This window comes from Ctenopharyngodon idella, chromosome 22 (assembly GCF_019924925.1).
Source record: "Ctenopharyngodon idella isolate HZGC_01 chromosome 22, HZGC01, whole genome shotgun sequence".
In the NCBI taxonomy this organism is placed as follows: domain Eukaryota; kingdom Metazoa; phylum Chordata; class Actinopteri; order Cypriniformes; family Xenocyprididae; genus Ctenopharyngodon; species Ctenopharyngodon idella.
In genome coordinates, this window is record NC_067241.1 from 6,611,733 (window position 1) to 6,682,967 (window position 71,235).

The window sequence follows — 71,235 nt, forward strand, 5'->3', positions numbered from 1 at the left end:
GCAACCAGGTGAGGAGTACAAAGACAAGTGTGTCTTGCCTACAGTCAAGCATGGTGGTGGGAGTGTCATGGTCTGGGGCTGCATGAGTGCTGCCGGCACTGGGGAGCTACAGTTCATTGAGGGAAACCATGAATGCCAACATGTACTGTGACATACTGAAGCAGAGCATGATCCCCTCCCTTCGGAGACTGGGCCGCAGGGCAGTATTCCAAACACACCTCAACCCCAAACACACCTCCAAGATGACCACTGCCTTGCTAAAGAAGCTGAGGGTACCTAAACCCTATTGAGCATCTGTGGGGCATCCTCAAACGGAAGGTGGAGGAGCGCAAGGTCTCTAACTTCCACCAGCTCTGTGATGCCGTCATGGAGGAGTGGAAGAGGACTCCAGTGGCAACCTGTGAAGCTCTGGTGAACTCCATGCCCAAGAGGGTTAAGGCAGTGCTGGAAAATAATGGTGGCCACACAAAATATTGACACTTTGGGCCCAATTTGGACATTTTCACTTAGGGGTGTACTCACTTTTGTGGCCAGCAGTTTAGACATTAATGGCTGTGTGTTGAGATATTTTGAAGGGACAGCAAATTTACACTGTTGTACAAGCTTTACACTCACTATTTTACATTGTAGCAAAGTGTCATTTCTTCAGTGTTGTCACATGAAAAGATATAATACAATATTTACAAAAATGTGAGGGGTGTACTCACTTCTGTGAGATACTGTATAATCACATTATAAAATATATTTTATTATATGTTGTGTAATCCAACGTAAAATATATTTGAGAGGGACTTTTCTATTTTGTATTATATGTGCATGCCTGAATGACATCAGGTCTGGTTAACAAGGTGAGTACAGTTTTGATCAGTTATCATATGCAAATAAAACTCTGGAGCCACTGACATAACACAATTCAGACTCAAGAGATAAACTAGAGTAAAATTCAAAATACCATCTGGCCATATTAATGATACAACAGAAACAACATGATACGTTTGCTATAGAGTTTGCCCTAAAAATGTATCATGCACATTGCTTTGTGCATAAAAATGTGATTGACAGTGTCTGTGGCATTAAGATCCAATCCAGCAAGTGAGTAAGCTGGTCTAAAAGACACATTTCTGAGATTATCCATACAGTTCATTTGAATTTAGCATTGCTCTTTGATATATATGGTGTCCAACATACCTTTTAAAGTAACATTTGTGATATTAAATTTGTGAAGGTTACTGTTGCATTGCATTGTAAACACACTTTTACGGGATGATTTAAAACGAAGTGCTTTAATAGTTTGTGAAAGACCTTACTAAATTGATTTCCAGCTTTCAGGACAAGTTCAGGCTTATTGCCACACTGATGTGATTACATCAAAACCTCAAGTGAGTTACGAGCGTTTCATTCACCTGCGCAAACCACCCTTTTGATGATCAACAACCGAAACCAAATCACTAATGAAATTCCCTGAAAATGAAACTTGACTTAATACAAATCGCTTTAAAGATAATACTAAACAGAAACCAGAAATAGGGAAATAACACAACATGACAATAATGACGACATTTTAAAAACTTTTTATTGTTGTTTGGAAAAATGAAATCATTAAAATACAGTCTATTAAAAATAAATTTAAATCAATATTAATACAAATATTAAAAAAATATATTTTTAAAATGGTTATTAAACACTTACATTCTACATATTTGTGTATTTATATATTTTTATTTTCAAAAAAATATTCTAGACATTTTTTCAAACCAAAATGACAGGTATTTTCATTCATCATTGATGATAATGTATATTTTAGTCCATTAGCAAACTTCATAATGAACATATTACAACACAATGTCATCTGAATTTATCATCATATAGTCCAAGTATAAACAGGTCACACCATGTAATGGCAATACTGAAATCTGGTCAGCTGATATTCACAATAACACTTGACTAAATAACTCCTGATCTCATGAAAAAAAAAAAAAAAAAAATCATTTGATCTAAACTATGACAATAACGTCATGGAAAAAAATGACCAAAGATACTGTAAGCATGAATCAGTCTTTCACTTGAAATGCGCTTATGAAATAAGTCGCTGTATGTGTTCAAGCGGCAGTGACAAAAACAAAAGCTCACACTCACAATTAGAAGAACGAATGGGAAGAGAAGCTTGGTAATATGTACAGACTGAGGTTCTCTTTTCTTGTCTCTCTCTCCAGGCTCTAAGTGCGGGTGGGCAGCTGAGTGCGTGAGCGGGGTCGGATAGATGGGCCTCCCAAGGTGACGAGTTTCTGCGGCAGTATACTTGCTGATTGCTTCGTTCTCACTCCACACAACAACCAGCTAAGACACTGCCAAAGAACCACTCACAGCAGCACCCTTCCATCACTCGCTCGCTCTCCTTCCATCACTTCAGCATCTCTCGCCATCATCTGTCGGTGACTGTAAAGGCTCCTCGTATATGACTCTCCCGTCTGCTGCAGGTGAGCTCTGGACACTTTAATACTCTGCTCATGGAATGTCCAGAGTTTTTGTATGACAGCCAGGGACAGAGGTAGATTTCCCCTTACCGAATAAGCCTTTGTTCTGCTTTCACTTTCCAAGAGATGACGGTAGGTGAGAGGTCGCCTGAAAACACAGAAAACATCTCATACTTCCAGTTTATTACTGCTGAATATGAAAACAGAACTGTGTGACATAACACAGGTAATGACGGCATTCAAAAAAAATTTGTTTTGTTTTCCAGTAAAAAATATTAAAAATAAACAATAAATATAGAATAATATATAAAATAAATGTATAATAAAAAAGGTAATTTTTTTTTTTTTTTTTTTACAAAAAATACAGGAAATACAGTAATATAATGAATATTACTATAAATGTATAATATAAAATGTTCATTATAATATGCTGATTTGCTGCTCAATTTCTTATTATTATCAGCTGTGATGCTTAATATTTTTTCTTTGATTTTTTTAAAATAAATTCTTATCAATTTAACGCATCCTTGCTGTATAAAACAATTTTGTTTTAAAAATTTATATTTATTTTAAAATAATATTTTTACTGGAAATATATAAATACTGGAAGACAAAAATACTGCAGTGCAACTAACAAATTAAACCAAAGTACAAAGGGACAATGACGACTGTATTACTAAGTGTAGAAAGTACCAAAAATCACAGTTCTCATGTCTGTGATGTCATTTCATCATAGCCGCGTGATTTCCAAGTTAGCATTCAATAAAAAGCTATGACAGAACACTTACCTTCAATAATCACAAGAAAGACGAAAACAAACCCTGAGGATACACTGACGTAGCACTCTTCCTACACTTTACGACAGTAACGCTAGCTTGCTAAGACTCCTTCCGATGTAAACAAGCCTGGAAAGCTTACAAGAGAAAAACTATCCTCAAAAAAAAAAAGAGTTTGAGAGACCGCCACACCTCAGGGAGGGGAGAGCACACCTTCCTTTATTACTTATATGAACTATGCTCACCCTCTACACCGCAAATAGAGCCGTGACTCACTTATTCTCAAATAAACGCTGAATCTAGGTTCAAAGGGTTCAGCCTATATTTGCCTGTAAGAAACTCTGAGAACAGATGTGTGTGAAAGAGCAAGATCGCTCGCATGAGTGTGTCATATGTTTATGAGTTAGATGACTGAAGGGGGTTGGTCTGGTCCCTGATTTGTTGTTCACCTACAGAAGCAGTGTGAAGGCCCTATCTGTTGGTATTCCCCACAGTGCAGCTATTTTGGGCAGACAGCCTCTCTCTTAAGGGCTCTGCCAGAGAAGAAGGGCCTCTGCTCACTTAGCAAGAAGGCTTAGAACAGAGTGGGAGAGAGTTAGCGTGTGCGTGGGAGAGCGGAAGAGTGAGGAAGAGAAAGTGGAGGCACAATTAAAGAGAAATAAAAAGTGAAAGAGAGAAAGAAAGTGATGAAAAAAAACGGTCGTGTGGCTGCGGGTGACAGTTAAATCAGATCAGGGTCTTGAAATGCAGTAGAAGCGCTTGTGGCAATAGATGTGCGCAACACCAGGCTTAGTCACTGTCATCAGACGCTCGAAAATCCCATACTCAAGCAATACGGGGCACTGTGACCCAGATGAGGTGGATGGGCGTCCTTTTGTACCACTCTTTATCCTGTGCTGTTTGGTGACAAGCAATAAGTCCACAGAGCTGAGTTGCCAAGCGCACGCATGCACGTTATCCCTTGAAATGAACATTTGCCTATGAAAACAGGTTGAGGTCAGGAAAGGGCTAAGTAGCGCATGTGATATTATCTTCGTTCCCTACTCTTCAGTCCGAGCAAGAGGCACCAGTAAAGCCTTTTTACAGCAACTGCTGATACAATATTCTGTTGCGTCCGCAGCGTTATCTGAGTCTGAGCAAACACACCTGTAATTATGAGACTATTTCAGTAACAGCCCTGCGCTGACTGTTACAGTACCTCACATGAATGCTGACATCACCGCAGGACGAGGGAGGGGGCAGAAACAGGGTGAGGTTTTCCTAGAAGAAACTTCAAGCAGCTTCTTTTACTTCTACAATTCACCCAAACTGTTATAAATTATGAAATGAATATATATATATATGATCATAAATCTTCATATAATTGTAATTATAATTTCTTAATATTTTATTAAACATTTTTCATTTATTTTTTAAAACAATAAAAAATTCAAGATATATATAAATATATAATTGTATGTAAATTATATTTTAATATTTTCTGTGTGTATATATCTATATCCATATATAATAAATCTTCATATAATTGTAATTATAATTTCTTAATATTTTATTAAACATTTTTCATTATTTTTAAAACAATAAAAAATTCAAGATATATATAAATATATAATTGTATGTAAAATATATTTTAATGTTTTGTGTGTATATCTATATCTATATCTATATCCATATATCATAAATCTTCATATAATTGTAACTATAATTTCTTAATTTTTTAAATTAAACTTTTTAAATTATTTTTAAAACAATAAAAAAAGTCAAGATATATATAAATATATAATTGTAAGTAAAATATAATTTTTGATTTCTGTGTGTGTATATATCATAAATCTTCAAATAATTGGAATTATAATTTCTTAATTTTTATTAAACATTTTTCATTTATATTTAAAACAATAAAAAAATCAAGTTATATATATATATATATATATATATATATATATACACATATATATATTTTTATGTAAAACATTTTAATATTTTCTGTGTGTGTATATATATAGAATAAAATATAATAAATATAAATGGACATATATAAACATGCATACATACAAGTATGTATATATATATATATATATATATGCATATGTTTTTTTTTTTTTTTTTTACAGTATATTGTTTAAGCTTTACATTTTGTTAGATTAAAACAAGAAAATTCAAGATATAACAAGCCTTTGCAAACATCTTATGCAAGTTTGCTTAAATGTTACTTTAAGGATTTTATTTAAAAATTTTTAAAGTTTAAAAAATATTTTATTTAAAGTTTTTAAATAATACACAAAGTACTGAAATACAAGACAAAAATACAGATGATACAGATAAAATTATGTAGCCCATCAGACTGTACCTCATAATTTCTGTTTTTGTCTGAATGTTGACAGCCTGTCAGTCCTGCTTGGCTGTCTTTTTAGTTACTGGATGTGTATATTGCGTCAAACGTAGGCGTTTTGTGCGATATAACATGACAGGACGCATGCTAAATGACATCCCCAGCAATGGTATGTATTATCATAATAAAGGCTTTGAATTCTATCAGCCAAAAATGTCATTAGACCACATCTGAAGGCTGCTATGAGGAAATCTGATCGGCTCTTTGGACAGACAAAGATAAACACACGCACCCATGGATGAGCACACAGCTGTCTGACGGTCTTTAGAAAAAGAGGAACGCTACATGTATGCCACCCAAACCAGCACAGATGTATAAAATCATTATATCACATGCAGCGCCTTGTAAAAGCATTCAGACCCTCACATACCCCCACACACACTCGTACACAAACACACGCCTCGTGATCTGGTTTTTGCTGCAGTTGCTAAATTGCAGTGTTGTGTCCCTGTGTCTGTCTCGTGAGGCCGACGGCTTGCTGAGGCCACATGATGGCAGGAATTCCTGGCTGCTTTGGGCCTGATGTAATCTCTAATACAGGCTTTCAGGAAGCAGGGGAAAAACATACGCGCATACACACACACACACCTGCCAGCTGGCACTGCCGTGTGCCTGTACGTCTCTGACACACTTCAGAACCAAGAAACACAGGCGCTGCATTAACTGACAGATCAAATTAATGTGTTTATGGGTTTGTCTAAACTAGTTTGACTGTTTAAGTGATCCGGGAAAATCTGAATGTCTAAAACAAATTATACATTTAGAATAAATGCAGTGAAATCAGTAGTAGAGGAGCAAACCACTATCTGTCTAATGTATATAGCATCATTTAAAGGGATAGTTCACCTAAAAATTAAAATTCTGTCATATTTGTTCCAAACCTATATGCATTTCTTTTTTCTTTTTTTTTCAAAAGAATATGTTTTGAAGAATGTTGTTTTGGTGACCAATAGCTTCCATTGTGTATACAAAATAAATAAATAAAAAATCTTCTGCTGTGTTCCACAGAAAGCCATACACTTTTGGAAAGACATCAGGGTGCATGAGTAAATTATAACAAAATTAAAATTTTCGGGTGAACTATCCTTTTAAATATGCATTTTTTTCTTTAGATTTCTAAAAAAACAAGTCTTTTCGACATTTTGGCAACATACAGTATGCCAAAAAATATGTCGAATGCAACTACAGTTAGAACTGAAAGCTAATTTAAGACAGAAAACTGTATATCGACAAGGACAGTTAAAATTTTGAATAACTAGAATCAGACACTCACCTTACTGCTGACTCCAGGTCTCTCATCGTCTCCAGGACATCTGGATACGCTTCTGTAAAAAAAAAAAGAGAAGCACTTTGTTTTTTACCACCGTCTGCACTGTTGTTTTCTCGCCCTCTTTCTCCCACGGTTGTCACTTTGTCTATAGTACAACAGTCATTTCAATTCTTTGGACTTAATCATGTTAAAGGGAAAGTACTGCTAAATGTCACTGGCAAAACTTCTCATGTTTGTTCCTTTATTCTGCTAATTAAACTAATACTGTGCCAGCAAGCTTCCCTCTGTGATTTTAGTTAAGTAGTTGGTGTGATAAAAATAGATTTTTTTTTTTTTTTTTTAACATTAAACAGGGTGAGTTAAGTCACTGGAAACCACAGAATGAGTATAGCTTACAATCAATCAATAAATACAAATAAATAAATTAATAAAGTTGCTATTAGGGTCAGAAATTAATTTTTCCCCTACAGGGCAAAACTTTAAGAGGCCATATTCTTCAAACCATATAAAATATACTCAATGTCATTATTTTATGTATAAGGGTGTATTCACACTAGGCATGTTTGTTTCAATTAAAACGAACTCTAATGTGATTGCTCTGTTAGTTCGGCCATCCGAACCCTGGTGCACACCAAACAAGCGGACCGAGACCCCTGGAAAGGTGGGTCTCGACCCGGTTCCTAACGAACTCGATTGAAATATGAACCCAACATGGACCAAAGACATCTAAACAAACCAAAAACAGGATGTGATTTCACCAAATGCGACCCTAAAAAGAACAGAATGCTGAAGCATTCCTGTTTTTTCTCTCTTCATAGGAGCTACGCTGCCCATTAGAGTTTGGTACAGGCGTCAGAAACACCATCTCCTTGCAGAAGATCTTTGTTTGTGTGCAACGGAGCTGTTTTGACTCCTTTACACATCTTATAAACTCTTCACAAGTTCTCAGCTGGTCAAAATACCATCATAAATATGCACATACAACGAGCGCATTTAAAAACAAAACACTGTTTTGGATGTTTTGGTAAGTTTTTTTTTTTTTTACGTTTTTTTTTTTTTTTTTGTATCTTTAGGTCCGGTCTTAAAAATACAAGTGTGAACGCTAAGCGAACCAGGACTAAATGTATTATTTTCTTTTTGTTTCGGACCAAAAGAACCAAGAGAACTGAACTACAATTCTGAACACCCCCTATAATACTTAAATTGAACTATATTTATTAAAATTCATTATGTGATAATGTATATAACTATATTAAGAAATATATCAGACATTTAAAAAAATAATAATAAAAAACATCAATTACATTTTCAATTTCAGGGACACTTTTTGTCACATTTAATTGCATTTTTGCCCTGAGCCCTCAAGTTTTGACCCTGGTAGCTATAGATAATATTTCAGAAGATGAATGACTAACAATAGGCAAACATTTTTAAGAACAACTGCCTTTCACTTTCCTACAGTACTGAAAATAAAAAAAAATCGTAAAATAAAAAAAGAGACAGAAAAGAGCGGGAAACCGGAAAAAGTCATAGGGGACAGTTTGTTTACCAAAAAAGCTAGAACCTCAAGTCTTTGCAAGGCTATATGGGGAGACAAAGTGCAAACATTGCATTCCTAAACAATATCAGTTTACTCAAGAGACTGTTGATCAATGCAAGCTCTATTTGTAGAGCTAGAATACATTAATAATTCACACAGCCCACCTTTCAGCCAGTAAAATACATTACTATCAGCACACTGATGCTTCTGGCAACAGCAGAGGTGCTTACGAGCTAACCACGAGTTCACGGAAGTAACCAACACTTTGGTAGCCACCGAATAAATGTACAGACTTTAGTCAGTACATAAAACAAGACTGGCAAAACATCTCACCTTTTGTCTCTGGGGTCGGTGTCATTAGAAGACAGCCGATAAGCCGTGGTGAGGTCAGGGATCTTCCAGAAAGGGATCATCCAGTGCAGAAACTGTTTAATCAAAGGCAAAAACATTCCTTTATATAGTCAGTCAAGTTCATATATGTGTTTGCTCGGATAACACAAAAGAGTCACAAAGGGATTCATTATTCTTCCATTGCTTCAGATTGATTTTCTCTATTTTTAAGGTCAGCAGTAATTGTTCACGGAGCACCAAAGGTGATGAGCGCAGAGTCATTGAACAATTTATCAATAATGTTTGTGAAAATCAGCTTACATTTAGACACAGAGGCGGAAATAATGTGACTCTTAAAGAAATGAATTAATGGCAAAGTTTACTAAGAGAGACACCAATGATTTTTATAGCCTTTACATTTCAGCTCAAACAGCAGCTCATAAATTAAAGAAAATCTATTTTGTAGCCAATTACACTGCAAAAAAGCTTAATCTTTGTGTGTGTGAACTATATTAATATATATATATATATATATATATATATATGCTTAAAACAAGATACATTTTGTTGACCACATTGGCAATTTTTTAAATCAGTTTAAGCATGAATTGTACTGCATTTTGTTAGATTTATGCTTAAAACAAGAAAGAAACTGTCTATGGCGTAAGATAAAAAAACTGAATTCAAGACATTCTCTAAAAACAAGTCTTGTTATCTTATGCAGTTTTGTTTCTTTAAGACGTTTTTAATGAACAGAAGAGATAAATTTACTGATTAAGAAAATAATTTTATGCAGTGTAATGATGTACTTCTAAGTACACTGTAATTATAAAATAGCAAAAAGGCATTTTGAATAAAAGCACTTCTATTCTTAAGCTACACCTGAGGAGTGACACACTTACCTGGGTGTTGAATGTTTGTCAGTTCAGTCTGTCCCAATATCCATACAGTCGACAGTATGCTGTTTTCGTCTTTCACTGGTCAGTTGGATGAGAAACAGTTACTGGCGCTGACCACAAGCCTCAACTCCCTCCTGACAAGCCGGTACAAGTCAAGACATGTTCTTGTTGCTCTGCACAGCGCCCTCTGCTCTACCACTTCAACTGGGAGAACTGGAGGAGGAGCAAAGACAGAAGAGAAGACTTAGCATCAGAGGTGACAGGGCAAATCAGAGATACCTTTCTCTCAGAGGTCACTGTACTCTCTTTACAGGCAGGAGCATGTTCAGACAGTCACTGTGCAATACAACAACACGCGAATAAGTGACTCAGACAGGATGTGTGAGGAAAGCTACGTACAGACACGTGCAAGAAAACACTTTTTTTTCAAATTCAGCATGACTGTTATTATTTAAAGTGTTAAAACTACTATATTTCATTCACATTTACACTTATTTGTGTGTACAGGCATCTCCAACCCATTCACTTAAGTGGGATTAAAGTAGGCCTGTAACATAAGCCTATAAAAGAATTGCCACAGTAGGATTTCCTATACTATTTTATAGGTTATTTTGTTAAATATTTCAATTGAAACCATTTTTTTTTTTTTTTGAAAGATAAAATACGATTAAGAGTGAGCATAACATAATCGTAGCACAATTAATTAATCTATTAAAACTTTCTAGGTTTTCATTTAAAACAGAATTAGAAGAGTGAGTGTCTTACAAACTCAATACAGTTAACTTTTAATCATGTGCAATAGAGCAGATCTGACACGCAGTAAGCCAGTTTGTTCCCTGAGGGAGATTTTCATGGGGCCCTGCACTGCTCCGCCTGGTGGTGAAGTCTTACTGCACCAAAGTTCAAATTGAAGGTGTACTATTCTACTTTTAGGATATAAGCTCATTTTAATTATATAAAAAATAATATGAATAAAAATTAAGTAATAAAAAATAAAATCAAAATATTTAAAAATAATATCTGTATCTAAATAATGAATTTCTTCAAGTAATAATATTTTTTCACAATGTACAAAGTAATATATGTATCTAAAAATTTGTATATAATAAAAATAACTATTAATAATGATATAATAATTAAAAATGCATTTTAAACTTTTTGAAAAAATAAAAAAAGAGCATAGCATATTGTAAATACATGGTTGATCTACTGAAAGACACAATTAAGTATTGCTTAATCAAATGATCACAGAGAATATTTACACAAATATTTACACTTACCCAAATCCTCAGTGGAATACGCATCCACACAAATGATTTCTCAGATATTAGCCAGCACTGATTTATGTAGCAATGAAACGCAAACCCTAATTAAAGTGAAGCACCAGAGCAGTAAGGCACAGACCACAGCGCTCTAGAGAAACTTCATCACCAGGCAGAGTTGCAGTGCAGCGGCAGAGCTCAACACCACAATAAATGTAACGCTGTGGCCTCTCTCTCTCTCTCTCTCTCTCTCTCTCTCTCTCTCCCTCGCTCTCTCTCTCTGCAGTCTGGTCCACTGTATGTTACAGTACTAGGACTGCACTTCACTGGATTGCAGCAGTCCAAGACTGATGACCTTACCAATAAAAAGAGCAGAGTCACAAATGCCAGCGTTTCCATTTCCATCAGCACACACCGTCCTGTAGCTCACCTTCACCCTTCTCACTTACCCCTCTTCTAATTGTTTTGCCCCAGTATGAAGTAACACATTTTGTTCTTTCAATCCTAAATGTTTGACATGTACATTTCCTATTGGTTTTATTGGTGTCAGTGAGAGCTGACTGATGGCTATTGGACACAGGTGCTGCAGTGGTGGTTAAGAGTGCGCCAAATTTCACCAAGTGCGCTCACTGGCCTACTCTCTGCTGCATTGGAGCCTTGTTCCTAGTATGGGACAATGCACCATTTGAGTCTTAAAAAAATCCCTTTACGAACATGAAGTGTTTTACAACGCCGCTTTAATTGGTCGGAAGTAGCTTTGCGGATGGCTTTAAATTTACCGCCGTTGAAATAAAGTAAATCCCTAAACATCATGTGCCAATTTGCTTGCAATACTATGAGAGGTTGGAGGGCAAGTGTGGAATCCTTACTCCAGCAAGATCAAAGCTTGCTGCATTGATTACATCATAGGAACTAGAGCACTAGTATGGGACATTGCACCACTGGGTTGGGGGGGGGGGGGGGGGGGGGGGTAGATTCGGTGGGGGGAGGTGGTGGAGTAAGAGGGCTAATCTAGCTGTTCTGTCTTCTGTCTCTCTCTTTCTTCCTGTCAGGAGGGCACATCCACAATCTGGGCTGCCAAACTCCAGACAAGAGCAATAGACTTCCGTAACATCCTTCCATTAACTTGCTTTCTCTGTTTCTCTCTCTCATCGTCCACGTGACCGCGTAGCTGCCTGTCTTTCTTGCTGCTGCCACATCTTGGCAGTACTGCAGGAACTGTGCTGCAGGACACTGCAGGGTATCCGCTCTCCCTCTCGTTCTTACTCTCAATGTGTAACTTTTCACGAGGAAACAGTAGTGAAGAAAAAGTAGCCGTTTTGGAGGGATGAACAGTAAGGTTCAACGTCATTCTGTACCTCAAAGCAGATCTCTGGAGAGAATGGGGGAGGAAGAGTAAGAGGAGATGGGAGGATGGGTGTTAAAGAACATCAGGTGAGTGCGGCAATACGCTTTTTGGCTGAGCAGCAGCAACCTCCCTCCCCCCACCCCCCTTTGGCGAGCGCCATGAGAAACTGCAGTTTCTGCTAATGATGTCAGGCAGCGGATCTGACAGTGATATATCACTCCTTGCATTCCTGCTGTATACAGATCTAATCCTGCCCTATAGCTTGCAATATACACAACCGCGGCCGTTCTTCAACGTTCAGTTGGGATGGATGGGTTATGTGTGTAACCTGAGTTGAACTCATCACCGCGGAGTTTGTGCGCTGGTAATGAGCGCTATGTTCAAATTAAAACCTACACAGTCCGCTAAAGTATCATGATATAATCCCATTACATTTCAAAGCACTACATTGAATGAACATAAACGTCACGCTCATTAACAGTATGTAGATAGTTAAATCGCAACAGTGTCATAAGATAACTCCATTAAATTTCAATACACTACACAGAATAAATGAAATATAATGCATTTCCCATGTTTAAGTGTAAGTAGTATCTATAGGTGAGTAGAAAATGAACTAAAGCAGAAAAAGACCTGCAGTGAAAGAGCTATGAGTCCCCCCACCGCTTTATTTGAGTCACTCTCTCTTGTTCTCGGATGGGACGGTTAGTAAGAGTGCGGCACCGTCCAACAGAGAGTGTGAAACACACACACACGTTAATAAACACACTTGAAACTGAGACCCTTATGCACCTGGCTAAACCGTTCTGTCAAAATCTTCTGTCCGAGTGCCCTAAGAGTCTATGGTGGTGACAGTTGCTAGCTGACACATTTGCACACTGCGCTCTGTCCTCCCTAGGCCATCCTAAAACGTTACTTCCATTTTCCCATCTGCTGCAAGTTCTTTAACTCTTTCCCTTCCTGGCATTCTGGTTGCAAGACAAACTGCAGCTTCAGTACTTCAGGCTACACAACACAACAAAGTTCAGCAATGTATGGCACCCTAAAGCAGAATATGTGTGGCCTACATCTTTTATTTATGCCTGCAGGCGTCATTTCTATACCTATATTCAAGCTCGTGTGTCTTTTCTTCCTGTGTTGGTATCCCGCATGCACCTGCGTGTGCTAAGATTAACAGTAAGACCGGCCGGCATTGGTTAGGGAGACGACTACCGAAGTATCAGCAGCCTGACTGCAGAAGATCACTCATCATGTAGGTCAATGCAAACGGGTCCTTTAAGACCTAAGAGCAGGTGAGTGATTAATTCTGCAATCAGACCGAAACATCCCACAAAGCTGAACCCCCCGTGATTGGGTGAAAAGTTCAACATGCGTCCTTTAGCCCTGTAGAGAAAGACAAACTTCCACATACTCACTCAGCCTCCGCTCCCGTCCAGGTCTTGCAGGGGTGATGCACAAGCAGCCGTGTCTTCTCCGTCGGTGGTGTAAAGTTGACTGCAGCATTGCCTGCTGAATGGAATGACATTGTTCGTTCTCTCTCCCTGCTTCATTCTCCTGCTCTCTCTCTCTCTCTTTTCTATCTCTTGCTCCCCCTCCTCCTCTCTGCGCGCTCACTGGCAGTACAAACTGCACAGCTCAGCAGTGTTCTCCCACTGCCGCAGCAGCTCCTGCATGAGCCTTGCGTATCCGAGTGTGCCGTGACTTTTAAAGGGGAACGCAACCTCCAGGGTCAGTGTGCGCCTCATCGCCACCCCCCTACACTCCCACTATGACGACCCCCCACTACCACCTTCCCCCGCAGCAGCTGGTCAAGACATTCCTTAAAAAAAGGTGGTGGTGGTGGTGGTGATTGGGGGGTGGGGGGGGGGGGATTCGAAGAAGGGGGGACATCGAAACTACCTCAATTCCTTCGGATTAAACGGGTGACCCTTTTTGAAACTAAAGTGTGCTATGCTCGTAGTGCGGACACCATCCATCTTAGCTGCTGACACTGGCCCAAATCCGCCTAATGAGGCTATGTGGCCGATTTCGTCAGGTGGATTTAAAAACGATGGATGGTGAATGAAATGAAAATGGCTGTGAGAAAATGTTTGTATCGATGGTGACGGGAAAAAAAACTGAAATACAAAACCAGGATCTTGAGAAACCAGATCTGGGGGTGTTTGAGGTGTATCGTTGCTTCCATTGCAACCAGGAGGTCAACTGTCTGGGAGTGAGAGAGATACATTACCAGTGGTGTGCAACATTATATTGGACAGACTACGAAGCGTTTTGACAATCAAGATGATTGAGGCTTCATGTTCCATTCGCCATAGGTTCTAAATCCTGACTTACACGTCGGGAGATCTGACATTACCGTAACTTCTAACAGAGGGGGTTTTGAGAGGGCTGGCCCGCTCTGTGTACAGTAAATCAATCGCAACTCTTTGCATCAGCAAAGCTGGCGCTGCAACCCTGCAGCGGATTCTTCCCCCCATATACCTGCTTGTATTCTGTAAAGCACAACGGTTTGAGTCCGAAAGCTTTTACTACAAGCACCTCAGATACTACTGCAGAAAGCTCACTGAGCTACATTTACTCCTGTTCAATGAAATACTTGAAATACACGATCGGGAGTGCACTGGTCAGGACCGAACTCACAAGACCATGACCTCTGGATAATATATAAATGGCTGCAGCATGCTGGAAGCCGGTGAGGAGGCTTTGTAGAAATGGCAGATGTCATCATAACTGTATTGATTGGTGACCTGCGAGTTTGCCCAGTGGAACAGAAAGCGATCGAGCACAAACTCTGTGCTGATCTCGCACATCTGCGTGGCTGTGAGCGCAGTTTTCAGTTTGCTCTCCAAATCGTTTAGGCCCTAAAAACTCAAAATCATACTTTTGGGGGATAGGGGTGGGGGGAAGTATTAATGAAACATCCTAAACCTTTCACATCCTCACTGAGCCATTCAAATGATTTATGGTGTTTACTTTCCTCTGTCTCATCTGTGACATCAGAGAAAGATACTCATCATGGACAGAAAATCTAGATGATTACACCTACTGATGCCATAGACAAGTGATAGACTGATATACATTTATATTTTACATTTACATTTTTTCTATTAGCAGATGCTATTATCCAAAGCAACTTACCAATAAGGAATACAACATCAGCAATTCATCTTAAGGATGCAGTAACATGAGAAGTGCTGCAATACAAAGAAGTACAGACTACAACAGAGAGTAAAGTGAAAAGTAGTCAAAGAGTATTCATTTATTTGTTTATTTATCAACTGATATTTGGCCATTTTGACATTTGTATTTTAAACATTTCTTGATAAATTCTGTGTAAAATGTTTAGATGAAAAAAAAAAAAGATTGGCATTAATAGTATTAAATTATTTTATATTTAATGTAATACTATAGCAAATATGCAAATAATTTTCTCATTTTAGTTCAATTTAATTCTTACGAGTCAATATCAGCTGATATTTGTTCATTTTAACATTTGTATTTCAAATATTTCTTGATAAATATTGTGTAAAATCAGTGTTCAAATAAATAAGGTTTTGTTATACTATTATATTATTTTATATTTAGTGTAATACCATTTGTTAATTTAAACACTTATTTTTACTACATAATTTTGCTTCGTGTCGTGCCTCCAACCCCTTCAGCCATGACTTATTCACGATACAGCACTAGCCTCGAGTACCTTATTGCTTTTATAAAACAGTTACCACACAGTACAAATATTAAAGCCACAAATATGTATCAATGCAACTTTCATGAAGTAAACTTTCACTAAAGCCTTCCTTCCGCCGGAAAAAATAATCCCTGACCGTGAACAGCAACAGAAGTTACATTATTACGCCATTAGATGGCGGCAAAGACTGTCTTTATGAGTGTGTCAGTCAGTAGCGAAGACTTTTATATTGAAAAGACTGAATTTGTGAACATGGAACAAGATGCAACTGACAAATGCTTTGACTAACGCTGTCAGTCACGGGAAAACCCCTTAACTGTTAAAAGGACAAGATAATACATCGGATATTTAAATAGATTTTTTATTATGAACATAGGACTGACCTGAAGGAAAATGCTAAATCTGAATGCAGGTAATAAACTCGCTCAATCGATCTCTTTCTCACAATACTCTTCTACATAATACAGTAAGCTTCAATGAACAATATCAATTGAGAACAAACAGTTTACAGTGCTAAGAGTGGCTGCTAAAGGTGTTGTGTAGTGATACACAACCGTTGGGTGAAGCGGTCATAGCCGTGTTTTATCGTGAATAAAACACAGCTATTGCATCAGCTAACTGATATATATATATATATATATATACATATATATATATATATAAAATTCACCAAGAAATATTTGAAATATGTGTATAATAGTAATTGTTTATTATATCCTCTAGCCCTCAGTCACCCTACTCTCTAGATATCAGCATCACCCTTTAAAAAAAACTCATATTGAGCAACCACTAGTTTGTACACATGCACCTCTCAGCATTTCAGCACTGCTGGTGTGCTGCGTCTCTCCGCTAAGCATCCTGTGCTGACTTTGACACAGATAGAAATGCCTTCACCAGCATCTCCTTCATGAGCAGTGCATTTTGGTAATGGCATCTCCATTGATAAATAAAACATGAGTGAAGGGCCCTTTTACATGGCTGATCACATTACCCCTCGCCTCACCTGACGCTCTGAGTCAGCTGTCAGAGTGTCCCCTTCCGCCTCCGCACTGCTCTGGGATTATAGCTGGCCGTGAATACCCATGGGAGCAGCTTCATCACCAACCAGCATGCGGAAACTGTTCACAGCCAGGTGTACACTAGCTGCACTGATACTTCAGAATGATTTAAACAAAGAGTGAAATAAACATATTTAAGGTATTCATTGTGTTAAAATTACAGCTGTCAAAGTATCATTTCCTTCACAATAAGTGATTTTGCCCTAATAAAGATTTTTCAAAAGTTAGTGTACTTTTCTACTGAGGAGACAACAGTGTCAGTAAGCTTATGGTGAAGATGTAAAGAAAACAATCATGTATTTCATTGTGCATCGTTTCCAATCAAGCTGTAATTTTGTCAAATAATCCAAAAAAGTATGAAAACATACATACACAAGTTTTTGCATCTACACTTTACATTTTTTAATGTTTTTTAAAGAAATCTTATGTTCACCAAGGCTGCATTTATTTGATCAAATATAAAGTAAAAACAGTAATACTGTGAAATATTATTACGATTTAAAATAACTGTTTTTTATTTTAATATTTTTTGAAATGTAATTTATTCCTGTGATGTCAAAGCTGAATTTTCAGCATCATTGCAGTCTTCAGTGTCACATGATCCTTCAGAAATCATTCCGATATTCTGATTTGCTGCTCAAGAAACATTTCTTATTATCAATGTTGAAAACAGTTACTGCTTAATATTTTTGTAGAAACCGCACTGTAAAAAATTTGTTATCGCAACATTTTTTCTTTTGTCAAATTGACAACTTCAATAATTAATGTGGTTCAGATAACATAATATTTTAAGTTTCTGTTGATTAAACCAATCGCCTTCATCGTATTAACTCAAATTTTTAATTTCAGTGAACTCAAAATTTTAAGGCAACCAGGTAACTTACTTTTATAAGTTGAACCAACAATTCTTTTTTACAGTGCGTGATACCTTTTGTTTTAGGATTTTTTAATGAACATAAAGTGAAATTGAAATCTTTTGTAACAATGTAAGTCTTTACTGTCATGTTTTATCAATTTACTGCATCCTTGCCAAATAAAAGTATTAATTTCTTTAAAAAAATCTTACTGACCCCAAACTAGCTATGAAAATGCTAGCTGTATAGCTACACAAAGGAGTCAGCCATTTTATCTCTAAATGTTTAAAATGTAATTTCCACCATCATAATTTCCATTACAGAATGCTGTTTTTAAAACACAAAACATAATCTGAGATGACAAAAGGTGTTTTCGACTTGAGCGCTGCGCAGATTGATCAGTGTATGACATAAAAGTACTACAAGAGCAATTCAAAAACATACATGGCCGTCTGATCTTTAATTGCTCTCGCGGTACTTTGATGTCACACCGATCAGTCTGCGCAGTGCCGCTTCAAGTCAAACACACCTAAAACGACACTGTGATATAAATGTTTGTGACTTTTCCAATAAATGGAAATCAAAATTTTCCTGTAATGTGTATGCACACTGTTGAGGATTGTTAGTAGACAAATTTCATAAACTAGTCAGTGTAAAAAGCATTTTTAAATTTAATTTCCTAACTGCACAGAACCAGGAGATTGCATAGTTGAAGAAACACATATATAATTTGTTTTCTTTGAGTTCTTGGCAGTCATATGTTTGTATTACTGCAATAAAGGCACATTTGGTCTGTATTACTTAAGAGACATAAGTAGACACAGCAGGTCTATCTCTAACAGATCACAGAGGTTAATCTTCAGATCTCATAAACTCAGATTGGAAGTTAACCGAAAACCCATCTGTCTACAATTGCAGCTCCCACTTTGGTCTGACAGAGCCAGCTGTCCTCCAGAAGAGTATGGCTGCAGCCCCATAAGAGCACCCCTTCACCTCTCCCTCTCTCATTCATCCCATCCCTACCTCTCACTACCAGCTGAATGGATTAACTAATTGACAGAGAGCAGGAATTCAACGAGCCTGTACCTCTCAGCTGACCTCATTTTTTGAAGCAGGCCAGATCTCTCCCTAGGCCTAGGACTGCAGCAGAACTAGCATAGGCTAACCGCTTACCTTCTTCACAGGCAAATTAGAGCTAAAGATATTGTAAATATCAAGTAAAATTGAATAATCTTATGATATTAGAATTTTTGTCGGTAACACTTTAAAAAGTTAACATTTGTTAACAATAGTCAACTACATAACTTAAAGGATTAGTTCACTTTGAAATGAAAATTAGCCCAAGCTTTACTCACCCTCAAGACATCCTAGGTGTATATGACTGTCTTCTTTCTGATGAACATAATCGCAGAAATATTAATAAATATCCTGATGCATCTGAGTTTTATAACGGCAATGATAGGGATCAATGAGTATGAGCTGAAGAAAGTGTCTCCATCCACATTAATCCATCATAAACATATTCCACATGGCTCCAGGGTGTTAATAAAGGCCTTCTGAAGCGAAGCGATGCGTTTGTGTAAAAAAAGATCCATATTTAACAAGTTATGAAGTAAAATATCTCGCTTCTGCATGAGCCGAGTGTAAAGTGTACGTGTGAAACTCTTGCAGTTCACAAAGCTTACGCTACATCTTACGCCTTCCCTATTCAACTTATGGAAAAAGTGTAACTGACGTGACGGCAGTTTACACTTTCTTCGTAACTTCAATACGGAAGGCAGTCTGACTTCATAACTTGTTTAAATATGGATATTTTTTTACACAAACACAATTGCTTCGCTTGGGAAGGCCTTTATTAACCCCCTGGAGCTGTGTGGAGCACATATTTATGATGGATGGATGTGGATGGAGACACTTTCTTCAGCTCATACTCATTGATCCCTATCACTGCCATTATAAAGCTCAGATGCATCAGGATATTTATTAATATTTCTGAATTAACATTAATTCATGCACTGTGTGAACTAACATGAATATGAACATTTTTATTAACTAACAAACATTAACAAAGGCTAATAAATGGTTTAAAAATATATTACTCATTGTTAGTTCATGTTAGTTAATGCAGTATCTAATGTTAACAAATTTTCACAGCAATGCCATAGTAAAACCATTTTGGGTTCCCCTAAAAAACTTTCAGTGAAGAGATCTTTAAAAAAAACATTTTTTCTTAATGTGAAGAACATTTTATTAATCTAAATAACCTTTTTCCACTATAAACAACCTTTGTGCAGTTTAGGTTCCATGGATGTTAAAGGATTAGTTCACTTTAAAATGAAAATTACCCCAAGCTTTACTCACCCTCAAGCCATCCTAGATGTATATGACTTTCTTCTTTCTGATGAACACAATCGGAGTTATATTAATAAATATCCTGACGCATCCAAGTTTTATAATGGCAGTGAATGGAAAACAACGAGTATGAAGCTAAAGAAAATGCATCCATCCATCATAAACGTACTCCACATGGCTCCGGGGGGTTAATAAAGGCCTTCTGAAGCGAAGCGATGCATTTGTGTAAGAAAAATATCCATATTTAACAATTTATTAAGTAAAATAACTAGCTTCCACCAAACCGCCTTCCGTATTCAACTTACGAAGAAAGTGTAAAACTCTCGCAGTTCAAAATGCTTACGCTATGTCCTACGCCTTCCCTATTCAACTTACGAAAAAACGCGTAACTGACGCGATGTCAGTTTCTGCCGCTTTCTTAAAAATAAAGTCATCTACACCTAGGATGGCTTGAGGCTGAGTAAATCTTGGGGTAATTTTCATTTTAAAGTGAACTAATCCTTCAATTTTTAAATCAAAAAGTTCATTAACTCCGTAAAGCAGTCTAAGGCCAGCCAGTGATCGCCTGAGGTTCTGCGACAAAGATGTCTGAAACACGTGCCCTATCTCAATGTCCAGAGAGACGCTGACCAAGAGAAAACATAACGGCAGCATGTTAATTTGCCGTGGTTGAGGAGGTGGACGGCTGGAGTGGATTGTTGTGGTGTCAGAGTCATGTGTGCGGTGAAGAATGGCTGCCTGCAGCCGTCGGCACATTTGATTAACGGCCTAATGACGGATCGGCCTCCCCCGCACCGGCTGAACTGAAGTATACGTCTGCTTTATGCCACAAAATTACATTTGACCCCATGAGCTGTCAAAGCTTGAGTCATTTACATCCCTGATTTGAACAAATCACAATTTTGGAATGTTCAGAGCAAATAACTTTTGAGGTGCGGGGTCAAGAGGGCTTTTAATTTTGACAGCAAAATATTCTGCATTCCACTCGTTTCTTATGTTTTTTGAGTATTAAACAGAACGAGCTCGATGAAACAAACAGTCATGGGTCATTTAAAACCTCTCATGATATCTGGCAGTACATTGATTTTTAAAGTTGATATTACATGCCCGAATTAGCCTGACACATGAGCTGTATTAAATGCAGGGAGTTAAATGAAGACAAACATATCGTTGTATTTCATGGAGTCTTGCAGAGAGTCATTAGCTAATTCAGCCACAGCAGCAGCTTTTCTCCGTTAATTGCATTTCAGCACTTTCTGTACAGTCAGTATATATACAGTATACATATATAAGGGGAGGGAGTGTAACACACGTCTACAATGCAGCTTATTGATGTATGCATTGATGCAATATATATGCATGTATGCCAGTTACTCAATGAAATGCATGAATGACTGGGATTATTAAATACTTGCTGAGCTAAGCATCACACACCATCCTGTGCAATCACTCACATGATCAGAGTCACACGACATTATCACCCCCTCTACAGGACAGAAGTGGAGTAGCAGTTCAGAGGGATTCAATAGGCCAGATTACATTCTACAACGGATCAAGACAATGAACTATAACAGTACTGACCTGCCATTAGGGATGAAATAAATGAATATATATTCTTTCTTTGTCATTGTTTGAATATAAATTTTCTGTATTTATATTAATATATGTGCCACTTAGAATACATTTGGATTCACTAATATAGGGGAACAAGTAACATTCTTTCTGTGAGAGTTAAAAAAAAAAATCATCCTGAGTGATTGGCATCATTAATCTCTGAGAGCTGCGTGAGATTGTAAGAGCATTTGAAAGGGCCCTTTCGACCTTTATTAAAGGGGCCGATGCTCCAGGGGTCTGAGCTGATGGAGCTTTGCACAGATGAACCTTGTCATAATCACATATGTAATCATAATTCCATTATAATAATGCATAATCCACATCAAAGGTGGTTATCTCATGAGTATAACATATGTTCATAAAATGAGAGATTCAAGGTCATGCAGCAAAAAAATTCTCCTTTAGAAATTCAGTTTTTCTCCAGCAAGGAAGCTCAGGACAGTTCTGCTGCTTTGCGGAACATATCAAGGGAGAACATTTTGCAGTACAATGCTTAAAGGGACAGTACGGTATTGCCCGAAATGACCTGCAGAGAATGTATTTGCATAAATGTGCCACAGTAAGTAGGCTACATTTGAATTTCTAAATTAAATATGCTAGTCGCAATCCAAGGGGCATTTGAAGTATTTCCCAAAGTATTCTAGTACTGACAGTGCTAACATTCATATAGATGTATATTTTGAAAAACACATTTTTACTTTTGATTAAGCTGATAATATTTACTAATTATATATATATTTTTATGGTTTTGATATTCACATTTCACATATTAATTCATTAGTGCTGTTCCAATTATATACATTTGAATTGGTATAAATATCAGGAATTCTATCAACAAGCTAATCTGTATGCAAGAACGGTTGTGTACACTGAATGGTCGATGGACCTGTACACACAAGGCATGTCAGTGACCTAAAGCAGCAGTTCTTTTACCAATGTTAAAATTTTAGCTTCTCTCTGTTTAAAGCTGGCTGGGAGCATAACAAAGAAGCAATTTAATATAATGATGGTAAATACTGATACAATGATTATCCTGAGAGCAATCAGGAAGTTCATTAAAAGAGTACAGGGAACTGCTAATGCCAATATGAATATGATTAATACATCATACCACTATGAACAATGATCACATTTTACTTTGGTTATTATATCTTCACATCATTTTTTCATGAAGTCTCTTGTCTGTTTGGCTTAGTGCATGAAATACTTTGATTTTTGTATACATAAATGTACTTTACTATTCAGGTTCATAGTTCATTTAACTGCGCACTTTGTGATTTGAACCATTTAAGGTAATTTTCACCAGTATTGTTATTTTAACAGTGAAGGTCACAGATACAGTATGTGTTATATAGTATATCCATTTAAAAATTGAAAACATTTTATGTTATCAGGGAAAAACAAAAATGCTTTTGAATTGCAAATACCTTATAAAGTCAATTTTCCCAACGTACACGATAAAAACGTTGCTATTTTTAGATTTAAACAGAGGAAGAAAACTGATTCATTGTTCATCGTCATACGTTGCAGAGATTTCGTTTAACAGGACTGTGTATGTACCGCACACTTGGCACCTGCTCCAGCTGCTGTGGAGAGAAAACACCAAAGCTGAGGCGATCAGCACACTTGCACCTGGGACTGTATCCACAGATCTGCTCTTAAACTAATCCTTACTGGCAGCGGCACTAAAGACACACTTAAAATCAGCCTTCTACTGCTATGAGGATGAAGAGATGAAAAGAGATACAAAATTATGCATAGGAAATAAGCAAATTTTTCAAAAATCTTCATCGTGGGAAAGAAAGAAGGAAGGAAGAAACAAAAAGAAAGACGGAAAGACCACGTGTATTAAAGAGAAGCAAATCTACAACTACACTGTAAAAAAGAATTGTTGGTGTAACTTAAAAAAGTAAGTTACCTGGTTGCCTTAATTTTGAGTTCACTGAAATTAAAAAATTTGAGTTAATGCAATGAAGGCAATTGGTTTAATCAACAGAAACTCAAAATATTATGTTATTTGAACCACATTATTTACTGAAGTTGATTTAAGAAAAAACATAATAATGAAAATAATTTTTTACTGTATGGGACAGGAATAATTGATGCAATTTAGCACTTTGTGCTACTCAGCAGTGACCTTCACACGAGTGCCACCGATTCTGTGTCCACTGCACATTTTACCAGCAAGGAGACTGCTCAAAGCATGCTGTCCGGATGGGCCTTCCTGTGCTCCTCCACCCCCAACCATGGAGAAAAGCTGATTGCCTCTCTCTCTCAGCAGCAATGCAGCATTCAAGTCCTGCAGGCAATTTGACAAATGAGCTTCGTTCTGTGCTGAGGGGGATGCCTCCACTGCAGCACACATCCCAGAGCGCACGTGCCCGTAACCAGTACCGCTATGATTTACACCCAACATACCATTAGCCCTATGCATGAACGCTCAAGCACGCACACATTCACACTCTTTCTCAGCTGCAATGCTGTACTGATGTTCTGGCTTTAGCCTAAAGCTGAGGTATATTTGCTCTGGGCGAGCACTTCCATCACCTGTAAGTACCTCCACAATGCAGCACTGAGCACCGGCTCAGAGTATTACTGAGGAGTTTTGTCCTTGCTGAACGATATACGGGACTTTTAACATATTTAAAGTGTAAAAAATGTTCTTAATCAGTATTTTGTCTCGGTTTTCCAGTTGAAAATGCATCCTTAAAACAAGATCAATTTTATTTTTATTAAGGTAAAATTGTACAAGGTGATATCTTTAATTAAACTTAATTTTAAAATTAATAAGTGAATACTATTTAGAATAAATTTTACATATTTCAAAAGTTCAGGTTCATAGCATTTAATAGTGCATTTTGTGATTTGAGGTCATGTTTTACTGGTAGTATTATTTCAACAGTGAAGGTCATAGATATGTTTTATGAATATGCAATTTAACATTTAGGAACCATTTCATGCCTTCAGGTAAAAACAAAAATGCTTTTGAATTGCAAATATACCTAATAAAGTCAATTTTCCCACGCAACACATCTTATGATAAAAACATCGCTATTTTTAGATTTAAACAGAGGAAGAAAACCTATTCATATTTTATTATCCTTGAAACACAATCAACAATTTCCTTTAATTTGGTAATTAAATTAAGCAGTTAAATTGAGCAAAATTGTACAAGGTGATATCTTCAATTAAATTAAATTTGAAATATATAAATCTAAAAAAATATAGTGAGGTTTATGCTTAAAACAAGAAAAAAGCTAAAAATGTATTATCAAGATAAATGTACTTTTATTTTAGATTAGGCAAGTTAAATTCAGCATTTAAACTGAGAAAAATTGTATAAGGTGACTGTATTCTGAGAATATATCATTAAATAAATTGAATTCAAGTTTGAGTCAAAATTATGATTCATATTGCATTTAATTGTTTGAACCTTTTAAGGACATTTTTACCATAGTATTATTTCCAACGTTTACATTAAGTTTACAATTTAATTTTACATTTATTAATTTTTTTATAAGGTTCATGCTTAAAAACAAGAAAAAAAGGGTAATTTTACTTCTTAAGTAGACTTCATTTATCTTTTTAAAATATATTTAACTAGAAAAATAATGATTTAAAAATATTTTTGCAGTTCTGATATATAAATGGATAACCCTTTACATATTTGGGTTCAATAAACAAAGCAGAATGATTTTTACAAATTTTCGACGTGTTATGTATTCAAACACTCCTAAGCGCTTCTGAAGAAAGGCATCTCTAACTGCGCAATATAAATGACAATATGGTTTTTACCATGTGCGCTCTCCTCCGGGGCTGGGGTTGATAGTTTACTGTGGGCTGTCAAACCCACTGTCAGCCACACATGCTCTTCTATAGAGGGGGAGTGATTTGCGGGTTGCCTGGTGGGACTGTGTATTGATTACCTTGAAATTACAGGTTTTAAAAGGTTGGCGAAAAAGAGAAGATGTAAGCTGCCCTCACGCAGCAGTGTCTGCATGCTCACCAGTAATCAGCATCTTCAGCATATTGTGCTAACACTGCACAGGAAAATGTGAATTTCACTGAGAGACAGCTGAGTGCTGGGTAATTTAATTCAGGACTCTCTCTCTCTCTCAGCCAGAAGTGTAAAATGAGCCGTGTAACCTTCAAAACCACACAACCTTTCATCTGATCATATGGGATGACTGACAAATAAGAGCAGTTGGCATTTAACAAAATTACATATGTCAAGTGATGAAACTGTTCCTGAAATACGCACACTACTAAAGCCTTGCAGAAATCTGATCAGCAAATGACTGCGTATAAAAACTGAGAGCAAAGATATCCCAGATTCAAATGTTTCCAAAAGTGAAAATTTAAAATCTAATTCAAACTTGGAAATGAACTGATTTCGAACAATTTAAAACAAAGAAATGTTACAACATAAAATAAAGATTGTGCTCTAGGCCACTTGTCAAATAAGCAAATTCAAAACAGATGTTCTTATTTCCATTAAAACACAAGATGCTTTTTGGATCACTCTCAAATCAGGTTTTACAAACTATACACTAAAACATTGTACATATTTCAATTCAAATGTCATTCTGATAATAATTGTGATTTATGATAATTTATGATAAATTATTCAATTTTAAAATATTTTATAAATAATTTCAAATGTTAAACTAAACCTGATCTTTATAATTAATAATTAAATAATTAAATAAAAATAAAATTATTTATTCAAATCTTTTCATGTTATATGAATTTTAGCATGGCAAATCTGTTACCTAAAAACACATTTATTCTCTGTGCTTTAGGTTTGTCCTTCATATTATTTTCTCAGGACATTTAAAAATATATTTGAACTCTTCCTGCAGTTGTGCCATACGTATCTAAACACTAGGTGGCAGAAAAGGGCTGTCTTTCGTACTACCTTAAAGTCTCCCTGTGGTGAAAATCAAGCTTTTAAAGGGTTAGTTCACCCAAAAATGGTCTAAATTCTGTCATTAATTACTCACCCTCATGACCCGTAAGACCTTCGTTCGTCTTCGGAATACAAATTAAGATATTTTTGATGAAATCCGATGGCTCAGTAAGGCCTCTATTGAGAGCAAAGCCACTGAACCTCTCAAGGTCCATAAAACATATTTAAATTAGTTCATGTGAGTTCAGTGGTTCTACCTTAAAATTATAAAGCGACGAGAATACTTTTTGTTCGCCAAAAAAAAAAAAAAAAAAATAATAATAATAATAACGACTTTTTAACAATATCTAGTGATGGCCGATTTCAAAACACTGCTTCGGAGCTTTATGAATAGGTTCAGCGGCTCGGAGCGCCAAAGTCACGTGATTTCAGCAGTTTAGCCGTTTGATAAGAGATCAGAATCACTAATTTGAAACAAAAGATTCGTAAAGCTCAGAAGCAGTGTTTTGAAATCGGCCATCACAAGATATTGTTGAAAACAATAGATATTTTTTGGCGCACAAAAAGTATTCTTGTCACTTTATAATATTAAGGTAGAACCACTGAACTCACATGAACTGTTTTAAATATGTTATGGATCTTGAGAGGTTCGGTGGCTTTGCTCTCAATGAACGAAGGTCTTATGGGTGTAGAACGACATGAGGGTGAGTAATAAATGACATTATTTTCATTTTTGGGTGAACTAACCCTTTAATGTTGTTTATATGTTTATGTGGTGTTTTTAATATGTTTTAAGAAAAAAATTCATAAGTCAACACCATCACAGAGTTTTTGCAGATTTTTTGCAGATATTCTCCTTGTAAACCAAAGACAGGTCAAATTCCAAACGGCATTTTTGCACCCTTGAAGGGCACTTCGAGAAGGGGACACCATTTGTAGGGGTGTTCCAAGCGAAAGTGAACAACTGAATTCCTTCACGAAGAGCCTTACAAGGCCGTTAGCGAGGGGAACATGCGATGATCACTTCGAGGAAGTAATTTTATTATTTATGGTCATGTGACCCAGCGAATACTCGTGATTCATTCATTTTAAAGGTAGATGGCGGGAGAGTTCAAGTTAACTTTTTTTCATGATATATTTCACACATTTTTGTCATGTTATGTTTAAATAAGTTTCATAGGTTAGTGTTGAGTAATGCAGTGTCCAAAGATGAGACGGCAAGTTTAAAGTTGAGAACAGAGAAATACACATTTAAAATATATATAAATCTATCTTTATTTTCAACAGGTATGTTAACAGCAATAATAAGAAATTTCTGTGTAAGAACAGATAATCAGCTGATGCTGCGTTGTCATGGGAACATCCCAGGTGAATATAATGAAGAAATTACATTTGCCCTGTCCCAACTGTCACCCTAAACACTTGCGGTCTTCCTATGAGTCCGCACTTTTGTGACGTAACGCCGCTTTGACTGTCGAGAAGATGTCTGCTGCGGAGCTCAGCAAAAGTGCGCATTGAGGGCGCATATCAGCCGCGAAGGGGGCGCTTGCGAGCACCCTTCTGAAGCCTAAAATTGACAAATGGCCCTACGGTCTCGTGGACTTAACGGACATGTGCACGCGGCAGCCATTGTAAGTCCACAAGACCGAAAGTGCATAGAAGTGTGCCATTTGGGACAGGGCCGTCTTTCATTGCTCCCTTCACCAAGTGCATTTCAAACGGCTACATACTGGCACGCAAGTGCACTGCTCCCTCCAAAGTCCCCTTCAAGAGCTCAGCCCTTCGAAGTGAGTAGGGCATAGGGATGCTCCCTTCTGTTTGGAACTTGCCCATAGTCTCAAAAACGTGGTTTGAAATTGCTGGTGTTTATTCTGATGTCACAAACTACCTTGTAACCAGTCATGTTTGACCGTGTGATTGTCAACTAGTGGATCTCTGAACTGGTGTGAGAGAGTGGAGGCGGGACTGATTTGCATATTCATAGAATCATGTATACTAAATAAGGCAAGGGTGTAGAGTTACATTCAAGCTATTTTAGGGCATGAAGAAATCTTTTTTCAAGAAAAAAACGTTTAAATATGTCATTTTGGTGATCAAAGGTGAGTTTTAAGGGATAAAACTATTGACTACAGGGGGACGTTAAGCCATCACAGTGCATTATTGTTCTCATTTATAATGACAACAATGATTTTGACTAATCCCAACAAAATTAAATATAACAACTTTTCTTTTTTCCACATCACCTCCAATTACCTTCCAAAGCTGCTTTCGATGGCAAAACCTCTAGTAGTAACATTAAGCAAATAATCAGCCTGGAAAAATGAGGCCTAGCCTCCACTGTAGCTTATCAGGATAAAAGGGTAACAATGAAGTCCATATATTTCACTTAAATGCAAAAAACGTGCATAAGTTGACTGCCAATTTTCAGTTTAAGCAAAGCTATCTTACATAATAACATTCTTAAAGATAATAAGTGCCAACATATGCAATAACCAGAACAAAGATTTAAAACTACTGTACAAAAGCAAATACTTTAGTCCAAACTAAGCAATCCAAGATAAACCTCTTGAGTCTGAGAATAAAATATCAGCCTCTGAAAACTTCCTATTTTACAGTATATTTCTGCTGTGCCAACAAAGAAAAATATCCGTTCACCAGTATGCCAGTCCTTCATTTCACAACATGGCCTCACTTATTGCTTCCATATGAAATAAACAGCATCTGTGCTGGAGAAAGTTTATGCAGCCTGCCGTAAGAATGACTCGTGTGCAGAGAGAGTGAATGTGTCAAGAGTGTTGTGTGATGGTGGGATTAGCTCACAGTAAATTTCCTTTTCCCTATGACACGCTACTCATGCTCACATTCCTGCAGCTCAGTTCCAGTTCCTGAAAAGAATGAGGTGCTTGTGCAGAGATGTTTGGAGCTCTGCTGAGGAAACATAGCAGGTGAGTCACTCAGAATCAAGCATTTGTTTGTTGCGTGCTAGTGGAAAAGAGAAGCAGACCACAATGATACAAATACTATACAGCTAATGTTAAAACATTAAAAATGTGCTTTTCTTGATACAAAAGAAACTGTTATGAAACGATATGGATTCAGATGTATAATCATATTAACTCTTGTTTGGCTCTTCTGAAAGCAACAATCTCAACAAACTGTATATTCCCTTCCACTAGAGTCCGGGTCTGACTATGTGAGACATTTATATAGTTTAATATGGATGGTGTGGCTTTCCGAGCGGGAGGGAAAGAGCTAAGATGAATGTGTTTTCTTTTTCTTATGTGAAAGGTAGCAGTGCTCTTAGGCTAAATAAAAACAGTCAGTGAAATTGTGCAACTTTGGTATGCTTGCCATTATTCAGCCTTATTGAAACACTCAGTTTGGCATAAAGGACTGAGGCTAATCATGTAAAAGCAAAACAACTACAACCCAGAGTTGTCCTTCAGGGGTCCCTGAAGGTACTATACGGGGTCCGTATAAAGAAGATATAAAATATAAACATATAATAAACCTAATTTTTCATACATTTCTAACTATTTAAAACCCCTGGTTTCACAGGTTAAGCCTACACTTTAAAAAATAATTGTTGGTTTAACTTAAAAAAAGTTACCTGGTTGCCTTAAATTTTTGAGTTCACTGAAATTAAAAATGTGAGTTAATACAATGAAGGCAAATGGTTTAATCAACAGAAACTCAAAATATTATGTTATCTGAACCACGTTAATTATCTAAGTTGATTTGACAAAAGAAAAAATGTTGTGATAACAAATCATAAAAATATTTTTTACAGTGTAGTCCCAGACTAAAATCCTTGCGCTGAAAGCAACTTAATATATATATATATATACACATTAAAATATGTTAGTGCCATTGTTTTGTCTCAAGACGCACATGTTTTTTTCTAAGGCACCTTTATAAAAGCTACTTAAATGTCCTAATTGAACTAAGGCCTAATCCTGGCTTAATCTAAGCCCTGTCTGTGAAACCAGGCCTATATCTATTATCTAATGTAGTAAAAGAGTGGTGCAGGGATGACGTCTTTTTGTGGGCCAAACCGGAAGTTAGCATCACCCTGATCCCTCAAAAAAAAAAAAACAATAGGATTTTTTTCTATTGGCTTTTTGATTATTGCAGAAAATAAGCTCTGTGTCTAACAAAAGTTGATGATTCTTACACGTTGTGTTCATCGTGATAATCTTCACAAATGAACACTTATGAATTTTTAAGCGTATGTACAATCGGCAGAAGTCAAAAGCTAAACTTAGGCTATAAACAAACTACACCAAAGTCGTATGACCTCAACATCACCATCACTAAGCTTCCGACAACTCTTTCAGTCTTTGTTTAGAAACATTTTCCCTGAAAGTTGGAGTTATAATAGTTTGCAAGACCGAGATTATAAACACAACGAGGCTGTGAAGGCGGACTAGTGCGTACCTGTTCGGCTGATGATGTTTAATGTCCCCGAACAACCTCTGTAATCCCATTTACCCAGCTAACAATTTTTGGTTCCCAGAATGTTCTAGGAACTTTAGTTTCTGGTTGCCAGAACGTTCTGGGAACGTTCCCAGAAACATACACTAGAGTCTTCTAGTGTAGGAAGTTTTCTTTACGTAAATAGAACGTTCCATGTTGGTTTGGAGAAAGTTCCCCTAACCTTCCCAGAACGTTCTTAGAACACTCCCGGAATGTTCCCCTAACCTTCCCAGAACATTCTCAGAATGTTGCCGTAACCTCTTTTTACTCCGATATCATTTACCCTGCTGTATGTCAGTTATCATCCAGCATCCCACATCCCATATAATATAAGCGGCATGGAAGACGGATGAATGGACGTTGATACTAGGCTACAAACCATGTCTTGCTTTAAACTATTGTTTAATAAATAGAAATAATCCGAGTAACATAGCCACTTGTTTGCAACCGCATTTTACAAGAAAAGTAAAAGCTTTAAAAAATTCACAAGAGTGTACTACTGATGTATTTTATATTGTAGAATAAAATGTGAAAGTATCTTGAGCTTGTGTGCACCACAGACCTTATTTCAAACATTTAACCAAAAACCCATTGACTTAAACAACCGGAAGTGCTAAAATGCTAACTCGTTTCCAGGTTTTGGCCTAAGTAAATCTAGCTTTTTTTTAGTGCGTCCAGACCTTGGTACTGAAAAGGTTGAAAACCTTTAATTGAACTATTGAGAAACAAAGCCAACATAAACCAGTGCCAGAAAGGCCAATGAAACTATTAGGAAACAAAAGGCTTTGTAAGATCTGGGATTTTGTCTGTAAATAATATGCCTCTCTGTTGTGAGATTGTTCTTGGCATGTCAAAGAAGCTTTGGAATTGTGAGTAACCAGAGTGAACACAAGGGGACAGTAAAAGACTTTAACATTTCATATGTCCCTTAATGGTAATATGGTTAAGGCGAGAATGTGATTCTTAGCGGGATGCTAGTTTAATATAACTTTCCGCTTGTTCTACTGCTTACCTCTTCACTGAGGTCTACATCAGAGGGAAAACATCCACTTCACCCTAAAATAGAATGGTTTGAGAGACACTAGCAAACCACAGAGATGGGCTCAGGAGGAGTGATACATTGTGTAAGGTCTATGGAGGAGTTATTACTGTGTCTCCAGACAGTTTGGGTTGCCAAGATGCCTCGTTGTCTGTTGAGTCATATAGAGAGGAGCCACATGAATCAGTGTCGTCAAGCATGGAAATGCAGTCATCACACAAAAAGGTTGCAACAACATCTAGGGTCGGAGTGGAGTCAGTCTGAAAGTGAATATGAAAGTGCAAATATTACTGAGTGAAAACAAGGCTGTAACCAAGTATTCAAGATTGGGGGACCAAATAAGAATCACAGAAAACCTATATAAATGAACCACTACTCTAAAAATTGGATGATTTTTAGAGTACCCCCCCAATGTGATGGATCCGGCCCTGAAGCGAGAGAGGCTATCACAGCAATATCAGAAATATAAACAGAAATTAACAAAATAAACTCTCAGAAAATAACTATTTATTAAAAGGCTAAAGTTATCCATGGATTTTTTTTTTTTTTTTTACCTTCATGAAGTATATTTTCTGTAACTACTGTACATAAAGCTAAAAGTTTAACATCCATTTATGTGCTATAATAATTAAATTAAATTAATTATTTTGAAAAATTGGAAAATAATTGAAAAAAAATATTTTAAAATATCTATATGTGCAAGATTTATATTACTCATATTAAATCTAAAATTTTAAAAAAAATATTAAGAAATATATCAAATTTGAGATGACAAATAAACAAAACAGAGAATATTTTCTCTTAACTATATAAACTAGTGTAGCATTCATTTGTATCAAATTATTAAACTGAATTAATTTTAAGAAATTCTCCATGTTTTATATATAAATATTGAATCAAATGGTTACCTAAAATATCTGTATTTATGCACAAGATATTAGCTAAATTAAGAAAAAAAAATATGCATAAAGCCCTTAATAAAGAATATTATGAAATATATCAAATGTGAGAAAATTAATAAACAAACAGAGGAAGTTGCTACAATGCATACAAACATTTTTTATATATGGGGCATTTTTATAACTTTTATTGGAATGTTTGGCATTTTTCCCTATAAAGAGAAAGATATGCCAATTTAATATAACCACAAAGTGACATAAATGATCAATACTGTGATCTCTTGATTCACTAGAAAACAGGATGAGTCAATGGCTCACAAATAAAAATATTTGGTTTGCTTTGCTAACTATTACGACTACAAAGTGGGTAAATTAAAAGAAAGAGAGTACTAGTGCATAAATATATATCTGGCATGCACATACAGAGTAATTATGTCATTATTATGTAGTCCACAATTAGCAGGGTTTATCAGGGGAAATGAGCTAAACAACAGCTCAGTTCAATTGGGAGGGACGTTCAGCAGCAGCTGGGAGCTATTTGACCACGTGACGGAAGAGATGTTTCTGTCGCTGTAGCAGCCATCATTTCACCCAATACAAGCCTATGCTAAAAAAGACAGAGAGGAGGTATAGTCATGGATTTGCACGGGAATACCGACTGAAAGGAACATACTCGCTCCACTCCTTCGCCTATGGTTTATTTTCCGGTGTATATCCGTTGCAGGTACGGTCTGAAATTGTTACGATTTAACACATTTGCCTGTCTTTTGTCTTTGCTGTCTGTTCACATACATGCACTCGCGTTTTTCCAAGCTTTTCGAAAGCAAACATCCAGTCGATGTTCTCATTCAACAAGCCGAAGATATATAAAACTTGAAATACGATAAACGTACTAGTTTGTGGCACCTTTCCTAATGCGTCTGTGTAAATAATAAATTAGTATGCACTAACAACAACTGCTTCCTGTGTTTGTAATGGGTCTAAAATTAATTTTTTAACGAACAAAGATGCCTCGTGGACCTACGCTTAATAGTTTCCTACCTAGGATAAGTTTGGCAACATTGAGAGATTTGTGTGTCTGATTATTTTCTTCATTGGTTACACTTAATCTCTCTCGAAAGGCCAGGTAGTCGCTTTACCAGTGACTAGTGAAGCTCACTGCAATAATTAGTTTGTATTTACATGAGAATTGTGCTTAAAGTGCAGCTGTTTATAGTTTTACTCCACGACCTTAAAGATGTTTGGCCCAGACAATGCTGGAGAGGCTTTACTTTCGGTTTAAGGTCTTAAAGACCTACAGCATTGGTCTGGAGGCATTTGTGTTAAGCTATCTGTACTTATTTACTACTAAATGAAGAATAACGTCATCGTCTATTTATAATTCTTATACTAACTATATTAACAATCAAACCCGTTTTTTTTTCTAATTATTTGTTTGGTGTTCCAAGAGTGCTAATGTTAGGTATAGTAGCATTAGGTATAGTAGACTTTTTTTTCCTGCCTGAAGGGAAAAGCGTTTTTGAAGTCTTTTTTTTTTTTTTCTTCTTCTTTTTTTGCAACATCGGTGTGTTCTTTCGTGAATACACGCGGAATCTCATGTATTTACCTGCAGCAGGGAGAGGGAGTGGACCTTTAAAAGTGAGCATTTGTTTTCACTCGCGCCAGGATCTGTTTGAGCTGGTTTCTCTCGCCAGGGAGCGGGAAACCTAAAAACCCGGAGTGGAACTGGGGTGATTTGAGAGCGCTTTGAGGGGGAAGGAAATCTCTTTCGCTCCGCTCCAGTCAAATTGTATTCCAAACCGGCCTTTGATCTGTGTTGCTTGGTGAGAGTCAAAGCTTAAATGCTTTGGCTTCTTTTATTTTCATTGGCAGAGAATTTTTTTTTTTTTTTTTGTAAATAAAGGTGACTTGACTTGTAAACTGCTACATTTAACATTGCTTTTTTAACATTTCAGAAATAAATATCACACTCATGTTGTAGCTATATTTAAAGACATCATATAGCGGAACTATAAAGGGTGCATTTACATGACAACGATGTAACTTACTAAAAATGGAAAAATTACGTTTTTCTTGTACAGACGACAACGTTGTCACTCAGATCTGCAAAAACGACTAAAAACGCTGTATTATGCATGCCAGGCCAGTAGTTGGCAATGTCGTTTTGTAAAACACTACGCACCTTGTTTTTCAACTTCGAAGTAAGGTGTTGTCTGTGAATGTGCGTGACTTCTGATTCATTAGCTGCTATAGGAAAATAATGAGAAGGATATTAAAGTGCAGTTGGCGAGGTCACTTTGTAAAGAAAAACTACATGGCTATAGACCTTATTTACCAGAGAAACAAGCGCGCCGCCATCTTTAGAATATTGTCTTTGAACTTCCGTTTTTGCGGCAGCTCTGTATATTTCTATGGCATCGCTGTCAAAGAATAATTAGCTGGTGAAGTGGATTTACCTGTTGTAGAGTTAATGAAAGTTATCATGAGCATTGTTGTTTAAAGCAGATGTCTTAACAAATGTCAGTAGACCGGGAAGATTTTAAAATGAGCAGTTCTTTCATAAATGCATAAGATCGCTGTGGGAATACAAGCCGGAAGTTAAAAGACAACGAGCACAGTGCTGAAAAGGGGCGGGGCTACATAAGGTCTATAGACTGAACATGTAACACGCATGCGCATTACGTCACCGCTTTCACAAATCCATGTTTTTGTAGTTTACATAGAGACGATAACGATATCATTTTCAAAAACCTGCACTTTAAAACCCGTTTTCAAAAGTTTGCCTTTCAGGCCTCAAAATACCATTGTCGTGTAAATGAACCGACAAAATGCATACGTTTTTAGTTGAAAACAGTGTCGTGTAAACTGCCCCTATGTCTTTTCAGCCAGTGTCTTTGTTACTTTATATTTGATATCTGTCATTACAAATATGAAGTTAACAGTTTTATTGTTGCAACTTGAACTTTAGTTTAGTAACCTATATTTTGACAAAGTGCTAACTTGTTTGAAGGGGTTTTTCATAATGAGTTCTGAGACAACCCGCAGAGACATCAGCTCAGTGTTTGATCGATGTCCTTTTTAATGTCAGATTGCTGTGTGGTTGATGTATTCAAGGCAGATTAATCTTTCCTTTGTGTTTGCAAGAACAGTAGGACTGAGTTTTCTCGTCTCAGGAGGGAGATAACTGTGTCTAAATGCTCCCGACTGAACACAGATGTTGTAGGCCTGTGTAACAGGTAACTCCTCTGGCTCTCTGCTGTAGAGGATGTCCTACTGAACTGACCTGGATAACAGCAATGTGAATTTTGTAATATTAAACTATGATTTGCTCAGGCTTACCTTCCCATTCACTAAGGGTGCTTGTCTGGTTTGGGCTAACATGGAATTTCCTAGATTTCTATTGTTAAGAGATGGTTCTTCTGTGGTTTTGTTATGGTAGCTTACAATTTAAAATAATTTATCTATTTTACATTTTTATTAAATGTAATTTATTCCTGTGATGGCACAGCTGAATTTTCAGCATCATTACTCCAGTCTTCAGTGACACATGACCCTTCAGAAATCATTCCAAACATATATCTTTACTCTTGTACCGCACTATTTTATCAATTTAAAGTAGTCTTCTAAAATATAATAGAAATATTCTATAATATTGAAGAATCACTTTAAACAAATTACAACAGTTCAGCTTGTTTGATCTACAGCTTATAGCTCAGTCATTTTGACCTGTGCTTTAATATTCAGCAAAATAGCATGTCAATCATGAAGTAACAGGACATTATCACTTTTCTTTCAGGCATCAGTAATGTTGACAATGCTGTTGGTGCAGTCATAGACACCGATGTAGGGTCTTAGACACTTTGTTTGACCTGATACCCTCAGAGGTGAATTGATTGCTGTGTCTGCTGAGATTAAAAGTCTGTATATGTCACTGCAGCTGCCCTGATCTTTGTTGCATAAACTTCACTGATTTCTGTCTCATAGCTCAGGCTCCCTATAACATACACCTCTCTGGACACTTTTCTGTGCGGTGAGGATCACCGGTTAGGTTCAACTGAATAAATTGTCTTGGGCTGCGTTTAAATCCATTTATTTACCCTTGTCCTGCAGAGTTTAGCTCCAACTTGCCTCAACACACCTGCCTGGAAGTTTCTAGTTTGCCTAATTAGACCTTGATTAGCTGGTTCAGGTGTGTTTTAATTGGGGTTGGAGCTAAACTCTGCAGGACAGTGTCCCTCCAGGACCGAGTTTGGAGACCCCTGCCCTAAGCCCTTGATCACTTGGAATCTGCAATGGTGCTGATTTATTATTTACAGGTTTTTTTCCTTATGAATTTGTTTTACGCACCATTCTATAGGACTGTATGTATGCTTGGGCTGTTGGAGAAAATATAAAAAATTACACAAACAATACAATAAAATGTAACTGTAAAAAAAACTTAAGGTAGCTACAAGTATTATGCAGTTAAATGTCAAAACTCCTATATCATACATGAGTTATGTGGATAAATTAAGCATGATCTGCTGTGACATCACAATGTATTGTGCATTGTGGTCTATAGATCTGCCTGAAATATAGTAGACACGCTCCCTCTGTCTAAATCGAGGAGTCAAGGGTCTGTCCAAATAAATTTCCCTCGCCCACTTGACGAAGTTCAAAATTGCAGTGGGGTTTCCCCCGAGGGGAAGTGCACAAGTTTATCTATAAAAGTGGAGTTAAATGCAGCCATGGTGTGAACTTGCAAGTCCTTCAGTTGGTGTTTTTTTTTATTTTTTTTATTTTTTTTTTAGTTAGCATATTTATCTGTTTAACAAGCTTCTTCTGAATGAATGTTTTGTTCAGAAAATTGTTTGTTGGCAGATTTTTCACTTCATTCAAGGGTGACCAAGGCCGTTTGAATAGCTTTTGCTATTTTGTTGTTGCAAACTAAAGCTCCCACTACTAAATGAAGATCATTTATCTGATCTGTTTTTCTATTGGCTTTGTTGCACTGAGCAATTAATTTGCTTACATAACTTTACTAATTTGGTAAAATAACTCATTAGGCTAACTATACAGCAGGTCTTGACATGCAGCCTTAGTTTACTGTAAACTAAGGAGTGCTGAGCTGTTGTAAATCTATTTTTAGTTTTGTCTAGTTGAAGTATAGTTTCATGTCTCTTCATTCAGATCGGTAAAGGTCGGTGATGAGCATGCATGGGGAAGTCATAATATTGTAAATCATGAATGATTTAAAGGTGCTCTATGTAAGTCTTTGACTTTACTAAAGCATAAAAATACCATGTTTGCCGATATTTATTAAACATGCTCAGTTCACACATTCATTTTTCTGAAAACCATTGGTACAGCCAGTTATTTTACTTTGAAATTTGCGTTCCATGTCGGAATTTCTGTTTTTGTTTTGTTCTGTGCAAGACCGCATGTTGCCAATTTACCCAAAAGTATTTCGCCACCCCGGGTTGCCAGTCGGCGGAAAACACATGCAGCGAATTCCGGCCATGGAACGCGCAAACAACTGCGAACAAACTGGGTCAGAGATCACAGATTCTACCCGACGTAAAAAGCCATCCATCTAAAAACGGTAGCATATTAAAACGCGATATCAACTCATCATAAATCAATAAATCAACTAATAATCTTACAGTGTGAAAGTCTCCTTGCCTTCCAATGTCAATTGAGCTCACTCCTGTTGCGTGTCTTCAAACTGGCAACCCGCGAGAGCGTCTAGTCTGAGGAGGATGGGGCGGGGCAAGCGATATTTTGAATTTGGACTGCAGCACCCATTTCGACCACTAGCTGTCATTCTTACGTAGAGCACCTTTAACATTTAATTTTGTGTGTGTGATGGTGCTACCACAGTAGGGATGCTTTTCTCGAAGTCATATGTGATGTCTAAGATTCTTTTTCACTTCCTGGTTCAGTTTCATATACAGTATTTCCCTGTTCTTGCATAGTCAAGTTGCGGGACAGGTTAATGTGAAGAGCACCATCTTTTACCTGTAATGCGAGTTTATCCAGTTAGATGTAAACTTTAACTTGTACCCAAACTTTGACTGACGTTCTTCTGTGGAATACAATTCTGTGGCATTAACTGGTTCAGGTGTGAACCAAAGCAACATTAGACCCTTTTTTTTTTTTTTATTGTATGGACAAATAAAATGCAAAGACGTTTTTCGAAATGTCATGTTTTGTTTGCCACAGAAGAAAGGTTTGTAATGACTAGGGGTGTAAGAAAATATCGATACACATGGATATCGCGATATTATGTTTAGCGATACAGTGTTTGAGAATCGATACAGTATCGATATTTTTATTTATTTATTTATTTATTTATTTAGATCCAAGATTCGTGGCTTTGTGTTCGGTTTAAACCAGACTGTATAAAACCCAACCGCTAGATTGCAGTGTTATCTCAGAACGTAAAGTGACGCGTAGCTGGAGAAGCGCAAGGTGCATCGCTAACGTTAGCATTAGCAAACCCAGCTCACAAGACAGTAGAATTATTCCGCTCCCGCGGCATACAGAGCTGAAGTGTGTGTGTGTGTGTGTGTGTGTGTGTGCGTGCTCATTTTGGCTTCAACTATAAAGAACCCACTAAGGAGATCGACAAGAGTCAGTTGTTTGCAAAATAGGCCATGTTAAAAACTCGGGAAACGCATTGAATCTGAGAGCTCACTTTATATCACAATATATCGTATCGTAACCCCTGTATCGTGATACGTATCGTATCGCCAGATTCTTGGCAATACACAGCCCTAGTAATGACATGAAGATAAGTAAATGACAATTTTCATTTTTGGTTGAACTTCCCCTTTAAGGTTGCTGTGTTCTTCTAAAATAAAAAAAAAAAAAAAATCTAAAAATACTGGGCCATATTTATGTAGTTGTATAATATTCAGTCTCTCAGTTAATGTTACTCATTTCCAAAATATAGACTTGTTGGTTTTTAGGTGGGGAACACATGACCATTACAAACAAGAGGCTTCCCCTATCATCATCATCATGGAAGAAACTGCACCACCCAAATTTGGTCTCCACATGGGCCTAAATGAGTGTGTGTTTCTGCAATTTAGCAACGTTCTGAAGATTCATATCAGATTGCAGCATGGTATATATTTGTGAGGGGTGTTGTCATTTTCTGTTAGAGAATGAAACGGTTCAGTACTATCATGATGGCATCTGCTGTGCCTCTGCCTAGAGCTGTTGAACTTGTCTAGTGGGTGAGCACTGGTTAAGAGTGCTCCTGTTCTCATAACTGCTGCGTAGACAGCTGTCAGCCCCACAGAGCCCTGTTCAACAATTGAACAATATGATTGCTTTAATCCAGGGCGAGTCTACATTCATGAAGGGAGTGTCAATATAAAGACACCCTGATCTCTTTCAGTACAAATCAGACCTTCATATTCTTCAAACTTATTCTCACTGTTGATCATGTTTTGTCTTGTTAGTTTATTGACATTTTGTGTCATTTAAAAAAAAAACAAAAACAAAAAAAAAGTTTTCAAAGTGTCAGCAATTCAAAAACCCCAACTGCATTTTTAGCAGTTCATCTTTTTCTTTTTTCTTTAATAACCTAACTCCATTAGCTTATATGCAATTTAGCACACAAGTTATAAAAAGGTTAATGTTTTACACTGCTGAGTTAAGGCTGCTTACCTGTTGCCTCCAAATTGTGTATAATAATGCTATAAATCCGTCTAAATAAATATAGGCCAAAATTTTTTATTTTTTTTGTAAAAACTAAATGAATATTTATTTGTTGGCTTTTTATTAAGAATGCACCGATATGAAAATTTTGGCCGATACCAATAATTCTTTATATTTGAAAGCCGATAACCGATATATTGGCCGATAAATCTAAATCCAATTTTTTTTTTTTGTTTTTTTTTTTTTTTATAGAATTTGAGAGCCTGATTACAAAAACAAAAGTCTCTCCATTAAAAGCCATGTCACAAGCACACAATTATAATGTTCTCATTATTTTATGTAGCCTATTTGACAGACCTGCGCTGCACATGTTGCACTTAACTGTATTTTCATTTTTAAAGTGGTTTCAATCATATTTCAAGCAATTCAAAACCATCATTGCAAAAGTACGCATCTGAAGTGTCTTAGCTGAAGGAAATAAGCCAAATTTTCTTATCGGGCCGATAACGATAACATTAAAAATGAACGTATCTACCGATATTGTGGCCGATATATCGTGCATCCCTACTTTTTATATTGATTTTTGTGAATATAAATTATTGCCCTTGTATGTGAGGATAACTTAAGGATGATTTCCATTTGAATGTCTTCTAGGATTTAGTTAGTCTCTCAATTGAAGTCTTCACACTTCTTTAATCAAGCAGTGTTAAAGTGCCATTTGTCTGCCATTTTTACCCCGTCTGCCCACTGTCTGAATAGAGCATCTGTGTGACATTTGGGTTGACACCATGATTTGTCGTCATCTGCTTTCTCGTTTCTGCTTTGCCCCTCACTCACAGCTGCCTGCCAGATGCCTCAGTTTCATGATTAAAACCTGTTGAAGATAATGTCCCTATTTCAGAGTAGCGTCCGTCATTGAGAAAAGAAAAATGACCCTGATGATTGTGAGCATGTTTGCTTGTCTATCAGCAAAATCTCCTCTAGTTGACATGCTCACAATGCCATCATCAGGGTCATTGAGCATTCAACTGACAGAATAATACAGTTGCTGTGCTATTAACAGTCAACTGTTTGAGTTTGTAGAGGAGGGTAGATGTATTTTACTGAAGTGTTTCAAGCGTAGGCCAAATCGAGATAATCAAGGGGGTGTTTTCTCATTAAAATTGTGCAAAATGTTCAAGATTGAACTAAAGCGGCATTTAGGGAAATTCAAGTTAGAGGTACTTATTTGCATCCAAGTACGTGCAAGGTTGGGAGGTAAAAGTATAGGAAAGCCCGGTTTTGCATAAGTATTAAATGTGGTCAAGACAAAAGCCACCACTGTTCTCCAGGCCCAACAAATCCCCCAGAACCCCATCACGCATTTCAATCAGCTCTACACAGAAGTGGTCGGCAAACCACCTGCAAAGTCCCTGCTCATAACCTCCAATAATAATAATAAAAAAAAAAATGTCAGGTTGTCACCTCCATATCACATGCCAAGCAGTCTCATTTAAAACACCATGCAAAGAGGGGAGACGATCTTGCAGGATGACATCACCTCACCCCTGTGTATCATGCAATAAAGTGATAACTCATTTAAAATGGTCACCGGGTTCTAACAGATCTGTAAAAGGCTGTTGTCTGTGTTTGTTGGTGCTTTGCCACGGAGCTTAATTGCTCCTTGCATAGAAAGTGTGCAAATTAACATGTTTCCTACTTTCTAAAGGTTGGACAGCCATTGAAGACTGTATTGTTTGGCATTCACACACTTGCCACCCACTTCTTGGTTTTCCTCAGCCTTGGGTAGGCCAGTGGCGGAGAGGCGTGACCCATTTAAAAGGTTGTTTACTTGTATCAGAGAAAGGGCTAAGATGCTCCTCAATGAACTCTTGTCTACAATTCAATTACCCTTGGGGCCCTTCAGCGGTTCATTATGAAATACTGTTTTCAATAAGCAGTTTCGCTTATTTATGCACTGTAAGAGAGAAACATACGACTTGACTTTTTTTGTGTAGTAGACTGCCCTAATTGCTCAATATCAGATTTAACAGTGATGTAATTTAGGAGGGCAGGAATTGCGTTAGAAACCAGGACATTGGGTGGGGTTTTCACACATGGCACTGGTATGTCTAGTCTCTAAGCATGTCTAATGAATATTATTATTTTTTTTTTTTTTTCTCCTACTAGCCTCTTTTACCACTGACCCTGTCTGGTGGAATATTGCTGGCCTGAATTTGCGGTTTTCACTAAAAAACATTTCGGCTCTGTATTATATATTTTTGAAGCCAGACTTTTTATTGCTCTTCCTGTTATCTTCAGACTAGACAAGCTTAAAAGAGGAAATAGTCTGTCTTTTTCCTCTCCCTTATTTCCTATTTTTAAAGGGGATTGTGTGATGCAGTCAAGAGGAGCGGGTTGGTTGTGGTAAAGCTTGAGATATATTTCTCCTCTGTGTGTCATGTGATGTAATTGGACTCCGAAAAGTGCCATGGACCAATAAACCATATTGTAACACACACAAGTGAGGCATTGAGCATGCAGCTGACAGAATGATAGTTACTGTGATATTAACAGTCCACTCTTGTCTGAGTTTGTAGAGGAGAGTAGATTTTGCTGAAGTGTCTCAAACATGGGCCTAATCAAGATAATCAAGTGGGTTTTTTTCATTAAAACCTTACCAAATATGTAAATATGTATTAGTTCAGTATTGTTTTATTACAAAAAAATTGTGTAGTAGTTTAATAAACCTAATTAATTTCACATTTGTGTAGCACTTTTACAATGCATATAGTTTCAAAGCAGCTTTAAAAGTGCATGTTTCTACATTATGACTTAGAGTAATTTGTTATCATCAGAGGTGACTGTGTCCAAGTAATGTCCATATGTCCAGAAATGTACAGTTCTAAGATAATACAAATCATGCAGGCACTGTAGCTAACATCATGTATTAATTTAGGCACAAACAATGGTCTCATTAAAGCAGTTATTACAAGTTGTGATCATAATGATTACAATATATAAAAAATTTGGCAGTTGTGTATGTTGATTCAGAGTTGGCATCATCTGAAGTCCTGGCAGGGGTTAGCATCACCTCTTTACAGGTGTTGGGTCATCTGAAATTTTCCTAAGAGGCTGGATCTGAATTAGAGCTGACGTAATCTCTAGTAGAAACAGAAAAGCAAATGGAAAATAATTGTAGCTGCTGTTTATAATGTTTCAAGCAAAAGATAATCATGTGCATTTAATCTGATATAACTAGAGTACAAGGTTATGAGAGATGTCTTTAATCTAGATTTAAACTGGGTGAGTGTGTCTGAGCGCCGAACGTTATCAGGAAGGCTATTCCAGAATTTAGGAGCCAAATGTGAAAACCCTCTCCCTCCTTTAGTGGACTTACATATCCTATGTGCTACCAAAAATCCAGAGTTTTGTGACCTTAAAGAGCATGATAGATTGTAGGGCGATAGATCAGTTAAATACACAGGAGCTAAACCATTTAGGGCCTAATAGGTCAGTAGCAATACTTTGTAATCAATACAGAACTTAATAGGTAACCAGTGTAGAAATGTTATATGATCATAGTGCAGCTGCACTAATTGTAGCTTTTTATCGTAGTTAATTGTAGTTTTTTAGGATACAGGGCAACCACCTAGTAGTGCATTACAGTAATCTAGTCTAGAGGTCATGAATGCATGAACTAGCTTTTCTGCATCACTAACATAACATGTCTCGTAGCTTAGCAATGTTTTTGTAACATATGAGTTGCTGTCTAATATAACACCCAGGTCTTTAGAGGATGAAGTAACGGTTAATCCTTCTAGATGCAAATTGTATTCTAAGAGATTCTGTGTACAGGTTTTTGGTCCAATAAGTAATACCTCAGCCTTATCCATATTTAATAAGAAAATTAATAGTCATCCAGTATTTTATAACTTTAATAAACATTGTCAATTTGGATAATTTTACTATTGCGTTATAGCAGTAATTACTGTTTATTAACTAATAATTTATTTTATAGGGCTGGGACAATAAATCGACGCATCGTGATTCGTGGATAAATTCTGAGACTTTCTGAATGCATCGCGATTCTCTCTTGAATCGTTTCTGAGCTTAGTTTTTAACAGCAGATGGCGCTCTCGGCTAGTTTTTAACTGCACACACAAATGCTCATGAAGAAGAGCGTTAAAGAGTGCTTGTGCATTTGGCTGAGTCTGAATCAGAATTGATCCAGAATCATTACTCGATTTGTGATGTAGTAGTAGTAGTAGTAGTAGTAGTAGTAGTAGTAGTAGTAGTAGTAGTAGTAGTAGTAGTGTTTTGTTGCAGTCATTTAACTTTCTTTCTTTTTTTTCCTCTCCCTTTAATCTTCCCAGGTGAGCATAACTTGCAGCTGCTTTGACCTGGTTTCCCAGCAACCATTGGCATAGAAACAGCGGCCTTGGCCTCCTTATTGGTGGAGGGGCATAGGTGAAGGAGTGGATCCTGACTGCCCTCTTTCTCTGTTATTTGCTTCGTTTTGTGACAAGAGGGGGAGTAAATTGCAGATAAGACCACCCAGAGCATGGGGCAGAAGGTTCCGGGAGGCATAAAGACTGTGGACATGCGGGACCCGGCGTTTCGGCCTCTCAAGCTAGAGCTGCAGGCCCTAGACTACACCAAGCCTTCCCGCCTGGATATGTTGTTAGACATGCCATCAGCCTCGCAGGATGTTCAAGTGCAGCACTCGTGGAACAATGATGACCGGTCGCTTAACATCTTTGTTAAAGAGGATAATAAACTCATATTTCATCGGCACCCTGTAGCGCAGAGTACAGATGCTATCCGGGGCCGAGTGGGATACACACGGGGACTGCATGTGTGGGAGATCAGCTGGGCCATGCGCCAGCGGGGCACCCATGCTGTTGTTGGTGTGGCGACGGGTGAAGCCCCGTTGCATTCTGTAGGATACACTGCACTTGTAGGAAACAATAGCGAGTCCTGGGGCTGGGACCTGGGACGTAACAAACTCTATCATGATGGCAAGAACCAGCCCAGTAGGACGTATCCAGCTTTTCTTGAGCCTGATGAGACGTTTATTGTCCCAGACTCGTTTTTGGTGGTCCTGGACATGGACGAGGGGACTTTAAGTTTTATTGTCGACGGACAATATTTAGGGGTTGCTTTCAGAGGACTCAAAGGAAGGAAGCTATACCCTGTAGTGAGTGCTGTGTGGGGACACTGTGAAATCAGAATTCGGTACATCAATGGACTTGATCGTAAGTATCACCTTTTCTGCTTGTTTGAATTTACCTGTCTGTTATCTATGTCTGTTCTTGCATGCCTCCTCCAATCGTCTCTTGAATAACAAGGTTGACTTTGTGGTTTGTTAAACATTAAAAGTGGCTGGAGCTAGTGTGTCTATGGAAGGATTTGTTTCTCATCTATTAATTATATGAAGCCAGCTCCATTTACCTGATAAAGACTGATATCATTCATTATCTCTCCGATGTCCTGAAAGCTAATCATTAAACTGGCTGCTCTGCTCTTTCCTTATTACGTGTTGAGCAGATTCCACTGCTGCCTGGGGAACATTTTAACAGACTTTCTTGGTCATATAAATATTTTTAAAAGTTATCACATCCATTTGTAGAGAATCAAAACTGAGCTTTTCCTTAATGAAAACTATTATTAGATCAGGCTGATTGAGATTGTGTGATACCTATAGGCCTACCTGGGGTGCGTTTCCCAAAGTGAACTATGGTCGCAAGTTTCATCGTTACCAATAGAGTTCAATGGGACTTACGACCATAGTTGGCTAACAATGCTTTCGGGAAACGCACCCCAGGTTGATGGTGTGAGTAAATGTGTGTAAAGTTGTTCTTTTAAATTCAGAAATTTCACATTATTAAAATGTTCATAAAGGCCAATCTGTTCTTTAGATCAGGGACTTTCAAATTGGATGCTAGGGTGCTTGTGGAAAAATTTCCACAAACTCCAATTTTCTTTATCTAATATTGATTTTAGTCAGTGTGATGGTCTATGTCATTGCGTCGCCTGTCAGTGACACTGTATCAGTGTTACCCTCGATTTCTGGGTCTACTTACTTAAAAAAACACAAACACCAAAGACACTTTAATATATTGTTTTATTAGATAGGTAAGCAACTGTTGGTTAAATTTATCGACAGAAAATCGTTGTGTAGTTCAGCATGGTTAGTCTTATTATTTGAATCTCGTTTTTTTTGATTTACTGCGAGTAACAGGTTTGTACTATGCCTCAGAGACAAAGCTATTTAGTCAAGTTGCTAACATAGCATAATCAGAAAGAGCTTTATTTGTTGTAACAGTAAAACAGCATTTTCTCCACCATGCAGTATATTTTAAAATATACTGCATGCCATTTAGCAACACAAGTCATCCAGCTTTTATTAATGATATTTTAATATCGATCTAGCTTGCTGCAGTGTGCAAGAAGTGTCTCATAACAGCCACATTATAACCACTTTCAACACGCTCAAATGTATTTTTTTTTTTTTGACCAAGTAAAACAGCGCTGTTACCCCACAATATTTAGTCAAATAAAGTGACCAGAGTAGTAATTCAGCACTTGTGGCTATTTCATTAGAATGAGATAAAATAATGTGAATTTAAGTGATCAAACTTAACTGTAACAAAGTTCAAGTTCAGGGAAGGAGGAGGAGGGAAGCGGCAAACGTTAAATGTAACTTTAATTGTAATAGACATAAACAACATAACGAAAGAAGCAGCTAGCAGCCAACTATGGCGTATAAGCATAATAAAAACAGCAATGTAAAATGTCTCTGAGTCAGCTTTAGAGAGAACATTTACACAATGTGTATTTGATGCAAATAAATAATTCACTGTGGCCTTAGTGCAATGATATCAAAGCCAATTATTTAAAGGGTACATAACACACACAGTTTCTGCCAATCTCATGTTAATCTTGATTACCTATAGAGTAGTATAGCATCCTTCATATCTCCGAACAGTCTTTATTTTTATGAGATTTATAAAAGACAGATATGCTGTACCGTGTCTTTCAGAAAACAGCCGAGCTCCTGGAGGCATGCCATGGGCGAAGCTAAAGAGTAACGAGCACGAACAGCTTTTGTGTTGTGATCGTCTGAAAGCTATCAATGGTCAGCTAAACAAATGTATTTAAACACACGCAATACACCATCGCATTATCCCTGGATAACTTTTGAATCGCTATAATATAGCATATAATGAATCTATGAATTCATTACGTTCGTGTTGTTTACATTTATATGCACTTAGGCGCCTGTTGCCAACAAAACAGACATTTGATACAGTTTTACTGTGGTTCTGACTCATGACCGGGATCATTATCGCTGTGACCCCTCCATCTTTCACTTTCAAATGATCTGTAAATCCAACGTAGAACTGGGCCTTGCTTATAAAACCATTAGCGCCGATCCTGAGGGCTCGAGCAGCCATGGAAAAACACGAGATATTCTCCATTCCAATTGATTGCAACTATCAGATACGACTTTATCCTTATTTTGATAGTTAATTTAAGGCAGTTTCTATGGTTATTTTAATATTAAAATTATATTTATATTAAAATAATTTAATATTTATTCCCTCTTCCGGGAGAAGTGTCCATACAAGGAATTCCGCCCCTTATTACGTAATACAGGGCCATACTCGGAAAAAACTCTCAGAAACGCGTAGGAAATCTGAAGGAGTATATTTGGCACAGAAATACTCCGTCATACGGCCAACTTGGTTTTTTTTTTTTTTTTTTTTTTCCTTTGGCCATGTTTAGAAGGAGAATCCAACTATTTAACAGTGAAAATAAGTCAGAATGCATGAAATAGCATGTATTTATATTTTTTGCATCAGCCATTTTTAAAAAATGTATTGCTTGACTACTGATACATGGTTTTATTTCTATTTTTCAGTTTGGTCTCTTCTGAGAGTGGAAAAGGTCAAGGTTTTTGAAAATGAGTCATTCATAGAAATGACAACTAGCTAGCATGAATTGTCTTCCCTCAAATTGTGCATTTTCAAGATTGCATTAAATTTCTGCTGTTTTTTGCATGTAGTTTCTGTGAATCTGACTCATTTCCTCAACCCAGCATGCAGTAATGAGTCAGTTTAGGAGGGCATTACAAGAATGTTATCATTCTGTGGTCATATAATGAAAGGATGCAGGTGAAGGCCAGACTTACTCATGTCTGGGCTTCTCGGGACAGCTGTAACCCACTTTACTCTCAGTGGAAACAGTCTCCGGGCCACTAATGATGGCCTTTCCAATGGCCTTTTATCACCTTGATGTTTTGCATGCCATCAGATGATGGAATCACTCTTAAATGTCTTTCCTGAGTGAGCCATGTGTAGCAACATTTAATAAAGGTCTGACTTTGGGAAGTATTGGTGCTGTGGCTTTAATGTATCAATTCAGGACACAGGTGTTCCCATTTTTGGAGAATTCTCCTCCTGTCTGTGTGTGAGAAGATTAGCCAGAGTATTACTCAGCCTCTGACTCCAAGGCTTTGGCTTCCTTTTGTATCTGTCTTGTGTCAGTGCCTTTAATGCATTCCTCGTCATGCCTGTGGTCAACTGAGGTATAATTGTACTGTTATTTATCCCTTACATCACTCTGTTTGGTTTCCCCAGTGTCTCGTTTGCAAAAGTGTGCGTTTTATGATGTAATCTCAACATCCGAGCAGGTGGTGCTGCGTGGAAACCGTTCTGAAATCTGAAGTACTTGGGGTTGTTATATGGCTGGACTAAAGGGGACCTGTGGGGAAACTTGTAATACTTTAAGCCAGGTGCACGCTGTATGAAATTATTATTATTTTTTTTTTTTTTGGCCACAATTTCTTCTCTCTGTAATTGTAAAAGTTAAAATCAAAGTCTTTATTAGCTCAGCATCAACTGATGAATTGCTTTTGTCAGTTTTGTAAGCTAAGGTTCATGCATATCCATACATGCATGATTATTTCTTCAACTTTGGGTGTATTTGACCATGTAGCAATATAAATGCCTAATGTTACTCTTTTTAGTTAATAAAAATCAACCCCTGAAACAAAGTGCCCAAGGTTGAAGAAACCCAAATATGCAACAAAAAATCTTGGCATTGTTTTCTTATATTACCATATGCTCTCTACTAAGAATAAGCAAGTTCACTCCTCATACACCCAGCCACAACAGACTCCTGGCACTGCTAACATTTGCGCAAGGTTTTGGGCTTGTGCTGTATTGTGTTATGTGTGTAAATGAGGATGTCAGAACATGAGTGATATAAAACACCCAAGTCTGACACACAACCCCATCATAGTCTTACTGGGAAGGACAGCCTACATCCAGACTTACAAGTTTACAAAGTATTTGTTAGTGATTGTTGCTAATGAATTTCTATCTCTCTCTTTCTCCCTGTAGCTGAACCTCTGCCATTAATGGACCTCTGTAGGCGCTCGGTACGGGTCGCGCTGGGGAGAGAACGACTGAGTGAAATCCATGGACTGCCCTTACCTGCCTCCCTTAAGAACTACTTGCTCTACCAATGATGATAGTAGTGCCTTTTACAATTCAAGGCATAGCATCCGCCTCGGTTTCTCTCTGGGATTAATCTTTTGTCTGGCAAGCCTGTTTCATTACATCTTTGTTTTGGTTTCGGTGCCATTCTCGGTCACTGGGTATGGTACCAACAATATTTTTTACAAATCAGACCAAGGGTGTCTCATGCTTGATGCCTTCAGGATCAAGTGTGGCATCGTCTCTTGCTTCGCTCAGACTGGAAATCCACCTGAAAGCTTTCGCTGGAATTCTGTGGCAGATATGAAAACAAGAACCCTTCTCCACTCTAATCATGGCTTAGTGAAACTTCAGCTGTTTGTCAAGGCCTTTTCCTTTTATAATTGTTTTTTACTCCATCCTTTTTTTTTTTTCTTTTTTTCTTTTTTTAAGAAAAATGAGATGTTGGCGTCTTTCTTGTATCATGTCATTAACTTGAGGGTCCATATAGTGACTCTTTGCAGGCAATGCAAAATACATTACCTTCTCAAGACCTTTAGGCTTAACAACCAGCAAATTTTTGTTGATATTGACTTTTTTATGTTTTTCAATTGTCCTTCCCCTTGCGGTCAGTATAATAAAGTAGCTGAGTCAACTTTGGATCCGTGGCCACGGTTGACGGGTCAGCAAGTTGATGACACGCTCAAGGGAAGGCGATGTCTTCCCCTGCTCACTTGCTCTTGGCAGGTTAAAAATAGCCTGGTTTTAGCTGTAAGTCTGACCGTCTGGCCTGGAAAAAGTCTTTGACGTCTGTGTCTGTGAGGGGGGAGTTGAGAGACTAGCATTCATGGAAACAACCACAGCTAGTGCATTACGCTAGCTTTTTTAATCACTCGACAAGTCCCTCACCTCTAACACTGCAATATCTGAAGTGCCTGGCTCATGATACTGGTATATTAAGAGAAAGCCATGATTTAAAGTCCTTTTTATATTAAATTAAAGATAGCATCACTGTGAAACTATGTAGCATACATTAATCAATAAGCGGTTGTATAGCTTGCTTTCTGTAATGGCCCCTAAAACCTGTGAAAACCCATCCCACAATTACTTTTTGCCTGTTTTATTCTTGAAGAGTGTTCGTTTTTAACCTGTTGATGATGATTTTGAGAAAAGCAGGGATGGAATAGTGACACTGCTGTGTGGTGCCTTGTCTGACTTAATGTTAAAAGTGGCACGCAGGCAAATTTTGATGTTTCTTTATTTTAGTCTTGATGCAGAGAAGGTAAGATTGCCAATTATTGTCATTTATTTTTCAGATTTTTTTTTTTTTTTTTCCCTCATTCTAGTCTTTTAGATGTGTAAATGTAGTTCATGTTTGGCAGTCATTTTGCTAAGCATGAGGGGGATAGTTTGGTTCCCTGTTTTTAAACCCTTTCTGCCTGCAGACCACCATTCTCTTTGTATTCAGTGATGTAGATAATATTGGTAACTATCTAATAGTTTATTATAATTGACATCTGTTTTCTTTGTGGTTTTTATGCTCTTAAACCCCATGAAATTGGTCTGTTCTTTTTTTATTTTATTTGCTTATTTAATTGCTTGCTCGTTTATTTATTCGTTTTCTTTGTTTACTTATACTTTGTAAACTTTATTTAAACAGGCAGTTTGGGTGGGACATACTGAATTTTTACAATAATTAAAGCTGCAGTCTTTTTTTTTTTTTTTTTTTTTTTTGGTTAATAATCATCCAAAATAAATTTGAGCAAGTATAACCAGCCAATGTTCAAAACTATCTTCTTACTTTAGCCCGATTGGCAACAGTAAGATTGTAATAATGTTGTCTAATAAAATTGGTACTGGTGGGTTTCCGTGGGAAATTTGAGCATGCAGCCATTCGTCTTTGCATCATTACGTCACGTCTGTTTACATAGAGGAGTCCCAGCTAGTAGGCTATATGGCATGTGAGGGGATCATTTATAGCCTTTTCTCACAGCAGCCGGAATAATTAAACTTATCATTTTGATGGCGGATTGTAATTCAGAAAGGTCCAAATGACAATCATCAGTGACAACTGGAGATTTACCCATAGTCAAAAGCAAAAGACTGGACAATGGAGTGGCTACAGAAATTGAAATCTACAGGTAACGCTAATACACACTAAATACAGTCACGCAATGCTGATGTTGTTAACATTAACAATTTGAGTGTAACAATAATTTACACGGTTTGACGTAATCTGAGCTGAGCGATTGTTAGATTTAATCACCATTGGCAGTGCGATTTATTGTAATGCTTTTTTTTTTTTTTTTTTTTTTTTTTTTTCTCTCCTCCTCAGTTGGTCAGAACAAAAGTGGCAGACATGTTACTTGTTCAGATGACATTTTCCAGTGAAAATTCTTATTTTGGTCATACTTCCAAGACGTTGAATCTGTGGTTCTGCAGTACAGTATCCACACCGATGTGGTGACTGACAGCAAACATAAGAATTCTCCGTGCTGAGGAGTTGTGCCGATGCACAACCCACGTAAAATAATTCCGCAAATAACTGCAATTGCTGGTTTCAAACAGAGATGGCGACAAAGAGGCAAAACTTATGGACTGCAGCTTTTAATTAAATTCACATTTTGATTGTACAGCCATGAATCCTAATTTGCTAGTTGTGAATGGTATTAGAGCGGGATGTTCTCATTCTAGAGAGCATTTGATTGGATGGAAATCTGTGCAGTGCAGGATGACTCTTGAATATTTTCAGAAGTGAAAGACTATATTTAAATGTTTTAAGGATATAACTTGATTTGTCTGTCTTGCTTTTAACACAGCATAAAATGTTCAAATGGCTAACATTTCACACAAAATCAGGTTTGCCTTGATTAAGTGCTCCATTTGCAAAAAATGTCCATTCAAACACCAGAGGCTAGACTGAAATTAAATTTGATGATACACCGTCACAGTACAAACAAGCTACGTCTTTTATTCCTCTGCTTGAACTCATTCTCTTCAGTAACTCATTTCGTTGATGTCTGTAAGTGTTTTATTCATTTCTCCAATATAAACACTGGAAACTTTATCAGTAGACATAACAACTCTGAAGTGAGATGAGAACAAGCAAAATCTGTTCCAAGCAAACAGCATCTCCTCTGACAGTTGTTTTAGGTTAGATATCTTCTGCTAGCGTCAAGCCCAAGGTAAATGAGTTGCTGTGTGTAATGGAGTGGATTTTCATATCAATGTTCCCACTGTCATCCTGACTTCTCGGTTGCCATGGCAATGTGTTTGCATACACAGAGCGCTGGAGCTTCAGTGTGAGGTCACTCATCTCAAGTATGCAGCTTGGCTGGAACAGTGTGCTGTTTGGGTGTCTGGAACGGCACATTCCTGCCTGTAATATTTTCAAAATGGTGAAGGCTGGGAGTTTCTGTGTATACTTTTTATGAGAGAAATGGGTTCAATTTGGCTTATAACAGTAGAAATTTGTTATTGGTGGAAGAACTGTTGCAGGTTCACAAGGTTCAAAGGACATTGCTGTGATGAATTAAAGTCATGTTTCAAGGAACTTCAAGGCAATTCTGTGTTTGTTTCTTCAGCATGTACTAGCAGAGTACATGATGCGTATTGGCTTTTTGTCTCTGTCAGCATATGACTTTTTGAACCAGTCGTTACAACCAGGCCCAGACAGAATCTGTGGGGACATTCTAAAATGCTTAACGTGAAAAACGCTTAACGTGCAGGCTTAATGTACTAAGACAGTGATTTTAACCGACCAAACTCACTAAATATCATACTAATAAAGTATACTATGTGCAAAAAATCAGATGAGCCCAGAATATGATCTTAACGCGTTTAATAACACGTTAAGCCTTTTCCTTCTATAGAAAACCGTTAAGAAAAGGCTTAACGCGTTTTTAAACGCGTTAAGTCCCAATCTGTCCCAATCTTTTTTAATATTTCCTATGCTGAATTTGGGGAGAAAATCCGTGAAATGGAATTAAAACTGGTAAAAATTTGTAAACTAATAGGCCACGTTCACACAGCAGCAGAATACGGTTGTCAGTCCTGTATTTGAGTCCTTAATGTGGTTACGTTCACACACAGTACGGTTATTTATGGGAGTGACAACCGCATTCTATAACCGAACTCACACCCGTAAATTTTCAGGAGTCACAACCCGCATTTTTTTTTTTTTTTTATTGAAACAACAGTAGGGGAATACAAAGACATTTGAATATATATATAACACAATTAAATCAAAATTCTGTATCTTATATCACAAAACAGTCACGTTTCTATTACATTAAGTATCCTTTTCAACAGCTTAGATGTCCTAACAGCTTTTCGATTGTTCTGTGTCACAACCGCATTCTCGGAATATTCGCGCTGTGTGAACGGAACGCTCTGCTAAGGTGTTTTGTGTGTGGTTTCACTTTCGGTAACTTACTGCGACAGAGATACGAGCTGTGCATCATCTTAAGATGTTAGATCCAGTCACTGTTCCCCACCGGAGCGGCTCCCTTTTGTGTTTCTTTTCCAAATACAAATGCCGTGTCATGCGCGAGACGTCGCAAAGGACTTGACACGTGTGTGCAACGGTTAAAGACTCCGGCTAGCGCTTGTTTACATGCTGCTGTTGTTTAATGTTTAAAAAGTTAAAAAGTTTTGATGGACGGATTTGCGGTTCAAATGGTATTTTGTCATGTTAAAAGTGATAATACTTTTCAGTTTTATGGACGTCGCCATCTTTAATATTACGTTGGTCACTGTCGTTATGGTTACTAGTAGGAGATACAGGCTTGACTCTCGTTGCACAGACGGTGTTCCAGGCGCTACTCTAAGTTGCTGTGTGAACGAGACATTTCAAGACTCACACCTGTAAGTAAAAGCGGTTGTCAATCCCAAAAACTGACAGTGTGAACGTGGCCATAGTATGCCCATTTTCCTTTTTATTACTAATGTTGTTGGCGATGTTGACTGTTGGAAACCTCTGGTAGCAGTAGTGATGCCAGCAATGTTGTAGCAGTGTAGGTTGCATGTCATATCAGATCTCAGTGATCTTTTAATCCAGAAGGCGACCAGTGGGACACCAACAGGACCGAATGGCTCATTCCAGCTGGGTGATGGTGTTGTTGGGTATGTCCTATGTGGGATGTCTTCATTGTTGACTGCTAAATAAATGTCTCACATGGGGACAAATACAAAAGTCTTTTGTAAATGGTCCCTTGTTTGGTGTGAAACTGTTATTGTGACTATTGTGAAGACATTCAAATGCACAACTCCTACAACTGTTACAAATTTAAATGAATGCACTTGGGAAGACGCTTTTATTCAAAGCGACTTAGTTGAAGTTATACTTTATCAGTTCTGCATTCCCTGGGAATTGAACCCATGACCTTGGCATTGCTAGCGCCATGCTCTACTGTTTGAGTTACAGAAATCCATGCAAATTATGTCTTTAACAAGTCTTAGGAACATATTTTCATGTTTTGCTTGGGCTTCATTGCCCTTGGGTGCAGATCACAGGAAGCATAGTTTAAAGTGTAAAAGCTTTTCCTGTTTTAACTCATGATTCTCTGAATACAGGATCTGTTACATAACTACCAAATAAGAGGATGCAAGAGACAGCAAAACTCACTCCATTCTTTCTATCTGTTACAGTATTAAGAAGCCAGTCTGTTTTTTAAGAGTAATGGCATATAATGGTATCATTTCTGCTCTGAGTAGCATCAGTGTTCCACTGACTGTTCTTTGTTAGTTTAGTCTATAAAGACGAAACAAAAACTGTTTAAAGGTCTCTTGTCTTAAATAGGAGTTGAACTAACTGTTACCCATTTGTACTGTATAACAAGAGCTTAATTAACATATAAATGTTTGCACAAAGGGAGTGTTGTGCCTCCCAGGAGCAGGATCTCATCTTCTGATTCTGAGTGTGTTTTCGACTCTGTATGTTGTTCAACAATGTTCCCCTACAAGTAATCTCATGAGATCACAAAAAACATCTTAGAAAATGAGTTATTGTAGACTGGAGTAACTTTAGATCTTGTTGCAGTGACAGGAAAGTGTGATTGGAGGAATATGATGCCCTACTTGAGAACACTTGAGGTGTTACTTCAGACACTAATCTGATATGTCCTGTGGTCATGTGTAAATAAATTTGGTCCCCCGGGTGAAATGGCGTCAAACCCTTTCAGCACAGATATTTCATTCCCGAGAGCACTCAGTAAGTTGAATTCACATGCTACATTTTGTGCTACTCTGTTCTATGAATTCCTGTCCTGTAGTTTCAAATAAAACAATGTAGACATATAAATGAGCAACACTCATGCATGGTTCTCTGAGGATTGAATCAAAGGGAAAACTCTCAGTTTAGACTAGACTGTTCCAGATGGGCCGGAGAGGTACCAGATCAAACCAGACACTGAAAATCATTACCATGTGAAGGTTTTAAGAGGTAAAGTGAGAGACAGCAAAAAAGAAAACAGCCATTAACCACTTGCAGTGCTGAGAATGAGCCATATCAGGGAGGGAGACTTCATCATGGGGGCTGGCAGTAGATCTTTTCAGGTTGTTTCCAAACGATGATATATGCTGATGGAATTTTAAAAGAAATACTGAGGGGGAAAAGTGGCAGAGAGTGATAGAATACATGTGGAAAGGCTCTTGTGTGTCTCAAAGTCTGCGTGAACAAGCCGCCCCAGCTGCAGAAACAATGCCATAGCTGACCTGTAACTATCGGTGGGGAATTTCGTTCATGGAAGAATGGTAATAAGTTACCCGGGAATCAGCTCTCTTTGGCCCGCTTGAAAGAGAACGCTGAGAGGCCATCCTCTTCCAGAGACTGAACAGTCAGAGTCTATTAAATTGAAATGTATGGGCAAGTGGGTTAGGATGAGCCACTTTTTACTTGAATTCATTTAGAAGTGAGATAAGTAAAAATATTACATCTAAAAATCATTATTCTTCTATAAAATGAAATGAGACAATAGCTATGTTTCCATCACCCTGTTTTTAAAACCTGTTTTTGAAGTATAGCACCAGAAACAAGTGATGAAAACAGCAATTTTAGAAAAAAGTTTTTACGCTCTCTGGAGGTGGTTTTTGACTTAATGCGAATAATAGGAGATGGAAACACATTTGCAGAATAAATTCTGATGAATATTAAACCCATGTGACTAATCGGCTGTTCGGCTGTACCACCATCATCTGCTCAAACAACTTGAATGATTTGTTTCAATAATAATAATAATAATAAAAATAACATAAATGATGAAATTATCAAAATATAAAATGACAAAAATTACTAATTTAATTAAATCACTTTCCCATTTTGTTTGTTGCACATTATTCATGTTTTCTTAAACCAGTCAGTGATCAGTTTTCAGAATGTAGAAAAATATAGTTATATACATTTTTATATTCATGTTTAATTATAAACATTAGGTGAATTGCCAAAAATGTACAAATAAATTTTCTATAATTTTTGACTACTGCCATTCAAAAGTTTTGGGTTGGTAATATTTTATATATATACATACAGGTGCTGGTCATATAATTAGAATAGCATCAAAAAGTTGATTTATTGCACTAATTCCATTCAAAATGTGAAACTTGTATATTATATTCATTCATTACACACAGACTGATATATTTCAAATGTTTATTTCTTTTAATTTTGATGATTATAACTGACAACTAAGGAAAATCCCAAATTCAGTATCTCAGAAAATTAGAATATTGTGAAAAGGTTCAATATTGAAGACACCTGGTTCCACACTCTAATCAGCTAATTAACTCAAACACCTGCAAAGGCCTTTAAATGGTGTCTCAGTCTAGTTCTGTAGGCTACACAATCATGGGGAAGACTGCTGACTTGACAGTTGTCCAAAAGACGACCATTGACACCTTGCACAAGGAGGGCAAGACACAAAAGGTCATTGCAAAAGAGGCTGGCTGTTCACAGAGCTCTGTGTCCAAGCACATTAATAGAGAGGCGAAGGGAAGGAAAAGATGTGGTAGAAAAAAGTGTACAAGCAATAGGGATAACCGCACCCTGGAGAGGATTGTGAAACAAAACCCATTCAAAAATGTGGGGGAGATTCACAAAGAGTGGACTGCAGCTGGAGTCAGTGCTTCAAGAACCACTACGCACAGACATATGCAAGACATGGGTTTCAGCTGTCGCATTCCTTGTGTCAAGCCACTCTTGAACAACAGACAACGTCAGAAGCGTCTCGCCTGGGCTAAAGACAAAAAGGACTGGACTGCAGCTGAGTGGTCCAAAGTTATGTTCTCTGATGAAAGTAAATTTTGCATTTCCTTTGGAAATCAGGGTCCCAGAGTCTGGAGGAAGAGAGGAGAGGCACACAATCCACGTTGCTTGAGGTCCAGTGTAAAGTTTCCACAGTCAGTGATGGTTTGGGCTGCCATGTCATCTGCTGGTGTTGGTCCACTGTGTTTTCTGAGGTCCAAGGTCAACGCAGCCATATACCAGGAAGTTTTAGAGCACTTCATGCTTCCTGCTGCTGACCAACTTTATGGAGATGCAGATTTCATTTTCCAACAGGACTTGGCACCTGCACACAGTGCCAAAGCTACCAGTACCTGGTTTAAGGACCATGGTGTCCCTGTTCTTAATTGGCCAGCAAACTCGCCTGACCTTAACCCCATAGAAAATCTATGGGGTATTGTGAAGAGGAAGATGCAATATGCCAGACCCAACAATGCAGAAGAGCTGAAGGCCACTATCAGAGCAACCTGGGCTCTTATAACACCTGAGCAGTGTCACAGACTGATCGGCTCCATGCCACGCCGCATTGCTGCAGTAATTCAGGCAAAAGGAGCCCCAACTAAGTATTGAGTGCTGTACATGCTCATACTTTTCAAGGTTAACACTTTTCAGTTGGCCAAGATTTCTAAAAATCCTTTCTTTGTATTGGTCTTAAGTAATATTCTAATTTTCTGAGATACTGAATTTGTGATTTTCCTTAGTTGTCAGTTATAATCATCAAAATTAAAAGAAATAAACATTTGAAATATATCAGTCTGTGTGTAATGAATGAATATAACATACAAGTTTCACTTTTTGAATGGAATTAGTGAATTAAAACTTTTTGATGATATTCTAATTATATGACCAGCACCTGTATATATATTTTTTTTTTAATTTTTTTTTTTTTTTTGAAGTCTCTTATACTCCCTAACGCTGCATTAACCTAAGCAAAAATACAGTAAAATTACAATTAAAAATAACTGTTTTCTATTTAAATACTCAAGTGGGACTATTTTAATATATTTTAAAATGTAATTTATTCCTGTGATGGTAAGGCTGAATTTTCATATTTTCTAATATGCTGATTTGCAATTTTGAAAACAGTTCTGCTTTTTAATATTTTTGTGGATTTATAGGAAACATTTTTTCAAGATTCTTTGATGAATAGAAAGTTTAAAAGAACAGCATTTATTTGAAATATATATTTTTTGTAACAGTGTAAAAGTTTTATTATACTGACCCCAAACTTTTGATCAATGTGTTATATAAATTCTGTATATTTCTAAATATATTGTCATTGTCATATTTCAAAGATTCTGAATCGTTCAAACACGCATCTTACTCCAGTCTCTCCAACTGTATGTTTGACATCTATACTGTAAGTTATTCATTGAATATATATATATATACAAAATACTGTCAGTTTTTATAAAGGTAAAGGTTGGGTTAACTGATTAGTCCTCTATCAAGACTCTTGAGTTCAAAATGAGTCAAGATTCCTCACTCGCCAACACGTACATCTTTCTTTTTACCACCTGTTATTGATTCTTTTCAAAAATGACTGATTCAATATCATATCATTAGCTGGCTCTGAAACATCCTGAAAATATTGACGGCCAGCCTGCAGTCAGAATTGCCTTGTGTCTCTGATACACATAGACAGGACAGAGATTCACTCTGTTTGTCTGTGCCAAAGAATGTCTCTCTTCCCTCTCTTTTTCCTCTCTCTTGTCTTTCAGGCACGCCATCATGTCCCCAACAGCTGCCAAGTCCGTCATGGCTGCTGCCAGTGCCTGATGCTTCCTAGTGGAATGAGTAGTCATGGAGGCTGGGAAGGGTTTTAGATTCAAGCTGCTCTCTTGGCACACTTGAATTGAGCTCCATGCCAATGCATCTCACAAGGCCTTTGCCTCCTAACAGGGACACCCCTCTAAGAGCCTGGGCCCCCAAAACAACTCCATCTACTCTCCCTGTGCCAGGCAAAGGATTTATCCAACGTCTTTATATGTTGCTCATATAAATGCAACCTTTCCGCACCAGTCCCCAGCACCGAACTAAGTGTTATAAGATAATAGTAAAATAATTCCTGATGATGTGAGATTTAAGATGTGTGATTTGCTCTGAAAGATTCTGTCCAAACGTTATTGTAGCATTATGTATCCTCAGAACTAATACCAGGAATGAAACCTAAATACAGAATACTGTAAAAATTTACAAAGTAAGGATTTATGATCAGCAGTGTGAAGTCAGACAAGAAGAGATGTATACAAGTTAAGAGACAATTTAATAATTCCTACCAGTTTTTCTGTCACAAAGTATAAATACAAAGTTCTGTCATGAAACTCTAGATGGCACAAGCTAATAGGTCCTTTAACTCAACCTGCTCATAATCACATTATCTTTAGGGCGCAGCTGATTGGTTCCTGCTGTATCAGTACCCAATGAGCTCGCTGCTCAACCTTTAAAATTCTTCGGTAGCATTTGCCTTAGCAGTGCAGCGCGCTTTCAGAAACCCTTCACCTTCCCCAGCTCCATCTGTATAGATCTGCTACGGGTAATTCATGTACGCTATATTGTACAACAGCAGCGTAGCAGATCTATTCCACCAAAACCAAACATATCAACATTGTCATACCAAACACTCCGAGAGTTGTCATGACAGAAATGGGTTTTAATAAAAGAATATATATATTGTCCTCATGATATAAGAAGGTGGGCCATCACAGGACGATTATCATGTTTGGAATCCTTAAAAACCCCTGATATAATGAGAAGGAATTGTGCAACAAATTTCATTGGTTCTGAATGCGTAATTTTTTTTTTCCTGCTTGCATATAAGGGCTGAAAGATGGGCAATATATTTGACTTGTCTTGAATGTACTTAATACCACAAGGATTTCTCATGAAATAGCTGAAAGCTTCAGCACTCCCTATGACTCATCTCAAACGTGCATCTGATTCCTATCAGCCTTTTGATGTCAGCAGGAGGACACAAGACGCGGCATGTCCGATCTCAAGACTGCATTTCAAAAGATGAAACGTCTGATTGCTCTACTGCTCCGTTATGCTCTCATCCATATGTACACACACTGAGCCCATTAAGAGAAGATTTACAGCTTTAAAAGGTAGTAATTTCACATTTAATGTTCTAGGACGATACTGTCGTAGTTCCACTGCTGAAAAAAGTCAAACATCAATAGCAAGTGTTTTCATTTCATCAGGGTCTATGTAGGTTAACCGTGGGAGTGACGTGTATGGGAATAAAATGCTGTGACTTCAGATACGGGCCAAATTGTCCTGGTACTTGGAATGGTGTCTGCATTTGGTGTCTGGAGCCAAACAGGAAGTGTGATACAGCGTCTGTGTCACTGCGGCCTCGGTACCATCTGCTGCCACTCTCTGTCTCTCCCTTTCCTGGGTGTAACAAAGCATTGCTGCTGCCAGTTATTAATGAACCTGGGATAAGTACAGTCTGACCCTTTTTAGTCTGGGTTGATTTGATGAGAAAAATGGGTCAGTAGCATAATTCTTTCTGTCCTGTATTGTGTTTTACCTCTATTGTCTTAGTATCTTGCATTGCAAAACATGTAGTTCCATACTGGATTAATAGCTGGGGTACTTACTAAACTTGCAGCAATAGTTTCCAAAGAGCAAAATAATATTAGCACTTACATCAGTGTTTCCCAACCTTTTCATCTTATTTACACCCATAGACCCATCAGTATGGGTCAAGGACCCCTTCATCAAAACCAAACCAGAAATTTGTTCCTTTTACCTCACATTATAGTGGATTATTTAGCATTATCATTAATATGATTAAATTAGTCAGTGATTCAGTAGTTTTTCAATTAAATGGTTTTATTCCTTCATATACCATCTTGGATGTGAGCCTCAGTTCTGGCATTTATATATTTGTTGCTCATAGGTTCAGAATAATACATTTTCTGAAAAACAACAGTTTTGCATCACTTTTTATGTAAGCAATAAGGTACGAGAGGCTGTGCTGTATCGTGAATAAGTCATGGCTGAAGGGCGTTGTTAGGCATGATACGAAGCGCAGCACTAGCCTCGAGTACCTTATTGCTTTTATAAAACGGTTACCACACAATACAAATATTAAAGCCAAGAATATGTAACAATGCAACTTTCATGAAGTAAACTCCTACTAAAAGCCTTCCTTCCGTCGGAAAAAATAGTCCCTGACCGTGAACAGCAACAGAAGTTACATTATTGCGCCATTAGATGGCGGCAAAGACTGTCTTTATGAGTGTGTCAGTCAGTAGCGAAGACTTTTAAATTGAAAAGACTGAATTGTTGTGAACACGGAGCAAATGCTTTGACTAGCGCTGTCAGTCACGGGAAAACCCCTTAACTGTTAAAAGGACAAGATAATACATTGGACATTTAAACAGATTTTTTTATTATGAACATAGGACTGACCTGAAGGAAAATGCTAAATCTGAATGCAGGTAATAAACTCGCTCAATCGATCTCTTTCTCACAATACTCTTCTACATAATACAGTAAGCTTTAATGAACAATATCAATTGAGAACAAACAGTTTACGTTGCTAAGAGTGGTTGCTAAGGGTGTTGTGTAGTGATACACAACCGTTGGGTGAAGCGGTCATAGCCGTGTTTTATCGTGAATAAAACACAGCTATTGACCAATCAGAATCAAGGACAGGAACTAACCATTTTGTAAGAAATAAATAATCATTGACTTTTCAGATTATTCAAAATTTTAATTTGTGACTGTCGATTTTATATTTTGTGTTAAAAAAGACTATTCAAATTTTTAAAAGGTCTGTGTATTTTCTACAGGATTTTGTTCTAAATTATTATTAATAATTATAATCTATTGTGACTCTGTTAGGTTGGGAATCACTGACCTACATGATGGTGTAATGTTGTGGCTGTAATAAGCACACAAAGGTGGAGAATCCAACAAAAAAAAGTTTATTAATAAAACAAACATGCAGGAGTAATCACAGTAAAACACAACCACATTAATATAAACGACTGAATACTGAACAGAGAAAACTAATGAGTACCTACGGAAACTAACAACACAGGCAAAACGAGAACAGGGAAAACTAAACTAAAACACAATGAAACTAAACATAACCCTGACAGATGGGAACATAATTAGCATGATTAAATTGAGGTTTATTGAATATGCTTACCTATTCAGTTGAGAACTACACTTTTGTCAATATTTTTTGCCACTATTGTCTTCTGTAGAGCTGCTTATTCCTGAATTGAACTTGATTTATATTTGATGAAATTTGCACTGTTGAACTAAATTGAACCAACACTGAACTGACTTGAGCTTAATAATGACCCTATTTTTTGTCTCATACTTGAAGTTTGCATCATTACATATCAATTATTGCAATATTTGACTCTGGAAGCTGTTAGTGAATCCAGGTATCTTGTAGTAAGTGGGGGAAAAAAAGCTTTGGCTGTCCATATCAAATATTGCAGTAGTTCACACTCATCAACTCAAATAATTCCTTATGAATGTAATTACTGGTGTGCTTGAAATGCAAACAATTTATTTTCCTCTTTTAGAGGGATATGCATGACGAAAATGTGCTCTTTGCACAATTAAGCTCCTTAACGCTATGCTAAAATAGGAGGGATAATGTTGCCCATATGTACCGCTCAGCTCAAGGGCACTGCTAGAGCACTACCACCCAGAAGAGAAGGAGTCCGGGTGAACTCACGCCGGGTGCACCCCTGAGCGTTAAGTGGCAAATCCCAGTCATGGAAAAGAGTGTAATTACCACAAATGGCTGCCAGAGCCCACTTGAAAGTGGAAAACAGTGAACATGACTGATTAATGAAGAGGCTGTTTGTTTAAGTGTCCCATTTAATTAGGCAGTCAATTTATCATAGTTAGCAGCAGTAATTACTCCACTCCTTCAATATGTGGTGATGCTGTGATGGTGAAGGTCAGGCCATTGAATGATAGCTGAAGCGTGTAGGGAGGTTGTGGTTCAGACTGCTGAAGTTTCTCTAGCATATTCCCCTGATTCATCAAGTGACTTACTCACTACTGTTATACAATGTCTGACTGGGTCGAAACCAATTGTACTGTAAGTCATGCAACAATTTTGTGTTAATCATTGGGTGTGTGCTAAGTGTTTGTGTGGTAAAAGGGAAGATGATACAGTGTTTTTGACTGTAAGTTTTTGTAAGGACATTATTGGGAGTTGTTGGCTCTGTATAAGCCCTGAAGCTGTTGTGTTGAGAATAACAAAGACTGAAGTTTCATTTCATACACCAGAAGAAAACTGTATATGTGGGAAAAAAGCAATTAAATTCCATTTACAAATGAGATAATCACTGTCTATTAAACATTATTTAATATATATATATAAACTTATTTTATTCAATTTTATAAAATTCGGACAAAATCCATGTGTATCTTTACAACCAGTAAGTCTCACAGTTAGTTGTAAGTTGTGAATGTTTGATTAATGAATTAGAATTGGCTCATTAGAGTCATTCTCACATGAATTGGACCACTGTACATTGGTTGCACTGAATGTGTTTGATTCACTATAAAAACAGCATATAAGTGTCATTCTTTGGGGAATCGGACTGCACTGGTTGCTTTGTATGTGTTTAAGTCACTAAAAAGAAACCAGATCATTCTTGAGTTGGACCACAGTGGTTGCACTTTGTGTTTGATTCACTAAAAAGAGTCAAATCGTAAGAGTCATTCTTTCAGGAGTCAGACTACACTGGACATACTGTTTTGTGCTGTAGATTCAGTAGTGTTGTAATGCAGGAAACTTTGTCAGATTATTTAACTGTGGAGTTCCGCTCACATTGAAACCCAGCATCATTCAGTTCTTTTTTTTTTATGGAATCAGTTCTTGGTTCCCTAGTCATTCCAAACTCATTTGCTGTTATTTTTTATGTTGAACACAAAGAATTTTAAAGTAAAATGTAAAAAACACACAAAAAAAAACACATGCACAATATTATCAAAGTGCCTTTAGAAGTTGATAGCACGTGTACATAGGAGGCATCTATTAAATGCGCATGCTGTGCCTTTTTTAAGGGCATTTACTCTTCTGCATTACCTATCAAAATATTTCCTGTCAGAAGTTAAATAGACATTTAGAAAAATGCATTTAAGATGTCATGACAGAATTTTTATTTTTGAGTGACCTGTCCCTTTAAGAGCATAAAGCAGCCGTGCTACTGTGAAAAGTCCCCTTTCTGAATCATGTCTCTATAAAACATCTCAGTTTTTACAGCTTGAAGGAGTGTGGTCTGATGACTGTGCTACTGTGCAAAGTTCCACTTGTGAATCATACTGAAAAAAATATCACAGTACACAGTCATAAAAGCATAAAACCAAATTCTGAAATATTTCCTAGTGGAGCTCATATCAGCCGACCTCATCAATTTACATTGTTAGGCTAAGGTGAACTTAAGGCTAGAAATACCCCATTAAATTTTCATAGCAGGCAGATGTTAATTCTCTCTCTTGTCTATGTTTTGCAAGTGCTGATTGAGAATGTGCTTAAGAGCAGGAAGTAGAGGAAAGAGTTAGGAGCTGATGTGAACAGGCCTGCTTCCTGTGACAGAATTATTCACAGCCCTTTGCGGTTCACAGCTCTTCCCATCGGCTAGACATCACAACGCCTAGCCAGACACCACAACATGTTGTTTTTCTGCTATTTTCACTGCATTGACCACAAGCTGTAATTTAGCTGCATTAATCCATGCGAAAGAGTGTGGTGGAGGGGATGGCATGGGCAGGACGTGCTGCGTGTCTCTTACCCTTGCTCAGCGGGAAGATGTCTGGTCTCCCCTGCTCTGGGTTTGGAGCTGCTGGATATGACCAGGCTCTTGTGAAATGAGCAACTGCATGCTGAGCCACTTAGCTCTGTATGTATGCTATGTTTTCTGAGGTCTGGAAAATCATGATAGATAGTTTTTTGACAAAGTTTGCTAACATTCTGCACTCTCAAACTGTGATGTTATCAAAACAGGCCCGAACCGAGGGGTTCATGGTTTTACTGATTAACTCGATCCCATTAGTCCCTCCTGGTAGATGCTGTAACTACACCATATAGCTGCGAAAAGTGTCTTTCTCAATTGAACGCCATTCAATGCAGTGTTGGGGAAAGTTACTTTTAAAAGTAATGCATTACAAAATTGTGTTACTCCCTTAAAAAGCAACTAATTACGTTTTAGTTAATCTTCTAATGGAATAAAACCGACCATCATAGAAATCTCATAACCCAGCAAAACCGACTGTCATTGTAATCTCGTAACATAACAAAACCGACCACTGCAATCTCACAAAGGAACAAAACCAACTGTCGTAATGGAAAAAAATGTCCGTCATTGAAATCTCATGACCGAATGGAAATGGAAAAACACACCCATTATTTAAATCTCGTAAAGGAACAAAATTGACTGTTGTTGAAATCTTAGAATGGAATAAAACCGACCATCATTGAAATCTCATAACCCAGCAAATTGTCATTGTAATCTCGTAATGAAACCGACCGCTGAAATCTCACAAAGGAACAAAACCAACCATCATTGAAAACTGACGCTCATTGAAATCTTGTAACCGAACAAATCCAACCGTCATTGGGATCTCGTAACCAAACAAAACCGGCCGTCATTGAAATCTCATAACCGAATAAAACCGACTGTCATTGAAATCTTAGAGTGGAACAAAACCGACCGTCATTGAAATCTTGTAACGGAACAAAACCGACCGTCATTGAAATCTTGTAATGGAACAAAACCAACTGTCGTAATGGAAAAAAAACGTCCGTCATTGAAATCTCATGACCAAATAAAACCGACATCATTGAAATCTCATAACCCAGCAAATTGTCATTGTAATCTCGTAACGAAACTGACCGCTGAGATCTTGCAAGGGAACAAAACCGACCATCATTGAAGACTGACACTCATTGAAATCTTGTAACCAAACAAATCCAACCGTCATTGGGATCTCGTAACCAAACAAAACCGTCCGTCGTTGAAATCTCATAACCGAATAAAACCGACTGTCATTGAAATCTTAGAATGGAACAAAACCGACCGTCATTGAAATCTCGTAACGGAACAAAACCGACCATCACTGAAATCTCATAACAGAACAAAACCGACCGTCATTGAAATCTTGTAATGGAACAAAACTGACCGTCATTGAAATCTTGTAAAGGAACAAAACCAGCTGTCGTAATGGAAAAAAACGTCCGTCATTGAAATCTCATGACCAAATAAAACAGACATCATTGAAATCTCATGACCAAATAAAACAGACATCATTGAAATCTCGTAACGGAACAAAATCGACCTTCATTGAAATCTCGTAATTGAACAAAACCAACTGTCATTAAAATCTTGTAAAAGAACAAAACTGACTGACAACGAAACCGACTGTCATTGAAATCTCGTAAAGGAACAAAATTGTACTAAACGTCCATTACTTTTTATGGAAAGTAATGAGTTACATTACTTTTGTGTTACTTTTTCTCACCTAGGCTGGGCTTGTTTGTTTGTTTTTTAATAATAAAAACAAAAAAAGTTCTGTTTTTGGCAAATGTAAAGGCCCTTTCACACCAAAATTAAATGAATATGCTGAAGAAAATGCAAATTCACGCCTGTACTGTAGAGGGCGCAGCTCAAATAAACAAATGTAATGTATAGGTGAAGTAATTTTTCATCGATCATCGAAGGTCAGCAGCAAAGACGTTGTTTTTCCATGCACTAGTCAATTTTGAGATTTTGGTTTATTTTGCTTCCATAACACGTCTTCTTTCAAACTAGTGGAAAATAAAACTCCAAAATACACACAGTATTTTCTGATTGATAGAGTGATAGAGTGATAGAGATATCCAAAATCACATCTGTAAAAACTTTTAACTCTATAATGTGAACAAAATAAAATTTTGAACTTGAATTTATCCAATATTCAGATTTCTTTTCTGGAAATGTATGTAAATTAGGGCATATTTAATTAGATAATGCTCTATTTACAAATTTAAACATAACATTTTAGAAAACTTGTAATACAAAACAATTGTCTTTATGTACTATGATTAATCAACTGAGGATGAATGGTGATAACTGTTAGTTTTTTTTTCTCACTTGTGGTTCCTTACCTTAAAGCTACAGTCTGTAAGTTTTGCCTCTTTGTCGCCATCTCTGTTTGAAATCCGCAATCGCAGTTATTTGTGGAATTATCATCTTTACGTGGGTTGTGCCTCGCCACGACTCTTCAGCGCAGATGAATCACAGATTGTAGTCTTGAACTATGACCAAAGTATGAATTTTTACCAGAAAATGTCATCTGAACAAGTACAAATCTGTCACTTTTGTTCTGACCAACTGAGGAAAAAAAAGCATTAAAAAAAATTAAAAGGCAATAAATCGCGCTGCCAATGGTGATAAAATCTAACGATTGCTTAGCTCAGATCACATCAAACCATGCAAATGATTATTATTGTTATACTTTGTTCTCAAATTGTTAATGTTAACAACATCAGTATTGCGTGACTATGTGTATTTAGTGTGTATTAGCATTACCTGTAGATTTCAATTTCTGTACAGTCTAATCTCTGTCTAATCTGTCATACCATACAATCTGCCATCCAAATGATAAGTTTAATTATTGCAGCTGCTGTGAGAAAAGGCTATAAATGATCCGCCTCACATGCGATATAGCCTACTGGGACTTGTTCTTAATGTAAACAGACGTGATGTAATGACGCAAAGACAAACGGCAACATGCTTGAATTTCCCGTGAAAACCCACCCGTACCACCCGAATTATAAAACATTATTACAAGCTTACCGTTGTGAATCAGGCTAAGGTAAGGAGATAGTTTTGAACACTGGCTGGTTATGCACTTGCTCAAAAATTGATTTTGGATAATTTTTAACCCAAAAAAGTTACGAACAGCAGCTTTAAATACGTAAATATTTACTATGGTACTATGGTAAACAATCAAATTGCTGTTTTATGCCATTACCCCTGCTAAGATGCTTCTGTAAATATGTATTTTATATAAATATGGAGGCTATTTACTTTTTTAGGGTAAGTTTAAATAGTGCAATGATCAATATTTAGTAGTGTGCAAATTTTATGCTACAGCTAGGCTACGTTGTAACGCACAGATGGTGCACAAACGGCTAGCTTTAAGGTAATATAGTCCTCCCAGATCGGAAGCAAAGATGTAATATATCAGAGTTCTGATCAACGCCTATAGGGATTGTTCAGTTTAATCTTCTGTAATATAGACCTTCCTATGTGATGTAATCTGAGCGCTATTTTGCCTCAGTCTGCTCACAAGTGTTTGATTTTGAAAATCCTGATCTGGTGTACCTCACGTTTTACTGAGGGCCAATGAAAGTAAGCCTAGACAGAAGGGCTGTGTTTTGCAGTCAAAGGTGTGGACAGATATGGGTGTAACATGATATGCATGCAGGTGGGTGCCTGTAAGGCCTCTTAATGGGCTTGGCAGCAATAGTTAAAGCTTGGTCATATCTGAGATGGTTAAGATTAGCTCTCCTAAATTGTGCTTTCAATTTTTAAGGTTCACTTGAAATTGTAATTCTATAATTGCTGTCATTCTGAGGGATTGCTTTGCAATTATGTTATAGAACTGGAGGAAATGGACTAAATACTGTATATAGCGAAAGACACAGAAATAAAATAAAATTAAAAAATCATAAATAAATAAAATATTAATTTTATATTTAAATAAAATAAATAAAGTTCAGTTCTTTAAACTTTACATTAATTCCATGAATTAAAATGTAATACAACCCGAATTCCAGAAATGTTGGGACGTTTTTTAAATTTGAATAAAATGAAAACTAAAAGACTTTCAAATCACACAAGCCAGTATTTTATTTACAATAGAACATATATAACAACAAAAGTTAAAACAGAGAAATTTTACTAAATTTTTTATTCACTAAATTAGCTCATTTCAAATTTGATGCCTGCTACAGGTCTCAAAAAAGTTGGCACGTGGGCAACAAATGGCTGAAAAAGCAAGACATTTTGAAACGATTCAGCTGGGAGATCATCTAGCAACTAATTATAGTGTTATGCGAAAGTTTGGGAACCCCTTGCAGAATCTGTGAAAATGTGAAAAATTTTAACAAAATAAGAGAGATCGTACAAAATGCATGTTATTTTTTTATTTAGTACTGTCCTGAGTAAGAGATTTTACATAAAAGATATTTACATATAGTCCACAAGACAAAAAAATAGCTGAATTTATTAAAATGGCCCCGTTCAAAAGTTTGTGAACCATTGATTCGTAATACTGTGTGTGGTTACCTGGATGATCTATGACTGTTTTTTTGTTTTGTGATGGTTGTTCATGAGTCCCTTGTTTGTTCTGAGCAGTTAAACTGAGCTCTGTTCTTCAGCAAAAATCTCCAGGTCCTGCAGATTATTCAGTTTTCAAGGATTTTTTTGCATATTTGAACCCTTTCCAGCAGTGACTGAATGATTTTGAGATCCATCTTTTCACACTGGGGACAACTGAGGGACTCAAACACAACTAATAAAAAAGGTTCAAACATTCACTGATGCTCCAGAAGGAAACGCGGTGCATTAAGAGCCGGGAGGTGAAAACTTTTGAACAGGATGCAGACGTCCAAATTTTTCTTTTTTT

General features: G+C 37.1%; 1 protein-coding gene and 2 long non-coding RNA genes across 7 annotated transcripts; 1 reads left to right on the forward strand and 2 right to left on the reverse strand.

The window, feature by feature from the left end:
- Window positions 1–1,555: 1,555 nt before the first annotated feature.
- Window positions 1,556–13,825, reverse strand: LOC127505338 (uncharacterized). 4 transcript variants are annotated; one of them, XR_007927690.1, is made up of 5 exons: window positions 13,703–13,825; window positions 9,685–9,894; window positions 8,786–8,877; window positions 6,916–6,967; window positions 1,556–2,622 (listed from the first exon to the last, which is right to left on the reverse strand). It is a non-coding gene; the product is annotated as an uncharacterized LOC127505338 (long non-coding RNA). The 4 variants fall into 4 exon arrangements; XR_007927691.1 differs by having other exon boundaries at window positions 13,707–13,824; XR_007927692.1 differs by lacking the exon at window positions 13,703–13,825 and adding an exon at window positions 10,962–10,976.
- A 15,739-nt stretch (window positions 13,826–29,564) lies between these two features.
- Window positions 29,565–51,808, forward strand: spsb1 (splA/ryanodine receptor domain and SOCS box containing 1). Of its 2 annotated transcripts, none has more exons than XM_051879493.1 (3): window positions 29,565–29,714; window positions 45,186–46,067; window positions 50,220–51,808. In XM_051879493.1, exons 2-3 carry the CDS (start codon window positions 45,374–45,376, stop codon window positions 50,345–50,347), a joined length of 822 nt encoding a protein of 273 aa, XP_051735453.1. In that variant the 5' UTR covers window positions 29,565–29,714; window positions 45,186–45,373; the 3' UTR covers window positions 50,348–51,808. The 2 variants fall into 2 exon arrangements, with proteins under 2 accessions (XP_051735453.1, XP_051735452.1); XM_051879492.1 differs by lacking the exon at window positions 29,565–29,714 and adding an exon at window positions 33,669–33,907.
- Window positions 32,141–35,760, reverse strand: LOC127504630 (uncharacterized). Its single transcript, XR_007927410.1, has 2 exons — window positions 34,790–35,760; window positions 32,141–32,544 (listed from the first exon to the last, which is right to left on the reverse strand). It is a non-coding gene; the product is annotated as an uncharacterized LOC127504630 (long non-coding RNA).
- Window positions 51,809–71,235: the final 19,427 nt, after the last annotated feature.

What these genes read in the sequence shown, in the direction of transcription:
- spsb1 (XM_051879493.1), top strand. Translation starts at nt 45,374, where the DNA reads ATGGGGCAGAAGGTTCCGGGAGGCATAAAGACTGTGGACATGCGGGAC. An exon ending in GTACATCAATGGACTTGATC is followed by an intron (nt 46,068 to 50,219) that starts GTAAGTATCACC and finishes TTCTCCCTGTAG; the next exon opens with CTGAACCTCTGCCATTAATG.